The 72,089-nt window shown below is 47.2% G+C and overlaps 1 protein-coding gene and 1 long non-coding RNA gene across 2 annotated transcripts; both read left to right on the forward strand.

Annotated features, from left to right (window-relative positions):
• Positions 1 to 13,855: 13,855 nt before the first annotated feature.
• On the forward strand, positions 13,856 to 17,039 carry LOC123154662 (uncharacterized). The gene is made up of 3 exons (XR_006476983.1): positions 13,856 to 14,209; positions 14,281 to 14,352; positions 16,799 to 17,039. It is a non-coding gene; the product is annotated as an uncharacterized lncRNA (long non-coding RNA).
• Positions 17,040 to 32,470: 15,431 nt separating this feature from the next.
• On the forward strand, positions 32,471 to 37,362 carry LOC123149235 (probable allantoate deiminase). Its single transcript, XM_044568846.1, has 11 exons — positions 32,471 to 32,780; positions 32,874 to 32,962; positions 33,842 to 33,945; positions 34,020 to 34,104; positions 34,204 to 34,320; positions 35,071 to 35,180; positions 35,266 to 35,371; positions 35,467 to 35,553; positions 36,100 to 36,339; positions 36,421 to 36,546; positions 36,673 to 37,362. Exons 1-11 carry the CDS (start codon positions 32,693 to 32,695, stop codon positions 37,003 to 37,005), a joined length of 1,485 nt encoding a protein of 494 aa, XP_044424781.1. The 5' UTR covers positions 32,471 to 32,692; the 3' UTR covers positions 37,006 to 37,362.
• Positions 37,363 to 72,089: the final 34,727 nt, after the last annotated feature.

The following is a 72,089-nucleotide window of genomic DNA, read 5'->3' on the forward strand; positions in this document are numbered from 1 at the left end:
ATACTCTTCAGGTGATCTTCCAAAATTAGGTGTGCCATTATTCCTGGCAAACTCAACAATCCACTTTTTGCAGGGCACAAGTGTACGTCAAAGGGGATCATAAGCCAAGTATGTTTAGTAAATCACCACAGAAAAACGCAAACCTGATCATTCCAAGTACGTCAAAATTGTTAGCAATTGGGATGGGCATTGATGATGAACATTTCCCATTCACAATTTTAGATAACCAGGCAACCTTCCTTTTTAGAGAAAAGTGTCTACAAGAAATCACAAATTAGTTACAGCTCCCTCCATGCCTTTGACATAAATAGAGCCCCAAAAGCAGTGATAAAAGCTTCCCCAAAGCAGCATATCTTTAATCTTTCTCCTCTTAAGCTCATCTCCAACATCAATACTCCGAAAACAAATACGCCAAAGATGGATTTTTACCTTTCAGAACTTCAGTACTTCTGCCGAAGAAGATGAGCCACCTTTTTTATCCATGTTAATAATGAAATCTTCTTGCCTTTTCAGCTTGAACACGGAAGGCATTTTGCGCTTGTAGCAGCTTTGTAGTGACACCAGTCTTCGCCTACTTCGGGTGTGGACAGGGAAGGCTTTGGCACCACATTTGGGCATCATGCACAGCTTCTCGAGCTCGTCCTCGTGGAGCCCCACCGGTGGCTCCATGGCATAGATTGTATGATCTACTGCTATGTCTTTTCTCAGTGTACAACATGTATACACAGTACACAGCAGGTAGCTTCAGGAGCACATGATGTCGTGATAGGCAACAAAATTACAGCGAGGCATTATGTGTGTCAAAAACCCCAATTTAATTTGTTCAACTCGCAGGTTTTGTTCTAAATAACCAAATTCACTCACGGATGTACACATCTGTGATAAGGTAGCCAACATCAAATCCAAATCACTTGGGATTGATCTATCATCCATGTCACATATATGCTATCTCAATACAGGTGACACGGAATGACTCTATCTGCAGTTGCGTGATTTGCCACCATATCAAACTCTCCACCACTTAGATCAACATAACGGTGTCAGTCTGCCTACCAAGAAGATGCGGGAGCACTTGAGGCCATCGTCCATGTCGGCGTACAAAGTCGGACATTGGGTCGCATATTATTGCCATGTCAAGGATAAGCAGGTCAGCCACGAAGTCCATGGCGGTGCCATGTGCCTCACAGTTTATCACCAGGTCCAGAGGCATCGTGGACGCAGCCCCGTGTCGCCCCCCCCGCGGGCGACCCGGGTGCCCAACCCTAGCCGCCGCCGACCCAACCCCACCTCCTTCCTCTCCTCCCGCCGCCGCCGGCGGGCGCCGCCGGGCAAAGCCCGCGCGGTGCCGGCGGCGGCGGGATCTCGCCTGCCTTCGCCTGGAGTAGGGGCCGCGGGGGGTTCCTTCCTCGGGCGCGGCGGCGGAACTCGGCGGCCGGCGCGTCGGGTGGCGCGTGCTGGTGGGCTCTGAGGCGGCGGCCTCGCTGGTGCGGACGACACTACTCCGACGGCAGGGAGTGCTCGTCGGTGAGGTAGGCCGGATCCCCTCGGCTGCGCGGGCAGCAAGGTCCCGGTGGGCGCTGGTCATGGCACGGGGAGGCCCCGGGCTCCCCTCGTTAGATCGGAGGCGATCTGGTCCGCTCGTGATGCATGACCTCCGGCCGGCCTGGCTCATGTTGTGGCTGTTTCGGAGGTGGCGGCAAGGTGCTTGGCCGGGGGAAACCTTTGGCCGCCGGTGGCGGTCACGGCGTCGATGGCGTCCCGGACGCCATTCCCTCCTTGGTGGCGGCGCCGAGGCTATACCTCCCCTGCCTCCCCCCTTCCCCTACGCCCGGGTGAAAACCCTAGCCCCGGTGGCTAAGCGGCGGCGGCGCCACAGCGTCGTCACCTTCTTGAAGGCGCCGATTTGGGCCTGGGGATGCTGGGTGTGCATGGCGAGTTTGTCTGGTTCCTGGTGGCGGCCCGTCTGATCTACCGCGTTGCAGCTCCGTGGCTGCGGTGCTTATCTTCCGGCCGTGTCTCCGATGGCGACCTCGCCCTTCCTCACCTTGTACTTGCCGTGGTGGAGCGGTACTTCATCTCACTCATTGATGGCGGCGGAGATCGGCGGCATGGTGCCGTGGAGGCTCGGCGTCCGATGCGCGGAGATGGACTCGCGCAGGAGGAGGTAGTTGTCTGGCGTCATGGTGACGTCGATGGCGGATGTGGCCTTCACAAGGTAGAAGACTCAATATCATCTGAAGACGGACCTGTGGAAGATGGCGGCGACGACGCAAGAGTGTGTCTGACCGGATTGTGCCCCAGACCCGGTATGTGGCTCGGCTGGGGCTTCCGGCGTTTGATGTTAGGTTTAGGTGAGTAGTTTGGGTAGGGGCCCAGCTAGCATCCCTTCATCATATGGATAAGAGTAGCGGCATATGTTGCCAAGATGGTGGATTCAGGTATATTGTTTGTAATACTTTGTAAGGTCCTCAAGAATAATTAATAAAGTGGCCGTATGCATCTCCCAGATGCAGAGGCCGGGGGCCATCCTCCTTTTCTAAAAAAAAATATTAAATAGGTCCCCGCAGACATACTAAGTTTCAGAAACAAATTAGACGATTAGATCAAAAATATAAATGTCAACAGTGCTCTTGCCTGTTTCATGAGAACAACAATACTGGATTTGTTTATTTTAGCAAGCCCAACAGTAGTAGCAAGACCTTCCACATATATATAATCCACATCTAATTCCTAGTGAAGCTACCTCTACCTAATCACTTAAAAGGTAACACATTGACAAAAGGAGAAGCAAAAGAAAAGCACAGGAAAAACAAACATGCAGATTGGTTACCTGAAGGGTGTGACGTATCTAGAAGTTTGGCTTATGCAACTTTTCTATTCTCGTTTAGAGGCTAGCTTGAGTTCAGCGAAAATTAACTCAAAACATAGACTGGGGATCGACATTTATCTACAATTACAACATTACAAGAATTAGTGTTTTTTACCAATAAAAAACATTACATGAATTTATACAACTTGTATTTGTATAGAGATACTAATTCTGAAAGATTCTAGCCAATTCACGTGCAACTATCAAACCTCTGGTCACCAAATTGGATCATTTGGTTTCTGGATAATGTTGGCCGACTAATGCATATTTCTGCTACTCGCAGATATTAATATTCCGCAATTTGATGCTAAAACGTTTATCAATGCTTTTAGCACTGTTATGGTCATACTGTGACATTTCTTTTAATGATTTGAGTAGTATTCTCCAATATCCTGGATATCCATGCATAACAATCAAAAACTCCTACTCCAACCTCAAACCAGCTTGAGAAATCAATGGACAGCAAACAACCAATTAAATTAGTCATACCAGTTGTTGCACTGTTAGTGTGCTTCCTCAATATCAAGTACGAAACAATCCTGCCAAGCCCAGTTGATAGTACATAAACCAGCATAGAACACAATAGGTGTAATTAAAAGTTGCAGTCCTATTTTGCCAAACAATCGGGTGCTGCAAAAGCTGTAGTTTCAACTATCGTCCGGACAATCAGCGCCAACAGCACGGCAAAGAGCATCGTCAATGGGTGTCAAATCGCCATCAAGAGCCGCAATGATGAATGTCTGGTCGCCAAACTTTACCTTGCAAGGGATGAACATGCAGTAGTCAATAAGAAGCACATAAGCACAAAATTTAATCTCCCGGTTTCACCTAAATTACCTTAAAATTATCGAGTCAGTACACGCCTAGGCAGAACAGTAGTGTGTATCTCGAGGTGGGGTTTCGGTGGGAACGACACCTATGGGATCACAAGAATCCCTACTGTGGTTAGCGGGGTGCGGGGTCGTGAGAAGAGCGGATCAAACAGATAGCACACGGTTCGTTTATCCAGGTTCGGGCCGCGAGGATGCGTAAAACCCTACTCCTGCTTTGGTGGATTGTATATCTGTGTTCTTGAGCCAGCTATGGGGCGTGAGGAGCCCCAAAAAGCCGAATCCCCCTCCTGGTCGCCTTGGGCCTCCTTTTATAGAAAAGGGGTTGCCGCAGTGGCACACAGGAGGTGGAAAGGGTACAGTGATGCGAGGTTATCCCTCGCATTATATGACAAGGCGCATTTAATGCGTATTACTTAGGTGTCCTTGCTTTATCGGGGACGGGGGAGAGATCTGTCTCGTCCGTCGCCGCTCCTTCTTGTGTCGACACGCGCCCTGGCCAGCGACGCCTGTGATGCCATGTAGGTAGGCAGGCAGCTGAGGTGGCGCAGTGGTGGGTCTTCACGAAGATCTGCATGCCGCCACGCGGGTGCCTGCCCAGCTGGTTGGGTCGGCAGCTGCATGCATGCGGTGGTGGAGGTTTAGTCGGCGTGGGCCTGATGGTGGCCCTACGGGTGTCCTCGGCAAGGGTCTTGCAGAGGCGCCTGTTGTCATCCCCGGCAAGGCGCTTGCCGAGGGCCTTGTGGTCTTCCTCGGCTCGGATCCCGCCAAGGGTTGTCGTCTCCTTAGTGCGTATCTAATCTTGAATGTCTTCACAAAGATCTGCATGCCGCCACAGGGATGTCTCCCGAATCCTTGCCCTTTGGGGGCAGTGGACTCAAGGGTGATTTGCTCCGTAGGCGCAGGACGAGTCGCCGTGGCAAGGGTCTTGCCGGGGCTGCTAGAACTGTCTCTCGGCAAGGATCTTGCCGGGGGAGTCCGCTTCGTCCCCTTTGCTCTTCGTGGTCTTGGCCTTGGCGTTGTTCTAGTTCTCTTGAGCTTCGGTCTTACCGTGGCTCACCTCCCTTGCCTTGCTTGGTGTGGTGGTGCCCGTGGCTCAGACTGCCCGTGCACAGTTATAGGGGTACAAAAAGTGTACCCCTCTTTTTATACACCGACAGGAGCCCCCGGGACTGGGCCACACATAAGCGCAACGCGTTGTTGGGCTAGGCCCAAAAACGGTGCGCGGGCAGGCGGGGCGGTTTTTACCGCGGTAAGATTCTTCGCGCGCTGCGCTTCCCACGATTCCCGCGCGTGGCGCAGCGTGGGGAGGCGCGTGTGATGTGGGCGGCATGCGTGGGGTTGGTTCTCGCAGGCATGCGTCACATCGTAGTAAAGGGGCAGTTCGCGCCTTCCCCATAAACGGAGGGAGGCGTGGAGGCGCGGCCTATTTACTGAATGGGGCTGAGGCGCGGTCTTCAAGGCGTCCACTCCCCACGATCACGGGGTGGGGAGAGGTCGTCTCACCCGTCCCCTCGGTTCTGCACGTCCGCCACGTGTCTCCCATGCATCTGGGGTGGCAACCTGTGGAGGCGGGAAACCGGGCCGTCACTGGTTGGGGCGGCGGGTCGGTCCTGGCTCCCTGCGCCTTCCGTATCTTGATTGGCCGAGCGGGGCGGCCGAGCCCCAACCCCGATCCTTTATAAAGAGCGGGAGGGGGTGGCGTCCTGCATTCTTTCATCTTCTTCTTCCTTCATCTTCTGCTCCCCCCTTCCATCTGTCATGGAGAGAGGGAATCCCGGTCCTTCAACAGTGGCGGTGAGGGTCGCCGCTCGACAACGCGTCCCTCCTTCTTCTGCGCCTGCGGTAGCAGAGCCAGCTGCGAGGGGAAGGGGGAGGGGGCGAGGCCGTGGGCGAGGCCGGGGCGCTCGGGGAAGAGGAGGACGGGGTGGCACGCTGGCCTCGCCTCCGCCAGCAGCTCCTCCTCCAATGGAGGGCCATGTTGGGGATGACCCTTGTGAGTTCTTCGTCAGGCTGCGCCGGCCGCCGCGCCGTCGCCTTCGTCTCTCGACTCCATTTGCGCGGGAGATGGAGCTGGATCCGCCGGAGTCGTTGCGGCTGCACATGAGGGGCTGCGGGATCAATGGCATGCGGGTCCGCGTCGACTTCCCCGCCCCTCACATGATGTATCTTCGTCGGGATGGAAGAAGTTTGCTCATATCCACTGCTTGACGGAGGGGCTCACTCTCCATTTTAAGCTGATGGAGGGTGGCCTTCTCTCTGTCAAGGTCTTCGGGCTCTTTGGGACCCGTGGAAGGTGCTGCATGGAGAGCTCTTCTGATAGTGAAGACTCCTCCTCAGGCGGGAGTGTCGAGGAGGACAGCGGCAGCGACGACAAGGGTAGTAGGCGGCAGGATGACGGGTCCGACTAGGTGTCAGGTGCCGCTCCGTGCGGCACCGGCGACCCCATCATCCGTGTCGCCGGCTCCCTGAACTTCTTGGGGTCGTCTCCTTGGGCGGCTGGCGTTGGGAGGCTGTGGAAGAGGAAGAGGGCGGGCGGCAAGGCCGTCAAGTCGGAGTACGCGGGCACCGATGCCTTCGGCGCATGCTGACGTCCTGCCGCCTCGTTTTCGAGCTCTGCTTCCGGTGCCGCCATCACCATCCAGCCTTTGGACGGCCACCAAGATGTTCTCTTGGTGTCTTCTGCCACCCGTAGCTCGCCTAGGCGCTCCTTTTGTCCTTTTCGCCTCCTTGACCTGCCTCCTGAGGAGAGGGACAAGAAAGGGATTACGGCACCTTATCTCTTTTTAGTTTGTAAGCCTTCGGGCCTTTGTTGAATTTAAAACTTGTAGTCCCATCATTCATGTTTTTCATTCCCTATGGACTGTACCTGAGTGGAATGTTTTTTTAATGAAAAAGGGATGCTTGCCGGGTCATTTGTTTGCTGGTGGAACCCACGACAAGGAGTAAATCATTGATATCTTCAAGATAAACATTTCCTTGCCCAGCAACAGGCCTTGCCGTCTCCCCACTTCGCTCGACCTTCCTCACGCCTTTGGCGGAGGCAGGGATGAGGCGGGTTCAGGCTCCTTGTTTCATCCTTTCGCTGCCGCGACTACGACCAAACTTGGCCCCAGGGACGAGCCCTAGGGCCTAGAGTTAGGGGAGCACGGTAGCTTAGGGGAAAACGAGGTTTCACATACCTCAGTCCATAATGGAATGCATGATAAGGGATGAAGAACTTATCTGATCCAGTTGCACTTCCCCAGGGAGGTGTCAACAAATAATACGGCTGAGTACGAAGGGCTGCTTGCCGGTCTTAGGATCGCGGCGGACCTCGAAATCAAGAAACTCGTCGTCAGAGGCGACTCACAACTTGTCGTCAAGCAAGTCAACAAGGATTACCAGAGCCCGTTGATGAAGGCCTACGTCGATGAAGTGAGAAAGCTGGAAGAGCGTTTTGACGGTATACAGGCAGAATACGTTCCCCGAGCAGAGAATGATATCGCCGATTACCTGTCAAAATGCGCTGCCCTGAAGCTACCTGTGGAACCAGGTACCTTTGTGCTTCGGCTAACTCAGTCATTCGTTGATCCATCAACAGAGCAGAACAAGAGGAGAAAATCAGGGCCGGGCAAGTACTTTCCCGCCGAGCTCCCCGAAGCCGCCGGCAAGGATGTTGCCGGAGACACTAAGCCCGCCACGGGACGGCTGGCTCCGACAGAGCATCAAGCTCTTGCCATGGAGACAGCCGCTCCGATAGCGGAGGAAATGCCTTTAGTCCTCGCCGTCAAACCCCAGGCTCCAGCATGGGCACAGCATACCGTCCGATTCCTCCAAACAGGGGAACTTCGTGAGGAGCAGGAAGAAGCGGAAAAAGTAGCCCGTCGTTGTACTATGTACCAGTTTGTCGATGACGTCCTGTACAGAAAGAGGTCGAACGGCGTGAAATTGAAGTGTATCTCTCGAGAGGAAGGACTGGGGCTGTTGGCGAAGATACATGGAGGCATATGTGGATCCCACATCGGGTCAAGGGCCCTTGCCGGCAAAGCGTTTCGGCAAGGCTTCTTCTGGCCCACCGCCCTCCAGGATGCGACGACACTAGTCACCAGGTGTGAAGCGTGTCAGTTCCATTCGAAGAAGCTTCATCAGTCAGCTCAAGCCCTTCAAACCATTCCTCTCTCCTGGCCTTTCTCGGTCTGGGGGCTCGACATACTGGGCCCTTTCCCCCGCGTTGTCGGGGGCTTTGAGTCCTTGTACGTTGCAATCGACAAGTTCACAAAGTGGCCAGAAGTGGAAGCAATGAGGAAGGTCACAGCACAGTCAGCCGTCAAGATCTTCAAAGGACTGGTGTGCCGTTTTGGTGTACCCAATAGGGTTATCACCGACAATGGCACGCAGTTCACAAGCCACACCTTCATGCAATATATTCAAGACCTCGACAGCAAGGTCTGTTTCGCTTCCGTTGCTCACCCACGAAGCAATGGTCAAGCTGAGAGGGCAAATGCTGAAGTACTGCGAGGCCTGAGGACAAAGACCTTTGACAGACTGCACAAGAGTGGAAGGCGCTGGATTGATGAATTGCCGGCGGTTCTTTGGTCAATCAGAACGACACCAAATCGAGCCACCGGCCAGACACCCTTTGCCCTGGTATACGGGGCAGAAGCAGTTCTCCTCACGGAACTCATATACGGGTCACCTCGAGTACTCGCTTATGACGAGCTTGAGCAAGAGCAATTGCGGCAAGATGACGCAACGCCCCTTGAGGAAGATCGTCTTCGGGCGGCTGTGAGAGCAGCGCGCTACCAGCAAGCCTTGCGCCGCTACCATAGCCGCAAGGTTCATGCCCGAAGTTTTGAGGAAGGCGACCTTGTTCTTCGGCGCGTTCAATCGGCCAAGAATTCCAACAAGTTGACGCCAAAGTGGGAAGGCCCTTATCGGGTAATACGAGTCACCAGGCCCGGCGCAGTCCGCCTGGAGACCGAAGATGCCGTTCCGGTGAGTAACTCCTGGAATATTGAGCATCTTCGCAAGTTTTACCCGTGAGGCACGGCTTGCCGGGCCCCCCGGCAAGCCACCTTTTGTACGAGCCTTGCCGATGACGCATGTAACCCTTTGTACAAAGCCAGGCGCAGACCCTGAGCATAAATAAATGAAGCGCTGGCGCTCCAAAGATGTCGGTGGGAACGACACCTATGGGATCACAAGAATCCCTACTGTGGTTAGCGGGGCGCGGGGTTGTGAGAAGAGCGGATCAAACAGATAGCACACGGTTTGTTTATCCAGGTTCGGGCCGCGAGGATGCGTAAAACCCTACTCCTGCTTTGGTGGATTGTATATCTGTGTACTTGAGCTAGCTATGGGGCGTGAGGAGCTCCAAAAAGCCGAATCCCCCTCCTGGTCGCCTCGGGCCTCCTTTTATAGAAAAAGGGGTTGCCACAGTGGCACACAGGAGGTGGAAAGGGTACAATGATGCGAGGTTATCCCTCGCATTACATGACAGGGCGCATTTAATGCGTCTTGCTTAGGTGTCCTTACTTTATCGGGGGCGGGGAGAGATCTGTCTCGTCCGTCGCCGCTCCTTCTTGTGTCGACATGCGCCCTGGCCAGCAACGCATGTGATGCCATGTAGGTAGGCAGGCAGCTGAGGTGGCGCAGTGGTGGGTCTTCACGAAGATCTGCATGCCTCCACGCGGGTGCCTGCCCAGCTGGTTGGGTCGGCAGCTGCATGCATGCAGTGGTGGAGGTTTAGTCGGCGTGGGCCTGATGGTGGCCCTGCGGGTGTCCTCGGCAAGGGCCTTGCCGGGGCCCTAGCAAGGGTCTTGCCGAGGCGCCTGCTGTCATCCCCGGCAAGGCGCTTGCCGGGGGCCTTGTGGTCTTCCTCGGCTGGGATCCCGCCAAGGGTTGTCGTCTCCTTAGTGCGTATCTGATCTTGAATGTCTTCACAAAGATCTGCATGCCGCCACGGGGATGTCTTCCGAATCCTTGCCCTTTGGGGGCAGTGGACTCAAGGGTGATTTGCTCCGTAGGCGCGCGACGAGTCGCCGTGGCAAGGGTCTTACTGGGGCTGCTAGAACTGTCTCCGGCAAGGATCTTGCCGGGGGAGTCCGCTTCGTCCCCTTTGCTCTTCGTGGTCTTGGCCTTGGCGTTGTTCTAATTCTCTTGAGCTTCGATCTTACCCTGGCTCACCTCCCTTGCCTTGCTTGGTGTGGTGGTGCCCGTGGCTCAGACTGCCCGTGCACAGTTATAGGGGTACAAAAAGTGTACCCTCTTTTTGTACACCGACATGAGGCTACGCCTCGGGTACATCAAATCGCCCCAAATCCGCAACCAGCTCCCCAAATCTAATTTGAAACCTAGCGCAGAGCACCATCAGACACGACTGGACCCAGTATCATGTGCTCGAGGATGCGAGCTTCCGGGCCTGCTTGACGTGATTGCAGACAAAAGGAGGGAGACGGCCTGCTACTGCAGCTTCTCCTCGTTGCGGCCAATGAAGGGGTCGAACTTGTCTTCGTCTTTGTGTAGATCGAGAGGTCGAAGACGTCAGAGGCGGCGTCCTACAGAAGCATGGCAGGGAAGTGGGTGAGAACGACTGGGTCTAGACCAACTTGACCCCGCGGCGGGCTGCTGGAGGCCGTCTTGTGGTGGCGCGCACGCCCACCGGTCATGGTGGTGAAAACGACACTGTCCTGTGTGCCCATGTCAGATTCCATGACTCGGATCACATCCCCATCGGCCTGCTCGCTATCCTCCTTCTTCCCCCTCCTAGTCCCTAGATATGTCGCACACCTGGGCGAGGTGGCCGGTTCTGGCGGCGACAGCAATGCGAGGGAGGAGAGATTTGTGCGGGCCTGTTCCAAGAGGAGGGTATGATGCGTTGGAATAAAAACAGATGGCGGAGGAAGGAGTTGTATTTGGAGACGGACGTCGTACAGAGCCTGGCGAAACATTTTTTTCCTTGTGTATATAATCCTTTGGACGGAAACAAATATAGACGTGTTGAAGATAAAAAACTGAAAGCGTAAATTCATGAAAAAAAAACGTATTGTGACGGTGAACCCATGAAGTCAATCCGTACTTTATTATTAGGGAAAGATAGTAAAGAAACAGATTTATAAGAGAAAAACTATATTTTGTTGGAAAATGCTATACTTACGGACTGTTTTGACACGAAAGGAGTTACGGATGGAAGTGCAAATCTGTGGTTGGTTAGTGATGGGACCCTCAACGAAATTCAAGGTGGAAGAGATTAATGAAGAGTAGGCACGTTAGCACGTAACCTCTTTCCCGTGTCCAATGCCCCGTAAGTGTAGGATTATTGCCTAGTTTCGCCCCGGCCCTGAAATCTCAGGACCGGCTTCTGCCGCCATGGCCCTCCCGGCGGAACGCTCTCGCCCGCCAGAGGATGGACGCGCTTCAATTCGTGACGGGTACGCGCAGTAACAATCGGCATAAACTCCTCCTACTTCACTGATCCCTCCTCTCACATCTTCATGCGTGTTTGTGCAGGTCTTCCTCTTCGCCCCACAGCGGGACGGCGGCTGAGAGGCTCACCGACGACCTCCTCGTGGAGATCCTCTCGCGCGTCCCGGCCAAGTCGCTCTGCCGCTTCAAGTGCGTCTCCAACCACTGGCTGAACCTCATTGACCGCTCCGACCACCGCAAAAAGCTTCCCCAAACCCTCGCTGGCTTCTTCTATACCAGCAGCAGGACGGAGTTCATTTTGGAATCACCTGTGCGCTTTGTCAGTGTCCCAGGGAGCCACTGCCCTCTGATTGACACCACTTTCGCCTACCTGCCTAAACACGAGCACATCTATATCTTGGACTGCTGCAATGGCCTCCTCCTCTATGGCCTCTACGCCCAGGAGATCAGTTGCATCGTGTGCAATCCAGCCACGAAGAAGTGGGTCACGTTGCCCAACTCTGGCCAGGCCGCCGAGCAGGTGATCGACACACGCTTGGGCTTTGATCCGGCCAAATCACCGCATTTCCATGTGTTTGAGTTCGTGGAGCAGGAGGGAGATTGGACCAGCGACCTTGCCGGGGTGGCAGTGTATTCGTCTGAAACCGGAAGATGGGTTTATAGGGAGAAGAAATGGAATGGACTCGTAACTCGATAGAAACTGTCTTTCTTAACGGCCATATGTATTTTCATAGCAGGGACCATGGTGAGCTATCCTGTTGTGTAACTATGGTGGACACGGAAGGGGTCAAGGGGAGACATGGATGAACTTTATTATCCCTGATGATGATAGTGTTCCGACTGATGGTTTTATTCAGTGTTCACAGGGCCGCTTGCATTATGCCAACTTTTATAGAGATGAAGATGAAGATGATGGTGTGATTCGATTAGAAGTTTATGTCCTTGAGAACTATGAAAGCAAAGAATGGAAACTAAAGCATACTGCTGAAAAACTTCAGACTTATTTGGAGAGACATATGTAGACGTTGGTCTGGAATTTGAGTGGTTTGCTATTCATCCGGAATGTAACTTGGTGTTCTTCACTATGGGGAAGGATATCACATTAATGTGCTATAATATGGATAGTCAGCAAGTCCAAGTGATCCGCAATCTTGAAGATGGCAAGCTGCCATTTCTGCCATACGTGCCGTTATACGCAGAGCTGCAATCTTTGCACATGCATGTGACATCAGAGTGAGACAGCTGCTTGAATTTGGCTGTCGCTTGCTCTGACCAATTTATGCATGTTTTCAAGTTTTGAGCTACGGTGCTTCATTATGGAGGCAACCTGGCTGATTTCCTGTCAAGTCAATGTCTATGCAAACTTTCACTGAATTTTCTGTTGTGTGTACCAGTGATTCTGGACACTGCCACCTCCATGGGTTGGCTAGCTCTGTGTTGTAGTGTTTGAGTGGAGGTACTATAATAATTTCTTAAATGACATGTTCTATGATCATCATGCGTGTTGAGCTTTATATGTCGTATTTGCAGTTGGGAAGTATAAGCATCTTGGTGACATAGCGTTCATGAATGTCCACCTGTTCGATTGTCCTCGGAGGATATAATGTTTTAAAATCGTATATGTGTCTTCCGATGGTAGAAGAACATCAACAAGCCGTGCCTGCGCACCATTGTGCTCAATCTTTTGTTAGACAACCTTTCGTTTTCTGCGAACACAAGAATACTCGAAAGGCATCATGTTTGTATGTGGTGCTTGCTTCTAGTTGCGGTGTTTGTTCAGGTGTTCAGGTTCTTTGATCATCATGGTAGACTTTGCGGATACGCTCCAGCCCATTTTTCACGTACTATGACACCGGAACAATAGGTGGCTGCCATGGCATGGGTTCCGGGTTCATCTTCAACCCTCTCAAACAAAAGGACACTATACCTGAGCTCTTCTACCGGCACCGGTGTTCAGGTAAAATGCCAAGTTCCTGCTCTGGCAGACTTGCTTACACATTTAAACTTTCAGATGCAAGCAAATGATCAATGAACAAATACAGAAACTTGGGTGGGCACGGACCAGGGCTCGGATTTCAGCCTCTAGGCTCCAAGACAATTGGAATTATCCTTTCGTTGCTACACCTCAGTCTTTAGCTCGGTTCTTTGTACTCCCTCCGTTCCTAAATATAAGTCTTTCTAGAGATTTCACCAAGTGACTACATACAGAGCAAAATGAGTGAATCTACACTCTAAAATATGCTACATACATCCGTATGTTGTATTCCATTTGAAATGTCTAAAAAAAACTTATATTTAGAACGGAGGGAGTACCAAGGACAGCGTCGGGGCTCATCAAGTGGTTGATTTTCGACTAGATAATCAATCGTAAGAAGAGACTTTCTTCCTGCCAACTCAACTCAATAGAGTTACATGCGAGATGGAATTATTTTCCTCTCTTTTTGACAGAAAGAGAAAAAATCAGTTACAACTACATGGTCCAGAATTTTTCTTTTTTAGGGATTACCCACAAAAGTTACGTCATGTGAGCACATCTTGTATCGTGCTCACCTTTGCGACAACAGAATATCACCAACAATCGTCATGTAAGCACATTTTGTTTCTTCTCTAGGTTTTCTTTTAGGATGTTATTACTTCCTCCAGGTTTCTTATTACCTGAATTTTTTTTTTTGAGAGTACGCAATCGCGTACCTTAACTTTATAGAAGATGGAATATATACAAGAAATTATTACAAATGAGAGGGCCACAGCCGCCGCCGGTGTCGTAGCCCGGGGTGTCGAGGGAGAGGCGACGGACTAGAGGAACCAGGCGAGCCGGTCGGCGGGTAACCGGAGCAGCAACGCCATTGTCTCCTCCCCTCGTCTTTCTTCTAGCTGGAGCGGGGTCGGCCAGCTGCCGCATCCCCGTCGAGGAAGGGGCCACGGAGCTCACGCGGAGAGCGGCCTAGTGCTTAGGTAAGGCTGCAGCCGCGTCGTCGTGTGGTCTGCTGACACCAAGGGCTGGTCCATCGCCGGGGCGTGCATCAGCAGCGACGCCTCCGAGATTGGCCACCCGCCATGGATGTTCCTCTGCACCGACCCTAGTGCCATGGAACAAGTCAAGGTACCCCGCCTCCCCCCCCCCCCGCGCGCTTGGATTTGGCAGCCCTCACCTTGGATTCTCTCTGTATCCAGCACGCATGGCAGCAGATCGCTGCAGCCATCCTTCTCACCTGGGAAGGAGGAGATCCATCAGCAGCAGCCCAGGTTCGTCTCTCTTTTTCCTCATCCCTGCTCACTTCCTCAACTCTCTTCTCAGGTTATGTGTGTTGTTGCTAGATCCTCAAGTGTGAGTTTAGCCTGCTAGATGTGTATACTAGTTTCAGTTTATCTAGAAGAAGAGGGGAGTGAGGAGACCAGTTTCGTTCGTGTCTTGCTCAATTCTGTACTAGTTTCTCCTCAAGTGTCCCCTGACAAAATGAACATGATTAATTATTGAACATATATCTAGCAAAATGAACATGATTAATTATTGTCTACTGATTAAGCTGATTGATGCAAGGTGTTCATATATCTATCTATCTATGTGTTACTACTTCTAGAAAATGGAATCAGTGTTTTTGCTTGGAGATTGTACTGATTTTTACGACCAGGAATTTTTTTGTTTTTAGCATTCTAGCTGCCTCACTTTTTAGCATGAGTTGCCTAGAGTTCCAATTCCCCAACCCCCTTGCTTCTCCATCTACTCCAACTTGTTCTATCTAACCTGGTACGAACTGCTGCAAGATCTACTCAATTTTGATCCTTTTTTTAGTGCCTGCCACTAGTTGCTTCAAAATTTTGCATCAGTTGCTTGAAATCATAGGCAAAGTTGTTGCATTTTTTTTAGTTTTGCACACGAGATCATGTGTTATCATTTTTGTTTAGAAGGATCATGTTTGAGGGAACTTGGTGGGCAGAATAAATCAACATATACAAGTATAAGTCTATCATATGCTCTGCTCTGTCTCTTGATTGATGACAACAGAATTCAGTAGGAGTACCGTTTGTTCATCCAATTGATAATTCATTCCTGAACTGCCACTGTTTTTGCGAGATGAATGATGGGCTAGATTCAGAGATAAGTGGATTTTGCCTACATATAGAATTAGATTGCCACTGTTTTTTTTATAAAATGAAATGAATGTGCTCCATGCAACTCAGGGGGTTTTGGTGTTGATTTTGCATGAGATACAACTGATTTCAATGTCATAAACTCATTTTTTGTGCAACTTGTTGCTTCAAAGCATGTGTAGTTGCTCAAGTTTATAATATGGGTTGCCTGGAATTAAACGGAAGGTTGCTTTAATTTTTTACTAAATCTATAGGGCCTGGAAACAAGGGGAGGTGCGGATTTTGTACTCCGCTGAGTGGCTTCTCTTGTGACGGCGTCACGCCTGATATGGGGATCGAAGGGGTTGGGCAGCATTGGATTCAGAAGGCGAATTTCCACTCCAAGGATAGAATAGTTACTTGGATTTCATTAAAAGAGTTGCATTTTGTGTGTGTACCGCAGTTGCTTAGTTTCGTTGGGGCAGTTGCTCGGATTCGTTTTTGAACATTTTTGTTGCATTTTTGCCTCTTGTAGTGCAGTTGCTTGGTTTTCGTAGGACAGTTGCTTCCTTTTTACTAGAACAATTTTGCATTTTTGTGTTTTTCAATTGAGTTGCTTGGATTTTTGCTAGGTTAGATGAGAAGTTGCATGGGGAGGGGGTCAGATTGTTTTCCACAAAGGTTATTCAAGTTTCTCACACGATTTTTTCTCCCTAAAGTAGTAGATAATCTAAGTAGTAATGCTATGGACAGTTACCTGGTTTTGCTGACAATTTCACACTTTTCTGTTTCGAGTTGCTTGGATTGTTTGCTGTAAGTTTTTTAGATTATCATCTCAGATTTGAATACGCATACAGACTGCGAAGACACATCTATGAGTAGTTCCTGATGGCCTATAACTGACGCGATGATTGATTCGCATGGCTATCGTCCCGATCCTCCTCCTGTCGACGCGCTCCGTGCGAAGCACACCACCGCCCCAACCTCCGCCCTAAAGTAGATGCTAGGGGAGTTGCTTGACTTTTCTAGGACAATTGCTTGGTTTTGCTAGGGTAGTTGCTTGTTTTTCTTGCTAGAATATTTTTTGCATTTTGTGTCCTTTTGTAGTTGAGTTGTTTGGATTTTTACTAAAACAGATGAGAAGTTACATGGGGAAGGGGGGTAAGATAGTTGTCCACAAAGATTATTCAACTTACTCATATGTTTTTTTTCTGCCTAAAATAGACAATCTAAGTAGTAGTGCCAGAGACATCTGCTTGTTTCTGCTACAACAGTTTCCCACTTTTTGCGTGTCTTTGTAATTGAGTTGCTTTGATCTTCTGCTACAACATATGAGAAGGTGGATGAGAGGGGAGTTGCTTGGTTTTGCTAGGTTCATAAAAGGTTATTCAAGTTGCTCATACATTTTTTTCCTTTGCCTAAAATAGATGCTAGGGGAGTTGCTTGGTTTTGCTAGGACAATTGCTTGGTTTTGCTAGGGCAGTTGCTTGTGTTTTTTTTTGCTAGAACAATTTTGCATTTTTATGTTTTTTATATTGAGTTACAAGCAAAAGGGCTGATCAACCTGATGCTTCACAGGGTGAAATGCTGGATTGACATGAGGTACCCATGGTTTTTTCAGATTTTTTTAATGAAACGATGAAGATGAAGAAGGAAAGCAACCGGAACGGGCGAAGAGAGGTGGATAGGAAGTAATTCTAAAAAATATTGTATTAGAGATTAAGTTGCATCAGAATATATGTGGAGCTGCTTAGTTCACATCAACAGTTGCATAAAAATGCCTGGAACACATTTTTGTTTTTTTAATAGTTGTCCATGAATCATACTAAAGTTTCCTATGTTAGAGAATATATATGCATTAATGCCACCTATATATGTTGTATCTATTTGTTGTTTTTGTGGTTCTTTTTTTCGCACAAGGGTTGCCTGATATTACTGCAAGGAGCTTATGGGGCAGCAACCCATCTTTTAATGCATGACACTAGTTGCTTCAAATTTTAAAAGAGTTGTCTGAAATCATAGCAAAGTTGCTTCATGTATTTTTACTTTTGTTTTGGGGATGCATGCTACTTTTTACTGCAAGGAACTCATATGGGGCAGTAGACCTTTTTTACATACCTGATAGTAGTTGGACTCATTGGATGGTTAAAAGTGTCTACAGAGGCAGATTCTGATATTTGGGGCGTTTTGGTGATCCACATTGGAGCTGATCTTATGATAGGCGATTTAGAGGTGAAACTAGTCAAAATTGGTAGTCATGGTAACCAACTTATAAGGATCCTCCGTTGATAGGTAGTCGTACTAGGTAGAAAAAGGAGTTGCTTTTCTATAGCACTAAAGTTGCCTCTGCAGCACATAAAGTTGCTCAGAAAAAAAAGTTCGTTGAAACCTACTCATATGGGATCTAGTTTTGAAGAACTCATCGCGAGAAACCCAACGTGAAAACGGATTTGAATTTTGACATTCTATTCAAAAGTTACAAATTTTTAAAGTTTTTCATCCCCTAATAAATGCAGGTGTGATGGATAACGTGAGCACATGGGACCTGACATTTTTATGTGTGAACATGGCGTGGTAGTTTTGCTAGAATTTTCTATTCGCATGCAAGCGATCCTCACGTGACTCGCGCAGGGGGCTATCCTTTCCTTATTCGGTTGCATGGTCGCGCGCGCGGGATGCCCCTTCCCTTTTCTGGTAGAGCACTAGTTGTTGCGATCGGGCGCCCATGCGCCAGTGAGCCACGTCCTTCTTATTAATGCTTTTTTAGGATTTTTCATTATTTATTATAAGGTATTATATGGAGTTTCAGGATTTTTGAAGTTGTGCAGAATAGGTCTCTAATATTTGCTTATTTTCCAGCCCAGAATTTCAGCTGCCGGCATTCTCCCTCCTTATGTAAACCTTGTAAAATAAGAGAGAATAGTCATAAGTATTGTGACATAATGTAAAATAACAGCCCAAAATGCAATAAATATCGATATAAAAGCATGATGGAAAATGGATGTATCAGTTCTCTCGAGCTCTACAAGGCTCGGTGGGTGGTTCGTGGTTTTCGGCAGCGCGCAGGCGTGGACTTCACCGACACCTTCGCCCCGGTTGTGAAACCGGGCACGATTCACGCCGTGCTTCAGCTGGCGGTCTCACACGCCTGGCCGGTGTACCAGTTGGATGTCTCCAACGCCTTCTTGCACGGCCATCTCGCCGAGCAGGTGTTCTGTGAGCAGCCCACTGGTTTCATCGACGCCGAGCACCCCGACTTCGTGTGCTTGCTCTCCCTTCTCTTTACGGGTTAAAGCAGGCGCTTCGGGCTTGGTACCAGCGTATCGCAGCCTTCCTGCAGTCTCTCGGATTTCGCTCCACTCGCTCTGATGCTTCACTCTTCGTGTATCATCAGGGCGTTGACACTGCATATCTGCTGCTCTATGTCGACGACATCATTCTCACGGTGTCCGCTCCCGCCCTCCTTCAGCGGCTGACTGCTCGTCTTCGTGATGAGTTCACCCTCAATGACTTGGGGCCCCTGCACTACTTCCTCGGCATCGAGGTGGTCTGACGGACTGACGGCTTCTTTCTGCATCAGCAGAAGTACACCCACGAGCTCCTGAAGCGTGCCGGTATGCTTAACTGCAAGCCGGTGCCCACCCCCGTCGACACAAAGGCTAAGGTATCTGCTCTCGAGGGGTCTCTTGCGTCCGATGGAGCGTTTTATCGCTTTATTGTCGGTGCTTTACAGTACCTGACGCTGACTCACCCCGACCTGCAGTACGTTGTCTAGCAGGTGTGCCTCCATATGCACGCTCCGTGTGACTCTCACTGGACTCTGGTGAAGCGTATTCTCCATTACATACGCGGCACCATGTCCTTGGGACTCACCGTGATGGCCTCCGCTTCCACCGACCTCGTGGCCTACTCGGGTGCCGACTGGGCTGGCCGCCCCGACATGCGACGCTCTATGTCAGGCTACTGCGTCTACCTTGGGCCCTCGTTGATCTCTTGGTCATCGAAGCGGCAGCCCACGGTCTCCCGCTCCGGCGCCGAGGCAGAGTATCATCGTGGCTAATGTCGTGGCCGAGTGCTCTTGGATACGTCAGCTGCTCCAGGAGTTGGTTTGTGATGTTCACAAGGCCACTCTTGTCTACTACGATAACGTCAGCGCGGTCTACCTCTCTGCCAACCCGGTGCACCATCGACGGGTGAAGCATATTGAGCTCGATATTCACTTCGTGCGCGAGCAGGTTGTCCTTGGCCGTGTTCGGGTTCTCCACGTGCCGACGACGCAACAGTTTGCTGATGTGATGACTAAGGGATTGCCTACTCCCATCTTCGAGGAGTTTCGGTCCATTCTCTGTGTCTCCGGCGACGCTTCGACTGCGGGGGGTGTTGAGTATATATTATGTATTGCACATGTATTGGATTTGTGGCCCACCTCCTAGTCTTGTATAGTTGAGGTAGAGACCTTTCCTTGTATTATATATACGTGCACCAGCACCCCATCAATACAACGTCTATTGTATTGCAAACTTTCCCGTCTACAAATATGAGACAGCTGGTGCCTTTCCAAGAAGTCAATTCTTCATGCTACGAATTAGCGGGCTTGGTATGTATGCTTGAATCTGACCCTCATTTGATCTGGCTGATGTATGCACGATCTTAAGTTTCGAGCTATGGTGATTCATTATGGAGGGCAACCTAGCTGATTTCCCTGTCAAATGATTAGCCATGCGGGGTGAGTGCAGACTTCTTGGCCCCGCTCCTAGGGTTCCCCCCGCTCCGCCGCCGCCGCCGGCCCCCTCCCCTCCCTCGCCTTCGGCCGCCGGCAGCGTGCGCCGCGCCGCGCCGCGCCTCGCCTCCCTCCTCCCTCCCGGCCCGCTCCCCGCGTCGCCTCCCCGAGCGAGGCGACCGGGGGCCCATCTCCCCGCCCCCTCCCGTTCCCCTCCTCCCGCCGCCGCCGTCCAGCGCCACCAGGCCCTGCCCGCGTGGTGTTGGCGGCGGTGGCGGCCGTCCCTTCCCTGCGCGTGGTGCCACGGCTCGGGTGGTGGCGTCCCGTGGCGGTGCTCCTCGGTCGACGGTGATTCTGGCAGCGGCGGCTGCTCCTGGCGGCGCAGCTCCAGGTGGCCTAGAGGCGGCGGCGCAGCCACTTGGTGGCGCGCTGGCACAGTGGATGGCGGCGGCGCCCTCCCGGTCCAGATCTGGGCCCTTTTGGGCCCCATCTGGTTCTGGGCGGTCCTGACTCGGTCTTGCCTGCGGCGGCTCCGGCAGGGGCGGTGGTGGCGCGGCTCGTGCGGGGGGTGGTGGCGATGGCGTCACGTCTACTGCAGCTCGGCGAAAGGTGCTTCATGAGCCCCTTTTGGGCTCGGCCGGGCCTCGAGGGCCTAGTACGCTCCCCTTATCGCGTCCGGTCGGTGACCACCGATGGCCGTGGAGGTTGTCTCGTCCGACGTGGCTGCTCTCACTGCCGTTCCTCGTCCCGGCTGCTCCCTCTCGTTCTCGTCGGTCTCGCTTCGATGACCCACGGTGAGGCGGCGGTGCTGATGGCAAGACCGTGGTGGCGCACGTTCATGGGTGGATTGTCTGGTGGAGCGCGTCGGACCGTTCGGGGTTGTGGGTGTTTGGCGGATGGGAGAAATCCGGGCCGGCTTGCCGGCACCGACGCGGTGACGCCTGTGGGCGCCATCGTTCCTTCCTGAAGGGCGTTGGATCTTCCCCTTCCCCATGCCCCTCCGCGTACCGGGGGAAACCCTAGGACCTATCCGGGCAGCAGCGTCGTCGTCGTCGTGTTCCTTCTTGAAGGTGCTGCTTGGTATGCGGAGGTTCGAGGTGCCTGGAGCGAGGTGGTACATCTCCGGTGGGCGCAACGGTTTTGGGTTATCCTCGTTTTCGTCGATCCGATGCTGTTGACTTTATTTTCTCTCTTCTTTCTCTTTTGTTTCTTTTGGGCATGCTTGTGTTGTTTGCCCCAGCATGGGTCTCTTTGTTGTATCGGGCGGTTGCTATATCAATATAACGGGGCGAAAGCCTTTTTCGTAATGATTAGCCATGCAAATTTTCACTGAACTTTCTGTCGTGTGTACCATTAGTGTTTTGGACACTGCTACCTCCATGGGTTTGGTTAGCTTTGTGTAGTAGTGTTTGAGTAGGTACTGCGATCATTTCGTGGAAGACATTATCAATGATTGTCATGCATGTTAAGGTTTATATGTTGTATTTGCACTTGGGGAGTATAAGCATATCTTATTGACAGAGTTTTTGTGATTGTGTGAGAATCGTATATGTGTCTTCTGATGAAAGCAGAACATCAGCAAGCCGTGCCTTTACCATTGTGTTCATTGTTTTGTTAGACAACCTTATTTTTCTGCCAACACAAAAATACTCGAAGGCATCATGTCATGTTTGTCTGCTATGTTCGTTCAGGTGTCTAGGTTTCAAACAATCAATGCTGTGCATTTCCCGTGGTACTCCTGCGCGAAACTGGTGTCCGAGTTCTATTCAGGTAGCCCTTTTAGAAGGGTTTGGAATAATCACTGCCATGTCACTTGCTTGTAGCTATATGGTTAACGCATTCATGCGCAATCCAACTGCACGGGCACTCCACCAGTCCAATGCAAACTTTTCTACTGCGTTAGTATTTCTGAACTGTTGATTTTGGACTTCCTACAGCAAAAGCAACAAGCGGCTGCTGCTGCTGTAAAAGGGTAAAATACGAAAGAAGTTGCTATTCTTGTTCTATCGGAGCTGCTTGCAGTTTCAGATATAAGCCGATGACCGAAAGTTGGGTGTGCAGAGACAATTGTGGCATACTACTCCCTCTGTTTTTAAATATAAGTCCTTCTAAAGATTACAATATGAACTAAAGACGACTCAAAATGAGTGAATCTACACTTTAAAATATGTCGTGAATCTGCGTTGTGTGTTGGATGTGATTTGTCCAGGCCCTACGGCGAGTCGAAAGCGGGGAAAATCTTATACGACCGGGTCTTTCCTTCTATCGTGTGAGACCCAACCAGGATGAAGCCACGTGTCATCACCAATCGCAAAGCATCTTCTTCTTCCTCAAAGCTATCCCCCAGAAAACTTCGCGAGCAATCTTTTTATTTGTGATTTCACATCTCCGACAATACTTCGCCGGTGCGGGAGGAGCTTTGGTCGGAGCCTCCCCTCCACCGCCGCATCCGATCGACATTGGAGGAGGAGCTGGGGACAAAGCCATGGTGCACAGATTGAGCTGCGCGCGCAACGGCGACGAGCACAACTTGTTCCTCGTAGCGCAGCTCAGGGACTTCGATGCCCTAGGCGCGCTCGTCGTCTCCGACGCCTTCCTCTCGGGCGGAGCCACCCTCTCCGACCGCCTCTCCCCGCTCCACATCGTCGTCGTCAATCTGTCTGTTCACTTACTGCTCGCCGATTCAACTCGTACTAATTCTCATGGAGCATGACTAACAGTGGAGAAAAACTAGCAACCAGTAGCCGTCAATCTGTTCAGCTTCCGAGGAGAATGGAAATCGTGAATGATATGACATGAGATTGGAACTAGAAGCTCGATGAGCTTCCTGGGAAATAGTTTTGGGGAAGATGGAGATGCTTTGAGATTGGTGGTGACACGTGGCTTCCTCCTGGTCGGGTCTCACATGATGGGAGGAAAGACCCGGTGGTATAAGAATTTTTTCCAGTCGAAAGGCAACCATGCATAGGGGTGAATCCTGTACGACCCGTTTGTGAGAGAGCTCGTCGTGGGGGTGACCCACCTGACAGCCTTCCCTTGCGGCCGGGTCGCACGTACGACCCGGTCGTACAGGATTATTTTGCACCATGCATGCATCTCTAGCGTGGTTGTGCTAATGCGTGACTTGCGATCCATTTCAACGATAGCCATGTCAGCATGCATGAGTGAGTGGTGCCTGCCTTGTTACCCCTCGGCCACAAGATCCGCCAGAGCAGGTTTGTTGACGTACTCAGTGCGCCTTCCTTTTTGGCAAATTGCAGTGCCATTCTTACGTGGAGGCGCGCGCGCATAGCATACTACTATAGATCTGCACCTTTTTGTGACAATCTTTCGAGATTCCCATTGATCAAATCAAATCAAATGAACATATGCAGGATCTTCCAACGAGCAGGTAGGTCGTCAACCAGCGAATATATGTAGTTTAAAACACAAGGGATTATCATGCGGCTGGATTAAGCCACGGATAAAATGCGGCTAGCGCCTGAACATATATGCATGGTTAGTTCGTGTAATGATCCATAATGTCCTGATGATCATATGAGTGAGTGATCGATTTGGTGTCAGGTGCCCATCGATCGGTCGGTCGGTCGGTCTCAGGTACGTACTCACGCCCAACCGCGCGTTCCATGCAGCGCGTAAACTAGTCATTCCTTCCTTCATTCCACGTACGGCCCGGGCCGGCCGTGACGATCGATGCGCTGCACACAGTGCAGTAGCAGCAAGTGGCCACGCTCGTTTCCGCCTCTGTTTGCCCTTGGTTCTGCCACGCTCGGTTCTGGCCAAGCGGGTGGTTCACAATCACCGCGGCCACGGCGGCGGCGGCGGAATCCAACTCCAGCACGCCCACCGCAGCGCAGCGCGCGGCACGACGTCGACACGCACCACGGCTGGACCCCACCCATCCTAGTTGAGTTGGGCACCCGCTGGATTCCAGATTCCGTCGTGCTCGGACGGAGGGGAGCGCGACCGCACTGGCGGACCACTGGCGTATCGTTCCCGTATCTCAGCCACGGGCGCCCGGCCCACGGCTTAATTTGTCTCGGTCGGCAACTGGCGCGCGCCCCGTGCCTTCCTTCCTTCGTCCCGCGCCCTCGGCCTCGAGCCGCATGTGTCATGTGCGTGCGCCCGCGCGCATCGCATGCATTTGTGCTAGCTCAAACACGCACGCACGGCCGTGCACGCCGTCCACGCGCGCACAACGTACCTACGTCCACCACGCAGGAGGCGAAAGCATGGCTTTACCTTTACGGCCAACCTGCCGGGTCCCGCCGTCGTCACGGGCCCGTCCGTCATGGACGCCGCCCCCTCGGTTCCCAGTGATACTACTAGTTGGAGACTCGCTGGATTCCAGATTCCGTGCGTTCACCAAGCAAGCGACGGCACTAGGCCGCAGTGGCGGAGCCAGGATTCGAGTATAGGGGGGCCGAGTACGTATATTGATCGAATCTTGTTGATAATTACTAGTTGCTTCTACTAAAATTGTTAACTAGGCCGCCTCGCCTTTGCCCGTGTTTTTCAACCACCAGATTCCCTGAACCATAACTTTATCTATCCATCTTCTTTACTTTTTTCTGAAAGACCTTTATTTCTTTCTCGGCGTCAGCCGTAGTAGCTTTCTAGTGGCCGACTGGCCGTCGCTCTCCCCCTCCTTTGTGCATGCATGCATGCGTGCAGGCAGTGCACTTGCCTCAATCTGTTGTGGGCTTGTGGCTGAAGCATGCCGCGAGCGGCCAGCAATAACACGTACCCTGCCTCGATCCAAGGCCAGCTCCAACGCGCCGACCAAGTAAACCTGGATCTCATTCGTTTTGGGTCAGTAGATGCAGCGTCCGTCCTTTGTCCATGCGTTTTTAGGTAGTGCGTCCAACCGGCGGACTCATTTCGTTTGTTTCGGCCAGGTTTTTTCGAGAAACATACTTTCATCATTAAACATAGCATGTAGATAGCAAAATAAAGGCAATAAATTGTTGCATAGCACTAGTGGTGAATCTTGGAAGAAAATGGAGGGATGTTATCGGTGTGAACAAAAAACCACTAACTCTCAATTTTTTTAGTTCTAATGAGGTTACAATTTTGATACAAAGCTTGGCTGAATACTAGTAAAAAATAATCCAACTTTTGGAGGGGGGGGGGCTTCGACACGAGCCCCCCCCCCCCCCCCCAGATTCGCCACTACATAGTACCATATGCCATGCCGACATAAAACATTGCGCCAAAATTCATGCATCTTGGGCGTGTTGTGTCCATGAAGATACTCATCTGTCGGCGGCGATGTTGACATACACAACGACACCGGTAGCCTGGGCAGGCGGGGCCGACTTGCGATCCTGTTATGTGGCTCTGGCGACGAGGGCCTCACTCTCCGCAACGGAGGCGACGATGTCTTTTTTCGCCTTCTCCTTCCTTCAGTTGGCCCGCTTCATCGTGTCAGCCGCTCTGTGCTCCAGGGCCAGCTCCTTCTTTGGCTTCTTCGGGGCCACGGCGTGGGCAACCACATCGGGGACGGGGACGGGGGTGTGGTAGGTTCGTCGGCCATGGCTGTACGGAAGGAGGGTGGGAGGAATGAAAATGATGTGTCGTCGACAACTGGGCCAGAGGAGGATGCTGCGGGCGTTCATGGCGTGTACGTGCAGATCCAAATCCAGGCCAAATTTGGTTTGAAAATGGATCAAAACGAACATAAAAAGCAGACAACTGTTCATTTTGTATGGCCACCACCACACTTTATTTAAACATCAATAACATCTGGTACAAACAAAAATATCCGCAGTGGTGAACAACCAAATATAACGGGCCTGAGCTAAAGAAACCGAGGCCCTAACAAGATCATTTGCTTTAAAGTTAGATTTTCTTGCTTCATGGATTACTTCATAAACTTGAAATTGCAAACAACCGTCTATTTGCGTCAACGCGTTCGACCGGGTTTTTTATCCACGCGGACCCAAGGGTCGGTCCATTACACACACCGATGGTGGGGGTTTGGTGGGGATCCAGCAAGATCGCTCACTCGGAAACCCGTGATCCGCTTGAGTTCTTTTGCTAGACGTAACTCGTTTCCACGTTCCTTCGCTGATCCCAAGCCTCTAGCTTTTCTCCAGAAACCAACAGAAAAACACTGCTCACTTTTCATTTCACGGACATGGAAGCAGAGGTGAGCTCGCGGCTCGGTCGATCGCGCGAGTGACCGTGCCCCGGTGGATGCCACGAGGCAACGAGAGCCATGATCATTTTTTCAGCAAAGCAGGAATGCAGTCGGAGAGCTCGGGCATAGTATCTTTCAGAAGGTGACAGTCGCTTTGCGTATGTTGGCATATGGTATTCCAACTGATCTAGTTGATGACCACTTGGTCATGGGTGAGAGTTAAGTCATCATGTGTGTCAAGCGCTTCGCAGTCGGAATTATGCAAGTGTTTGGTCAGCAGTGTTTGAGATCTCCCAATGCCGGAGACGCCGCAAGGCTTTTGGAAATGAACAAAACTCGCGGGTTCCCAGATATGCTTGGCTCAATAGATTGCATGCATTGAAGTGGAAGAACTGTCCTAAGCCCTAAGGCATGTCATGGGCAATTGCACGGTTAAAAAAAATGGTTTCACTATAATCCTTGAAGTGATGGCCGATCAAGAGACTTGGATTAGGCATGCATTTTTGTTTTTTTTTTCGAAAAGGGGTTTACCCCAGCCTCTGCATCAGAAAGATGCATACGGCTCATATTATTAAAATTATAATCCAGTAACAAAGTCGCCAAGTATCGAGGTGCGAAAATAAACAAAAAGCTCGAAAAAGCTAAAACCCAAAGCCACAATCGGCTGGCAAACACAATAGGAGCACTACATGCCTATCCTATTACATGACCGCCATCCAAACCGGTTGAAAATATCCCGCGCTACCATCTCTCATCGGGTACACGCAGTAACCAAATGCTCCCTGGCCTCCGTCGGAGTGAGTAGCGACCACATACGGATGAACGTCGTGGCCCTGAAGATAACCTGCAAAAAGTGAATGTTTGTTGATCTGTTAAATACTAAATCATTTCTGCAGTTCCATACTGCCCAAAGTAAAGCACAAACGCCAACACGAATGTGTCTTGCAGTATCGGAATCAACCCCATCAAGCCATGCTCCAAATAACATGTTGATAGAGGTGGGCTGATTAATATTAAACGCAATATGAATCGAGCGCCACAGAATCTTAGCCAACGGACAATCGAGAAAGAGGTGTTTGATGTTTTCGTTATGATCGCAAAAGCTACACCTAGAAGAGCCCATCCAGTTGCGTTTTGCCAGGTTATCCTTAGTCAAAATGACTTGTTTATGCACAAACCACATAAACACTTTGATTTGTAAGGGAACCTTTACTTTTCAAACGTGAATCGAGGAAGGGACAACGCTAGAGTTAATGACATCCAGATACATAGATTTAACTGAGAACACACCGTTCTTAATAAGTTTCCAATACAGCTGATCTGGTTGCTGGGACAGCCGGACCTCCATTAAACGTCTAACAAGGTGGAGCCAGGCCTCCCAACGATTTCCAACTAGCGTCCTCCGAAAACTAATATTGAGGGGAGTGGATTGTAAAACAGTTGCAACGTAGGCTTCTCTATGTCGCACAATGTTGTACAAAGTAGGATATTGAAGTGCAAGTGGAGTCTCCCCCAAGCCACGTATCCTTCCAAAACCTCGTAGTGGCACCATTCCCGACAATAAATTTTGACTTGTTGAAAAAAAGTTGTTTGACCCTCATCAAACACTTCCAAAAAGGTGAGTCGGAAGGCCTCACATTTACCTGGGCCAAGGTTTTAGCATAAAGATACTTATTTCGCAAAATCTGTGCCCAAGTAGCTTCCGTCTCAGACAACAGTTTAAATAGCCACTTGCTAAGGAGACATATGTTTTTGACTTCCAAATTTTTAATACCTAGACCCCCTTGGTCCTTCGGCCTACAGATTATATCCCACTTAGCAAGCCTATACTTTCGTTTGAGCTCATCATTCTGCCAAAAGAATCGAGATCGGTAGAAATCTAACATTTTCCTGACTCCCATCGGAACCTGGAAAAAGGATAATAGAAACATATGCATACTGGTAAGGACCGAATTAATCAGAATCAATCGTCCTCCATATGACATGAGCTTCCCTTTCCAACAGCTCAGTTTATTTTCAAAGCGATCCTCGATGCATTTCCACTCAATGTTAGTTAGCTTACGATGATGAATGGGTATACCTAAGTACGTAAACGGTAAGGAGCCCAATTCACATCCGAACAATTGTTTATATGTGTCCTGGTCATCCTTTGCTCTTCTGAAGCAAAAAAATTCGCTCTTGTGGAAGTTAATTTTGAGGCCAGATAATTGTTCAAATAAGCATAACAGCAGTTTCATGTTTCTTGCTTTCGCCAAGTCGTGCTCCATAAAGATGATAGTATCATCAGCATACTGAAGAATGGAAATCCCTCCGTCAACTAGATGTGGGACCAGGCCACCTACCTGCCCTGCATCCTTTGCCCGGCCTATTAAAATAGTCAGCATATCAGCCACTATGTTAAACAAGATCGATGACACTGGGCCTCCTTGCCTTATCCCCTTGTGTGTTTGGAAATAGTGACCTATGTCGTCATTCACTTTAATCCCTACACTCCCTTTTGCGTAAAGGAATCAATCTGGTTTCTCCAGGCCAGATCAAAACCTTTCATACACAAAGCTTGTTGAAGGAAAGGCCATTTAACTTTATCATATGCTTTTTTAAAACCCACTTTAAAAACTATGCCATCAAGTTTTTTTGAGTGGATTTCATGGAGCGTTTCATGCAAGACAACAACCCCTTCAAGAATATTTCTATCAGACATGCTTTTTTTGTGTCTAGATCTTTGAATGACATTAATATTGTTAATTGGTCACCACTCATGAATAAGATTGCAAATGGTGAACTACCATCGCTGCAGTTTGTAGCAAATGGTCATACATACAACTATGTCTACTATCTTGCGGATGGTATCTATCCAAAGTGGCAAATATTTGTGAAATCGTTGAAAAAACCGAAAGATAAGAAAAATCTTGATTTCCATAATGCTTAGGCGGCGGCTATTGGAGATGCTCTTACCGACGTTTTTTAGCCGTCAGATGCCCTGAACCACAACTTTATCTATACATTCTCTTTTTGTTTCCTTCCTTTCATTTCCCCATTTTTTCTGAAAGACCTTTACTTCTTTCTCGACATCAGCTATATAATACTCCCTCCGTTCTATAATGTAAGACGTTTTTTAACACTGCACTAATATCAAAAAACGTCTTATATTATGAAACGGAGAAAGTAGTTTTCTGGTGGCTGACTGGCCGTCGCACTCTCTCTCTCCTTTGTGCAGGCATGCAGGCAGGCAGTGCACTTGCCTCAGGGGGTGTTAGTTTTCAGGGACATTTTTGTGTAGGGACTAGAAAAAGTCCCTCTTAGAGACTTTTTTATCAAACATGAGGGACTTTTTAGAGACTAAAGTAGGCATTTGAGACTAAATGAAGAAGACTCTCAAGGAGAGTCTTTTTGGGACTTTTTGAGACTTTTCCAACAATGCCCTTTCATGCACCCATTGGTCCGCCACCCATGGTGTTGTTTGATTGTTATTTTTCTATATATTAGGGGAAACATGGTCATTTAATAATCTCTAGGAAGGGACTAGGGACTTTTTAGTCTCTGGAAACAAATAGGGAGGGACTTTTTAGGGACTAAAGACTTTTTAGTTAGGACTAGAAAAAGTCCTAGAACTAGAGAACCAAACACCACCTCAGATTCCTCAATCTGTTGTGGTTGCAGCATGCAGACAGCGGCCAACAATAGCGCGTACCCCGCATGTATATAAGAGCATCTTTAACAGCCACGGTAGATTACCCGCACGCCGCAAAAAACAATATTTTGGCGCGCGTGGTCGTTTGGCACGCTCTAGCAGGCGGGGGCACCACGACAGTTTTGGCGCGCGTCGTCTAGCGCGCTCGATAAAAGCCACGCACAGGCGCCCGCAAAACCATCATCTCCCTCGCCTCGCCTCTTCCCGCCGCGCCCTCTTCCTCGCTTCTTTCGGTGCCCTGTCGCCGCTGCGCCTTCTTCCCCAACTGTCGCCATGCCGCCGCGCCCCCGAAGCAGCTTCGGCTACCGCGGCGTCCGCCTCCGCCCCCTTGGCGTGTATTACACGAAGATCCGCTCCGGTGATACACACCTCGGGCTCGAGATGTTCGAGGCCGTCCATGAGGCTGCCCGCGCGTACAACGCGGCGGCGTGCCGCCTCGGGAGGCCACGGGCGCAGATGAACTTCTCGGACGCGCGGACGCGACCAGGCGCAGGAACTCGCTTCTCCCCCGCGGCTAATCAACGACGAGGATCGCCGCATCCAGCAGAGGCGAGAGCGCCGCCTCCTCATCGCTGAGACGGATGAGCACGCCATGGTGGTGTGGCGCGAGCGCTTCCCGCAGGATGTTGTCGCCGAGAACGAGTTCTAAGCGCAGAGGAGGGCGGAGCGAGTCGCGCGTCGGACGGACAAGTGTGAGCGGAAGGCACTGGCGGAAGCCCAGTACGACCTGGGACCTGCGTCGACCTAGGACGAGAACGATCCTCGGTGGACCGACGCGTTTACGTCGTCGGACTACACCACCGAGGAGGATGAGGAGGAGTAGTTTTTATCTAGTTTATTCGCATCGTTTTATTTAGTTTATTTGCATCGTTTTATCTAGTTTTTTTGCATCGTATGAACTAGCTTGTAGTGTGAGACTTGAATTTATGTCATGTTTGGTATGAATTTGAACTTTGTGTTGCTTCGTATGTGTTGTTTCAATTTTTGTCCAAGCGCCGGCTGATCACGCGTGTTGTATTTTAATGTGTCTGGTGAAGCGCTACAGCGGTGCGCTAAAATTTACGGTGCCTGAAAAAGCAATCAACCCCTCCCGCGCGCGAAATCGCTATTTCAGCGCTGTAAAAGTTTTTTAGCGCACGCACCTGTTGGAGATACTCTAAGACCAACTACAACACACCCACTCAAGCAAACATGGATTTTATCCGTGAGTCGCCATTAGAGGCTACATTCGTCCTTGTCCGTGCATTTATGGACAATACGCACGGCCGACTCATTTGATCCGTTTTTTTCTAAAAAAAACATATTTTCATGGTCAAACATAGCATGTAGATTGCAAAATAGAACTAGAAATTGTTGCATGGTACCATATGGCATGCCCGCATACAACATTGTGCCAAAAAAATCACATCTTGGCCATGATTCATGCATCTCGGTCGGGGCATGTCCGAAAAGATATCTGTATGTCGATGGCGATGTTCATGCGCAAAGATCTCCGGTAGCCTGGGTGGGCGGGGCGCTGCAGCGACGGTGATGAGAAGGGCTGGCTTGCGGTACTCTAGCTAGTGGAGGGCCCGTTGCGCAGCTTTGGCGGGAAGGGCCTCGCTCTCGGCAGCGGAGGCGGCGGTCGCGACGACATCTTTTTCCAGCTTCTGCTTGTTCCTCCGGTTGGCCCGCTTCATCGTCTCGGCCGCTTTCCGCTCCGAGGTTAGCTCCTTCTTTGGCTTCTTCAGGGACGGGGGCGGCAGCGAAGCAGCTTCATCAGCCATGGCTGTAGGGAAGGAGGGGGGCCTTGACAGGTGGGCCAAGGACCAAGGTAGGACGTCGCGGGCGTCCGTGGTGTATACACGCGGATCCAAATTCAGACCAAATTTGGGCTGAAATGGGTCAAGACAAACATAAAAAACGGATGTTGTCCATTTGCGTCGGCGCGTTCGGCCATGCTTTTTGTTCACGCGAACCCTAGCATGGGCCCATTAAAGCTCTAACACACACCGAGTGCGCGGGGGTTTGGGTGGGGATCCAGGAAGATCGCTCTCTCGTAAACCCGTGATCAGCTGGAGTTCTGTTGCGAGACGTAACCCGTTTCCAACTTGTCTGCTTTTCTCCACGATCCAAAAGAAAAACAGTGCTCTCTGTGGATCGCGCGAGGGACCGTGCCCCGGTGGATGGCACCCACGAGCCAACGAGGGCGCGAGCCGCCTGGCGGTCACTCGACGCTACCCCGGCGCCGGCGGGGCCTTGGGTTCCTAGTTGGAAGGCTCGTTGGATTCCAGATTCTTTCAGCTCGCCACTCGCTGGACCACATTTTTAACCACGAGATTCTCTGGACCACAACTTTTATCCATCCCGGATCATTTTTCCCTGCCAAAAGATTAGCTATGGCTAGCGGCCGACTGGCCCGTCGCTTTCCCGATTTGTCCCGTCCGTGCATGCACCATGCAGGTGCAGTCATGCTGTAGATCAGATGCGCCTGCCCTGAATCTGCCTATGCGAGCGGCCAATCGCCCGATCTGACGACGCAGAGATGGTGTGGTGGGGGCGGTGGATCCAGGAGGATCGCCCGCTTGGACGGAAAACCCGTGGTCCGCTGGAGTCGTGTTGCGAGACGGCAGGTTGTTGCCTGCCACGTTCCGCCCGCCGCTGGTTCATTCCAGCCTCCTCCGCTCTGCTTTTCCCCGGAAACCAACACAAAGGTTGCGCCCGCTTTCCCGTTTCGTTTCGTGGAAGCAGGAAGCAGAGCGTGCATGCAGTGCGGTGCAGCGCGGAGGCGAGACCCCACGGCCTGGATCGATCGATGCCACGAGGCAACGAGAGCCCGAGCGGCGGGGCTACAAAGGCGGGGGCCTCGCGCCAGTAGCCACACCCCCTGTGCTGTGGGAGGAAAGGGACGAGCCGCCAAGCCACCCCAACCCCAGCCCACAGAGGCCACACACGCACCAGCGGTCAGGGCGGGCGGCTCATCATGGCTCCCTCCTCCTCCTCCACCTCCGTGCTCCTCATCCTCCTCCTCTCCGTCGTCCCGGCCAGCCTCGCCTCGACCCCGGTCTCCGGTGCGTGATCCATTTCGCTGCTGTCGGGCTGCTTCGTGTCTCCGGTACCGATCGTTTGTTCTCACCGATGATGGTTGTTGACGAATTGGTCAGATGGGCTGGAGCTGGAGCTTGGAGGAGACGGCCTGTACAGGGAGATTCTCAGGGACGAGACGGTGCTCAGGCTCAAGGAACTCGGCAAGGTCAGATTCTCTCTCTGTCCACCCACTATGCCGCCGGCTCTTGGTCTTGGGTTGGGAATATTCACAGTTCCTCATCCGCTTTGCCAGCTCCAGATATTCAGAGTTTCTTGATCCACTTTTCTATCTCCAGATGTGGGAATCTTGTTTGATTGATTATTACTGCACTCTGACTGTTCTATGATCTTCAACCACTACTCGTTATCTCCTCCTAATTAAGCTCCTACAGATACACAGAAGAACATCTGGGCTTCCTTGCTTTCGGTTATATCAACCGTTCCTGAATTCAGAGATTGTGCAGAACGCAACAGCGATGAACTCTGCATATTGCATATGCCATTTTCTAAGAAACACGACTTCTCTTAGCAGAAGATTGTGCAGTACACAACATCCATAAACTGCGCATGTTGCAAATGACTTCTTTTAGCACAAGACTCTGCAGTACGCAACGGCGGTAAACTGTGCGTATTGCACAAGTCATTTTCTAAGCAAGATGACTTCTCTTCGCACTGGAGACCATCTCATACACAAAACTACCAAAACTAGTTCAATTAATAACACTGGTTATGCACTTTTTTAGCAATCAATTAGTTAGGTGTTGACGCGACCTTTACTTTCTCACGTTTCCATCTTTTTGTTCGATTGTGCTTCCTAGTCATTCCATATGATCTTATACTACATGCCCTGTTTTGGGGGGAGATAACCTGAAGCAATCAAGGTTGCTCAAATTTCACCTTTTGTAGCCGGATTATAATATCCAGCATGAGCAATTTCTGGTTTCCAAGATGTGTGCTGTATCTTTTGTCTTGCTGCTTGGCACCATAGCAGTTCAGCAAAGCAGGAGGCACGTAACTCTAACACCGTGTTGATTGCATGATTCAGATATCTGATGGCGAAGGATTCCTCGAAAGGACATTCCTGAGTCCTGCTTCCTTCAGAGCCACTGATGTCATTATCAGCTGGATGAAAGATGCCGGACTTACGACGTATGTCTGTTTGCACTTGCAGTCATTTTCTCACGCTTTCGACTGGACTGACGTATTTATGCTACTTTCTAAAGGTGGGTTGATCAAATGGGTAACATTCATGGTCGATTTGAGCCCTCCAATTCGACAGATAAGGCTCTATTGATTGGATCCCATATGGTGAGAACTATCAACTACGTGTTTCCTGCTGAAATTCTTTTATAGTAATCAAAGAGCGATCACTGACTTAAGATGCCTTGTATTTGAAATAAAAAACAGGATACTGTCATTGATGCTGGCATGTATGATGGAGCTTTGGGTATTATATGCGCAATCTCTGCTCTGAAGGTCTTGAGAGTCACCGGAAAACTTCAAAGGCTCACTAGACCAGTAGAGGTTATAAAATTTTCTTGTGTTCCCAGTTTAATATTGCTGTTACTATGTTATCAGCATAGTGTGCTTGTCTCACTGCAATCAGTGAGCTGGTTACACGAGCCATTATCTTATTGCGCACAGGTGGATGACGACTCACATGCGTCGCACAAATACGACACCAATCTGCACTGAACTTGTCCTTGTCTTCTGTATTTAATTTCACTACTTCAGAGTGCTTTAATATTTATTGTTCACTAGTTGCTTCCAGTCAGCATAATCCATCAGCAAAGTTTTAACTTTTAGCAGTGTCTATTGCCTAATTGTTTCAGATCTAACTTTTGTGGTGCTGATTAAGATAAGCAGGCATGAGGCCTGCTGCTATTTTATTCAGATAACCAGACAAGCTACAAAGAAAGATGTAGGCCAGAAGGAATCTAGTTTTATAGTGTTTCTCTAAACGTTTGTCCCTTTCCATGCTAATCTCGACGAGGACGTGTACGGTGTACTGGTGTACGTGTACATGGCTAATGGCTTGGCTTTCATTACTCTAGCTGTCTTGATATTCAGGATTCACAACCTATTAGATGTATGTGTTTTGACTTATCATGACATATGTTATTGCATTGTCTATAGATCACAACCTGCATTTAACTTTCGATATGCATCACTGCTAAAGTGCCAATTGATTTACTATTGCTCACTGAAATCCCTGCCCATTAGCCCTAGGAAGGTCTGAATATAGACATGACAGAGCATGGTTCTCATTTTCAGGTGATTGCATTCAGCGACGAGGAGGGTGTTAGATTTCAGACAACATTTCTGGGAAGCGCCGCTGTAGCTGGTATTCTACCTGAATCAATTTTGCAAGTATCTGACAAGAGGTTGCCCTTTTTGCATAAACCAACCGGACTACATTTTGAAAACGGTTTGCTGATGCAGTCTATATGTTGCATTCAACTTCTCCAGTGGCACTACAGTTCAAGAAGTTCTTCGGCTGAACTCCTTCGAGGCTAGCGCTGATGCTCTTGGTCAAGTCAAGTACAGCCCAGAGTCCGTGGGGAGCTATGTTGAGGTATATAGGATTTGCATATCGCTTTCATGTAGTCGCACACTCACATTAAGAAGTTCAGTACTTAGAGCCTATGTTTATCTGTTTATGTATGGCAGGTTCACTTGGAACAAGGGCCTGTCCTGGAAGCCCTCCGCTATCCCCTTGGAGTCGTAAAAGGAATCGCAGGGCAGACGCGATTGAAGGTGCATTCAAGTTCTCTGCTATTTTTGTTTCGCTCGAAAGTAAACATCAACACTATCTTAAGACCAAAACATAACCAAATGAAACTAAACTAAAATATGACGAAGTAGTATTGCACACTATGTCACTATCTAAAGCCCAGCTTTTGCAAAATAATCAACTAAGCTACCGGGTCAGCGGTCATTCTTTTATGTTTCAGCAAAGAATGTAGGCAGTCAACATGAAGCATTTAACTAACAGAGCCCTTGCTAGTTCGCTACGATGGTACGATGTGTGCTATATTTATCAGATTAAGAATTACTCCTAGTGAACGGTACTGGAGGCACGGGTATCGCCATCGCCAATGTTGCTCTGCTTGACATTGATACTGATTATTCAGGCCTTCTGCTCTCTGCTTGATTTTTGTATGGCCGGTGCTCTGAACTGAAAGCTTATAGGTTTCCCAGTCTCAGATTCCTACAGCAACCAGTGGCCCAAATCGACCCCTAGCTCTTTGGCTTTTGCGTCCAAAGTTGGAAATGCTTAGAATTTGTTGGCTGTTTCATTAGGTAATAGTAGACGGTTCCCAAGGGCATGCTGGGACGGTTCCAATGAAATTGCGCCGTGATCCGATGGTTGCAGCTGCAGAGCTGGTGGTGACACTGGAGGGCCTGTGCAAAGACCCGAGCAGGTTCCTGACCTACGACGAGGAGTGCGGCTGCTTCACCGAGGAGTCCCTCGCCGGCCTCGTCTGCACCGTCGGCGAGCTGCTCACGTGGCCCAGCGCCAGCAATGTCATTCCAGGGCAGGTAAGCATTTATCACTGTCATGACCAACTTGTCATTGTCCAACATCGATCGAGTCGCCTCACGTGTCGACGCGATCACCAGGTGAATTTCACGGTGGACATACGGGCCATGGACGACCTGGTGCGGGAGACGATCGTGGCGAGCTTCTCGCGGATCGTCATGCAGCGGTGCGACCACCGGCTGGTCGACTGCGCCGTCGAGCACAAGGTAGGGGGACTGTACCTGACTACTGAAGCATTTAAGCTGTGGTTTATCATGTTTGCAGCTGAGCAGAGAGCTGCACGCTTTCTTTTGAGTTGAGCTGAGCAGAACTGAACCGTATATTGTTTGCAGCACTCGGCGGCGGCCACGCCGTGCGACCCGGAGCTGACGGCCCAGCTGAAGCGCGCGACGCGGTCGGCCGTGTCGGCGATGGCGCCCGGCGGCCACGGCCACGGCCGTGCGGTGGGAGCCGGGGAGTCGACGGCGGCGACGCCAGTGCTGATGAGCGGCGCGGGGCACGACGCGATGGCGATGGCGCGGCTGACGCGGGTGGGGATGCTGTTCGTGCGGTGCCGCGGCGGGGTGAGCCACTCGCCGGAGGAGCACGTGGCGGAGGACGACGTGTGGGCCGCCGGGCTCGCGCTGCTCCGTTTCGTGGACCAGCACGCCGTCGCCGAGCTGTGAAATGTGAAATGTGAATCGGTCGGTTCGTGCCGCCGGATGTGTACATATGGATTGGACTGGGCCGGGCTGCCGTCCCATTGGGCCAGCCAGAAATAAACGGGTCTCTTCGCTGAGACTCTTTATTTACGAACGGTGTGAGCGGCCGTCGGGTTGGATGGAGAGCGTGCCGCAGAAGCAGTTTCTGTGTTCCCAAACGTAGAAACGGCTTCAATAGAGTCTCAGAACATGAGAATATCATCTCAATACGGTCCTCAAACATGGAGAACCGGTCCTGCGGTGTGTCTCACGTATGATTCATGTACGATATGTCTCACGTATGATTCATGTATGCCGTGCTTGAGTTTTCTTCTTGCAGAAAACCACCTTAGAGTTTATTTAATTACATGGAACCCCCATAAAAAGTCCCTAAACTTAGAAAATATTGGTCCCACACGTTGTATGTCCAAGAAAAACAAAAATGGAGGACTGATCACGCGCGGCTATGTGCCGCTAACTGCGAGGCCTGCCATCGCGCGGTAGGAAGAGGCTCGTCAGACTGATGCCAGTTAATTTTCTTAAGTTTTATTAATTATATTTCAAGTGCATATATTTCAAACTAACAAAAATTTCAAACCAGGAATTTGAAAAAAAATGATAACTAGTATAAAATACTTAGCGCTGTTTTAATAAAGTGTCGCTAACTTTTAAAAAAAGTTCATTGCAATAAAAAAAGTTCCCATGTTTCAAAAAATGCATGCAAATTAATAAAAAATGCAGACATTATTAAAAATATTGTTGCATAATAAAAAAAATGTTTGGTATCACTTAAGAAAATGTACATGGCATTTTCAGCAAATATTACCGCATTTCAAATAAAATATTTGTGACATAGAAAAAATGATAAATACAATATGAAAAAAATGCCTGCGTAGGTTGAACAAAAAGTTATTTAAAATTAAAAAATGTACAAGAGATTTTAAGAAAATAATCATGTGTTCCAAAAAATGTCCGTGAAATCTTCAAAAATGTTTATACAATGCAAAAAAAAGTTTGCACAAGTTAGAGAAATATTTATTGCCATAGAAAATGTACATGATGTATTTTGAAAAATGTTACCATGTATTCAAAAAAATATTTGAAACATATATTTTCAAAAATGTATGACTTGTATTTAAAAAATGTCCAATGTGTATCATAAAAATATTTCACTTGTGCTCTAAAAATGTACACACAAAACGTAGACAATATATTGAAACAAAATCCCTGAGAAAAATAAAAAACAAAAGAAAAACAATGAAACCCGAAGAAAACCAAGAAAGAAAATAAAAGAAAATCAAAGTGTAACAAAGAAAGAAAACAAAACAAAAAGCGAGAAATGTGCTCTCCTCTCCCATCTCCCACCTCTGCCGCCCCTGGGCCACCACCGTCGGCCGCCTCCCCCCGCTACGTCCGCTTGGCTCAGGCCTCCCTCCGCCTCTTCCTTGGCCTCGGAGATGGGGACGGCCTTCAACCATCTGTCCTGCCGGACTCCGCCTTTGCTCCCTCCGCCCACTTCATCTGCCTCTGCATCTCTTCCTCTAAGCTCTGCTTCGATGAGCTGCTCGCCGGTGCACTCCTTCAGGCAGTCATCGGTGGAGTAGCTCGGTGCTTCAATGTTCGTTTGCTCCATGACCAAACTTTCATGTTCTCAGTCCCGCATGCTGCTCTCGTGCAAACGATCCTTAACCTTAAACCTTTTCACCACCGGCTCTTCTCGATGTGTTTCCTTCCCTTCCAGGCGTCCTCCACCTCGCTCTCGGGCTCAAGCGACCTCCAGTCATGTCGCTCCTTGTCGGACATGCTCTTTCTTCACCACTCAACTGGCCTCAAGTTTGAAACCGTTGCTTGGGCCAGGCTCAAATCGTTTGTCACTGCCCCTGCGGCTCCATCGCCGCCTTGCTGCTAGCTTACGGCAACTTTCTTCCAATTCCACCTACCTATCACTCCAGTGCTTTGTGATCTCATCCTTCACTGCCTGTTTGGCGGCAACCCGAGCCAGTTCCACTCCACCAAGGTCGACGAAGACGAGTTCTCCTTCTTCGTCGCCAACAGAGGGGTCGCCGACCTTGTCGTCTTGTTCGGCGACCTAAGGAGGCCCGGTGTTGATGTCCGCTTCTCGCTCCTCAAGCCGGTCGCGCCTGCCCCGTCTTCTCCGTCGTCGTCTCTCGGGGGGGGGGGGGTGCGCCTGCAACTTCGAGCTGAGGATTGCTCGTCTCTAGCATGCAGTTCAGGTTCGTCCATTACGTCATGGGTTCAAGTTTCATTCCCTCATCCTGCGTAGTTACAATGTAGGTGTTGTTCCCCCCGCCAATGCACCACCTGACCCTAATCGCCACTCTTTACTTTGGATCAGTCAAATTCCAGCAGTAGCTAAACCAAGTGCTTGTCTAGTTAAGTTGGCCCTGAATCATTTTTTCTCGGGTAGATCTAGCTTCGTCCTCCTGCTCTACGAGGATAATTTTTTCCTTGCGCTCGTCTTGTCTGCGGACGTTTTGAATTCGATAGTCCAACGGTCGCCGCTTAACACTCCTGGTATCACGTTCGTCCTCTCCAAATCGCTTCAGGATGCCAAGTCAGCTTTCCTTCTAATTTTTAAATCTCTCCAACCAGCTAACTTGGCAGCCACGGTCCCGCTCGCTGCTCCTTCTCGGGATGCCTGCGATAGACAGCCTGGCTCTCTGCTTAGCAAACCTCCCATCCTGCCACCACCTCTCCCAGCCTCCTTTCTTTTAAACTTATTTAACCTCCCCCGAGACATTGTGCACCATGCTCCGGACACCTCGGCTATCTCGCTATCACTGGCGAACGGCGCGGACAGGACCGATCATCTCTCTCGCTCGCCTTCTCCTGTTCGCGCCACCACTCCGCCTCACCTTTCCCCCTCGGCCCATACCCCATCTCCATCCGCAGTTAATGCATACCTAACTCCCAACCCCGCCTCCATAGACTCAGTGCATACGCCACCCCTCCCTGCTTCGCTGGTCCACGTTATGCATGCCGTAAACCCATGCGAGCAGCACGGTACAGCCTACGTCCCGCCTACTTCCACCGCTCTCAAGAGCTCGCCGCTCTCACCTGCAGCGCCGCTCACGGTTACCGAGCCTAGTCCCATCGCCGTGGCCTCAGCCTCTGTGCCCTCCTACCGTGACGTGTTCCTCTCGCCCCAAAAGCTGCAGACTCGCCATTACCGCTCCGCTCCCAAGCCCTCTGCCCGCAAGAGCCCTCTTGCCCTTTTTAAGCATGCAAACCTAGCCTTCCCTCCCCGCATTCGCTCCCGTCCCCTCTGCTTTCGCTTCTTAGCTCGCGACCACCTCGTCCACGCGTGCCGCAACCCCGTGCGCAGCTGATAACCCACAAGTATAGGGGATTGCAACAGTTTTCGAGGGTAGAGTATTCAACCCAAATTTATTGATTCGACACAAGGGGAGCCAAAGAATATTCTCAAGTATTAGCAGTTGAGTTGTCAATTCAACCACACCTGGAAACTTAATATCCGCAGCAAAGTGTTTAGTAGCAAAGTAATATGATAGTAGAGGTAACGGTAGCAAAAAGTAACAGTAGAAAAAGTAGTGTTTTTGGTATTTTGTAGTGATGATAGCAATAGCAACGGAAAAGTAAATAAGCGAAGAACAATATATGGAAAGCTCGTAGGCAATGGATCGATGATAGAGAATTATGCCGGATGCGGTTCATCATGTAACAGTCATAACCTAGGGTAACACAGAACTAGCTCCAATTATCCAATGTAATGTAGGCAAGTATTCCGAATATAGTCATACGTGCTTATGGAAAAGAACTTGCATGACATCTTTTGTCCTACCCTCCCGTGGCAGCGGGGTTCTAGCGAAAACTAAGGGATATTAAGGCCTCCTTTTAATAGAGTACCGGACCAAAGCATTACACATAGCGAATACATGAACTCCTCAAACTACGGTCATCACCGGTAAGTATCCCGATTATTATCACTTCGGGGTTAACGGATCATAACACATAATAGGTGACTATAGACTTGCAAGATAGGATCAAGAACTCTCATATATTGATGAAAACATAATAGGTCCAGATCTGAAATCATGGCACTCGGGCCCTAGTGACAAGCATTAAGCATAGCAAAGTCATAGCAACATCAATCTCAGAACATAGTGGATACTAGGGATCAAACCCTAACAAAACTAACTCGATTACATGATAAATCTCATCCAACCCATCACCGTCCAGCAAGCCTACGATGGAATTACTCATGAACGGCGGTGAGCATCATGAAATTGGTGATGGAGGATGGTTGATGATGACGATGACGACAGATTCCCCTCTCTGGAGCCCCGAACGGACTCCAGATCAGCCCTCCCGAGAGGTTTTAAGGCTTGGAGGCGGCTCCGTATCGTAAAACGCGATGAATATTTTTCCTTGATTTTTTTCTCCCTGAAAGTAAATATATAGAGTTGGAGTTGAGGTCGGAGGAGCTCTAGGGGGCCCATGAGGTAGGGGGCGCGTCCCCCACCCTCGTGGCTAGGGTGTGGGCCCCCTGGTCTTCATCTTTTGCAAGGATTTTTTATTATTTCTGAATAGACGTTCCATGAAGTTTGAGGTCATTCCGAGAATTTTTGTTTCTACACATAAATAACACCATGGCAATTCTGCTGAAAACAGCGTCAATCCGGGTTAGTTCCATTCAAATCATGCAAGTTAGAGTCCAAAACAAGGGCAAAAGTTTTTGGAAAAATAGATATGACGGAGACGTATCAACTCCCCCAAGCTTAAAACTTTGCTTGTCCTCAAGCAATTCAGTTGACACACTGAAAGTGACAAAGAAAAACTTTTACAAACTCTGTTTGCTCTTGTTGTTGTAAATATGTAAAGCCAGCATTCAAGTTTTCAGCAAAGATTATGAACTAATCATATTCACAATAACGCATAGGTCTCATGTTTACTCATGTCAATGGCATAATCAACTAGCGAGCAATAATAATAAATCTCGGATGACAACACTTTCTCAAAACAATCATAATATGATAGAACAAGATGGTATCTCGCTAGTCCTTTCTGAGACCGCAAAACATAAATGCAGAGCACCTTTAAAGATCAAGGACTGACTAGACATTGTAATTCATGGTAAAAGAGATCCAGTCAAGTCATACTCAATGTAAACTAATAGTAATGAATGCAAATGACAGCGGTGCTCTCCAACTGGTGCTTTTTAATAAGAGGATGATGACTCAACATGAAAGTAAATAGATAGGCCCTTCGTAGAGGGAAACAGGGATTTCTAGAGGTGCCAGAGCTCGGTTTTGAAATAGAGGTGAATAATATTTTGAGCGGTATACTTTCATTGTCAACATAACAACCAAGAGATGACGATATCTTCCATGCTACACACATTATAGGCGGTTCCCAAACAGAATGGTAAAGTTTATACCCCCCCTCCACCAACAAGCATCAATCCATGGCTTGCTCGAAACAACGAGTGCCTCCAACTAACAAGAGTCCCAGGGGGAGTTTTTTTGCAATTATTTTGATTTAGTTTGCATAAAGCATGGGACTTGGCATCCCGGTGACCAGCCATTTTCTCGTGAGTGAGGGGCGGAGTCCACTCCTCTTGAGAATAACCCGCCTAACATGGAAGATACGGACAGCCCTAGTTGATACATGAGCTATTCGAGCATACAAAACAGGATAATTATTTGAAGGTTTATAGTTTGGCACATACAAATTTACTTGGAATGGCAGGTAGATACCATATATAGGTAGGTATGATGGACTCATATGGAATAACTTTGGGGTTTATGGTGCACAAGCAGTATTCTCGCTTAGTATAGGTGAAGGCTAGCAAAAGACTGGGAAGCGGCCAGCTAGAGAGCGACAACAGTCATGAACATGCATTAAAATTAATCAACATCGAATGCAAGCATGAGTAGGATAGAATCCACCATGAACATAAATATTGTGAAGGCTATGTTGATTTTGTTTCAACTACATGCGTGAACATGCGCCAAGTCAAGTCACTTAAATCATTCAGAGGAGGATACCACCCTATCATACCACATCACAACCATTTTAATAGCATGTTGGCATGCAAGGTAAACCATTATAAGCTCCTAGCTAATCAAGCATGGCACAAGAAACTATGATCTCTAGTTTTCATTGCAAACATGTCTATTCATAATAGGCTGAATCAGGAACGATGAACTAATCATATTTACAAAAACAAGAGAGGTCGAGTTCATACCAGCTTTTCTCATCTCAGTTAGTCCATCATATATCGTCATAATTGCCTTTCACTTGCATGACCGAATGATCTGAATAATAATAACAGTGCACGTGCATTGGACTAAGCTGGAATCTGCAAGCATTCAATAAACAGGAGAAGACAAGGCAATATGGGCTCTTTTGTCAGATCAACAATAATGCATATAAGAGCCACTTCAACAATTTAATTATGGTCTTCTCCTATCGACCCCCAAAGAAAAGAAAAGAAATAAAACTATTTACACGGGAAAGCTCCCAACAAGCAAAAGAAGAACAGGAAATCTTTTTGGGTTTTCTTTTTAATTACTACTACAAGCATGGAAAGTAAACTAATTAAAAGCTACAACTAATTTTTTTGGTTTTTCTTAAGGTTTATTAAGCACACAAGAAGAAAGCATAAAAAATAAATAAACTAGCATGGATGATACAATGAAAAAGTATGAGCACCGACATCTAGCAATGAGTGTGTGAACATGAATATAATGTCAGTGGGAAATACGTACTCCCCCAAGATTAGGCTTTTGGCCTAAGTTGGTCTATGGCCACGGCTGGCCTGGCGGATATCCATAGTAATAGTTGGGGTCGTACTGAGAAGAAGAAGACTCTGACTGCCACTGGTTGGCAATCATTTCCGGATCCCAATGGTAATTAAACTGTCGTGGAGGATCAACTTGTGGTTCCGGCTCTGGCTCTGTGGCTGATGTAGGGTTTCGGTAGGCGTGAATAGCCTCTAATGGAACAAGGTAATGGCCTCCAGATAAATCAAACAAGGAAGGAGCAGGCAGGGTAATAGTCTCAGGATGATGTTTATGAAAGAACAATTTGTATTTAAGCTCCCCTTCCCTATTCTTAACAATAAACTCGTGTGCCACCATACTCTTATAATCTAAATAAACTGTGGGCAGCAATTTTTCTTCCTTCTCATAATGCCTAATAGATATGTTAAAATGTGCAGCTAGACGTGAAGCGTAGATGCCTCCAAAGATGGGGCCCTTTGTACGGTTCAGACTTAACCGTTTAGCAATAATACCGCCCATACTAACAGAGTTATCAGAGAATAAACTGTGGAACAAAATAATAATATCAGGAACACTAAGATTTCCACAGTTTCTGCGACCAATTAAACAACGACTAGTGAATATTGCTAAGTAGCGTAAGACAGGAAAATGTATACTACTGATTCATGCATCGAAAACCTTCCTCGTTTCCCCTACAGTGATGGTATCAATAAACCCATCCACATCGCCGCGATGTGGTTCCTCTATTGTGCCCTCGAAAGGGATCAAACAAACCCGACAAAAATCAGAAAGTGACATCTCCTTATACTCATCATATAAATAAAATTCCATCGTAGGTGGTGAGCTCCTAGCATGGAAATGAAAGTTTTGCGCAAAGATATTGGTGAGTAAGAGATACTGTGCGTGTTGGTCATGGAGGAAGGCGGTGAGGCCTGCATTTTCAGCCAATTCATAAAAATTATCATAAATCCCGGTTGCTCTCGAGAAATCATAGGAAGGCCATTCACACGGCCGAACCTCCGCGGTGCGAGACAGATTATACTTGAGCTTCTCTACTTTTTCATTTTGCTTTTCCTTCGAGCTTCGGCTCGATGGGCCCCTCAAAAATCTCTTCATTATTTTCTGAAAAAATTCTGAAATTTTTAGTAACTTCAAATAAAAGTGAGCCAAGCTCAACAAAATTGATAGCAACGGCTCCTACAAGTGCCTAGAGCCTATATCATGCATTAGAACTACATGGAACCATATAAATTTGACATGCAAGCTCAAGAACAGGGTCACCTAGGTAGCACAAATTTGCAATGAATAAAGCACTAGAACAAAAACTAATTGGGCCAATGGAGGAGTCACATACCAAGGAACGATCTCCCCGAGCAGTTTTGTGAGAGGTGCTTTGAGCAAGGAGATCGAAAATGGCAGCAAAATGAGCTAGAACTCGTGCTTGAGCTGGATATTCGTGTTTGTGGGAGGAAGAAGAAGTGTGTGGGTGCAGGAATAAGTGGAGGAGGGCCATCGTGGGCCCACGAGGCAGGGGGCACGCCCAGGGGGTATGGCGCGCCCTCCACCCTCGTGGCCAGGTGGATGCCCCCCTGATGTGTTCTTAGTGCCAAATATTCTCAAATATTCCAGAAAAAATCATATTTAAATTTCAGGGCATTTGGAGAACTTTTATTTTTAGGGTATTTTTATATTGCACGGATAATTCAGATAACAAACAGAAAATGCTAATTTTATTTTATTTAATATAAATAACAAAAAGTAAAAGGAGGGTAGAAAAGGTTGTGCCTTCTAGTTTCATCCATCTCATGCTTATCAAAAGGAATCCACTAACAAGGTTGATCAAGTCTTGTTAACGAACTCATTCCGAATAACATGGAACTGGAGAAATTTCGAATAACACTATGTTACCTCAACGGGGATATGCACATCCCCAATAATAAGAATATCATATTTCTTCTTGACGGTAGGAAGAGGAAATTCAAAACCTCCAAATATAATCGATGGAATTTTGCCAATAGAGTTGATACTATGAACTTGAGGTTGTTTCCTCGGAAAGTGTACCATATGCTCATTACCATTAACATGGAAAGTGACATTGCCTTTAGTGCAATCAATAACAGCTCCTGCTGTATTCAAAAAGGGTCTTCCAAGAATAATAGACACAATATCATCCTCGGGAATATCAAGAATAACAAAGTCCGTTAAAATAGTAACATTTGCAACTACAACAGGCACATCCTCACAAATACCGACAAGTATAGCAGTTGATTTATCAGCCATTTGCAAAGATATTTCAGTAGGTGTCAACTTATTCAAATCAAGTCTACGATATAAAGAGAGAGGCATAACACTAACACCGGCTCCAAGATCACATAAAGCAGTTTTAACATAGTTTCTTTAATGGAGCATGGTATAGTGGGTACTCCTGGATCTCCAAGTTTCTTTGGTATTCCACCCTTAAAAGTATAATTAGCAAGCATGGTGGAAATTTCAGCTTTCGATATCTTTCTCTTATTTGTAACAATTTCTTTCATATACTTAGCATAAGGATTCATTTTAAGCATATCAGTTAATCGCATACGCAAGAAGATAGGTCTAGTCATTTCAGCAAAGCGCTCAAAATCCTCATCATCCTTTTTCTTGGATGGTTTGGGAGGAAAAGGCATGGGTTTTTGAACCCAAGGCTCTCTTTCCTTTCCGTGTTTCCTAGCAACAAAGTATTTCTTATCATAACATTGATTCTTTGATTGTGGGTTATCAAGATCAACATCAGGTTCAATTTCTATACCATTATCATTACTAGGTTGAGCATCAACATGAACATTATCATTACATTATCACTAGTTTCAGGTTCATTACCAGATTGTGTTTCAGCATTAGAAATAGAAATATCATTTGGATTCTCAGGTGTATCAACAATAGGTTCACTACAAGCATGCAAAGTCCTATCATTTTTCTTTTTCTTCTTTTTAGAAGAACTAGGTGCATCTATATTATTTCTCTGAGAATCTTGCTCAATCCTTTTAGGATGGCCTTCAGGATACAAAGGTTCATGAGTCATTTTACCACCTCTAGTCATAACTCTAACAGCATTATCATTATTCTTACTATTCAATTCATTGAGTAAATCATTTTGAGCCTTAAGTACTTGTTCTACTTGAGTGGTAACCATAGAAGCATGTTTACTAATAAGTTTAAGTTCACCTTTGACATTAGCCATATAATCACCCAAGTGTTCAAGCATATTTGAATTGTATTTCAATTGTCTACCAAAATAAGCATTGAAGTCTTCTTGCTTAACCATAAATTTATCAAACTCATCTAAGCATGGGCTAGCAAACTTAGTAAGAGGGATTTCAGCTTTATCATATCTATAGAGAGAATTTACCTTTACTACCTGTGTCGGGTTATCGGGGTCTGGAGGTTCTTCAATAAATAAGGGATTAAGATCATATGTTTCTTCGGCAGGTGGTAAATTAAGACCGTGTATTTCTTCAATAGGAGGTAAATTCTTAACATCTTCAGCTTTAATACCTTTTTCTTTCATAGATTTCTTTGGCTCTTGCATATCTTCAGGACTGAGAAATAGAACACCTCTCTTCTTCGGAGTTGGTTTAGGAATAGGCTCAGGAAGTGTCCAATTATTTTCATTTGTCAACATATTATTCAATAGAATTTCAGCTTCATCCGGTGTTCTTTCCCTGAAAACAGAACGAGCACAACTATCCAGGTAATCTCTGGAAGCATCGGTTAGTCCGTTATAAAAGATATCAAGTATTTCATTTTTCTTAAGAGGATGATCAGGCAAAGCATTAAGTAACTTGAGAAGCCTCCCCCAAGCTTCTGGGAGACTCTCTTCTTCAATTTGCACAAAATTATATATATCCCTTAAGGCAGCTTGTTTCTTATGAGCAGGGAAATATTTAGTAGAGAAGTAATAACTCATATCCTGGGGACTACACACACAACCAGGATCAAGAGAATTAAACCATATCTTAGCATCACCCTTTAATGAGAACGGAAATATTTTAAGGATATAAAAGTAACGAGTTCTCTCATCATTAGTGAACAGGGTGGCTATATCATTTAATTTAGTAAGATGTGCCACAACAGTTTCAGATTCATAGCCATGAAAAGGATCAGATTCAACCAAAGTAATTATATTAGGATCAACAGAGAATTCATAATCCTTATCAGTAACACAGATAGGTGAAGTAGCAAAAGCAGGGTCAGGTTTCATTCTAGCATTAAGAGATTGCTACTTCCATTTAGCTAATAACCTCTTGAGTTCGTATCTATCTTTGCAAGCTAAAATAGCTAAAGCAGCTTCTTTTTCAAAAACATAACCCTCAGGAATAACAGGTGATTCATATTCATTAGAGGGAGAGTCTTCATCATCACTTTCATCAATATTATCAGATTCAATATTTTCATTCTCTCTAACCCTAGCAAGTTGTTCATCAAGAAATTCACCAAGTGGCACAGTAGTACCAAGCATATTAGTAGTTTCATCATAAGTATCATGCATAGCAGAAGTGGCATCATCAATAACATGCGACATATCAGAACGAATAGTAGAAGAAGGTTTAGGTGTCGCAAGCTTACTCAAAACAGAAGGTGAATCAAGTGCAAAGCTAGATGGCAGTTCCTTACCTCCCATCGTAGTTGAGGGATAAATCTTGGTTTTTGGATCTCTCAAGTTCTTCATGATGATAAGTAGATATAAATCCCTACTGACTCAAAGAATAGAGCTATGCTTCCCGGCAACGGCGCCAGAAAATAGTCTTGATAACCCACAAGTATAGGGGATCGCAACAGTTTTCGAGGGTAGAGTATTCAAGCCAAATTTATTGATTCGACACAAGGGGAGCCAAAGAATATTCTCGAGTATTAGCAGTTGAGTTGTCAATTCAACCACACCTGGAAACTTAATATCTGCAGCAAAGTGTTTAGTAGCAAAGTAATATGATAGTAGAGGTAACGGTAGCAAAAGGTAACAGTAGCAAAAGTAGTGTTTTTGGTATTTTGTAGTGATGATAGCAATAGCAACGGAAAAGTAAATAAGCGAAGAATAATATATGGAAAGCTCATAGGCAATGGATCGGTGATAGAGAATTATGCCGGATGTCTAACAGTCATAACCTAGGGTGACACAGAACTAGCTCCAATTCATCAATGTAATGTAGGCATGTATTCCGAATATTGTCATACGTGCTTATGGAAAAGAACTTGCATGGCATCTTTTGTCCTACCCTCCTGTGGCAGCGGGGTCCTAGCGGAAACTAAGGGATATTAAGGCCTTCTTTTAATAGAGTACCGGACCAAAGCATTAACACATAGCGAATACATGAACTCCTCAAACTACGGTCATCACTGGTAAGTATCCCAATTATTGTCACTTCGGGGTTAACGGATCATAACACATAATAGGTGACTATAGAGTTGCAAGATAGGATCAAGAACTCTCATAAATTGATGAAAACATAATAGGTTCAGATCTGAAATCATGGCACTCGGGCCCTAGTGACAAGCATTAAGCATCGCAAAGTCATAGCAACATCAATCTCAGAACATAGTGGATACTAGGGATCAAACCCTAACAAAACTAACTCGATTACATGATAAATCTCATCCAACCCATCACCGTCCAGCAAGCCTACGATGGAATTACTCACGCACTGTGGTGAGCATCATGAAATTGGTGATGGAGGATGGTTGATGATGACGATGGCGACGGATTCCCCTCTCCGGAGCCCCGAACGGACTCCAGATCAGCCCTCCCGAGAGGTTTTAGGGCTTGGCGGCGGCTCCGTATCGTAAAACGCAATGAATCTTTCTCCTTGATTTTTTTATCCCAGAAAGCAAATATATAGAGTTGGAGTTGAGGTCGGAGGAGCTCCAGGGGGCCCACGTAGGGGGGCGCGCCCTAGGGGGTGCTACGTCTTGAGCTTGCGTTGGTTTTCCCCGAAGAGGAAGGGATGATGCAGTAGAGTAGCGTAAGTATTTCCCTCAGTTTTTGAGAACCAAGGTATCAATCCAGTAGGAGCCCACGCTCAAGTCCCTCGTACCTGCACAAAGCGATAGCTACTCGCAACCAACGCGATTAGGGGTTGTCAAGCCCTTCACGGTCACTTACGAGAGTGAGATCTGATAGATATGATGTTTTTGGTATTTTTGGTATAAAGATGCAAAGTAAAAAGTAAAGGCAAAGTAAAAAAGCTAAGCAAGATTAAAGTAATGGAGATTGATATGATGAGAATAGACCCGGGGGCCATAGGTTTCACTAGTGGCTTCTCTCAAGAGCATAAGTATTCTATGGTGGGTGAACAAATTACTATTGAGCAATTCACAGAATTGAGCATAGTTATGAGAATATCTAGGCATGATCATGTATATAGGCATCACGTCCGTGACAAGTAGATCGAAACGATTCTGCATCTACTACTATTACTCCACTCATCGACCGCTATCCAGCATGCATCTAGAGTATTAAGTTAAAAACAGAGTAACGCCTTAAGCAAGATGACATGATGTAGAGAGATAAATTCATGCAATATGAAATAAACCCCATCTTGTTATCCTCTATGGCAACGATACAATACGTGCCTTGCTGCCCCTTCTGTCACTGGGTAAGGACATCGCAAGATCGAACCCAAAGCTAAGCACTTCTCCCATGGCAAGAACTACCAATATAGTTGGCCAAACCAAATGGATAATTCGAATAGACTTGCAAAGATAACCAATCATACATAAAAGAATTCAGAGAAGATTCAAATATTATTCATAGATAGACTTGATCATAAACCCACAATTCATCGGTCTCAACAAACACACCGCAAAAAGAAGATTACATCGAATAGATCTCCACAAGAGAGGGGGAGAACTTTGTATTTAGATTCAAAGAGAGAGAAGAAGCCATCTAGCTACTAACTATGGACCCGAAGGTCTGAGGTAAACTACTCACACTTCATCGGAGAGGCTATGATGATGTAGAAGCCCTCCGTGATGACGGCCCTCTTCCGGCGGAGCTCTGGAACAGGCCCCAAGATGGGATCTCGTGAATACATAAAGTTGTGGCGGTGGAATTAGGTTTTTGGCTCCTCTTATGATCGTTTGGGGGTACGTGTGTATATATGGGAGGAAGAAGTACGCCGGAGGAGCAACGAGGGGCCCACGAGGCAGGGGGCGCCCCCACCCTCTTGACCGCATCCTTTGTTCCTTGGAGCAGGGTCCAAGTCTCGTGGATCACGTTCGGTGAGAAAATCACATTCCCGAAGATTTTATTCCGTTTGGACTCCGTTTGATATTCCGTTTATCCGAAACACTGAAATAGGCAAAAAAACAGCAATTCTGGGCTGGGCCTCCGGTTAATAGGTTAGTCCCAAAAATAATATAAAAGTGGAAAATAAAGCCCAATATAGTCCAAAACAATAGATAATATAGCATGGAGCAATCAAAAAGGAAATAGCTTCAATTTAACGGCGTTGGAGACGTATCTCTAAGCAAACAGAAACTTTAGCGCTCACGAGAACTGCTGTAATTTTTATTTGAAGAGTGCTATTTAGTTAATTCTTTTTGAAGATGATTAATAGATAAATTCCACCCATCCAGAAATTTATTTTAGAATTTTTGGGGTTCCAGATCTTGCGCTAGCTACAGATTACTACAGACTGTTCTGTTTTTGACAAATTCTGTTTTTCGTGTGTTGTTTGCTTATTTTGATGAATCTATGGCTAGTAAAATAGTTTATAATCCATAGAGAAGTTGGAATACAGTAGGTTTAACACCAATATAAATAAATAATGAGTTCATTACTGTACCTTGAAGTGGTCTTTTGTTTTCTTTCGCTAACGGAGCTCACGAGTTTTCTATTTTGAGTTTTGTGTTGTGAAGTTTTCTAGTTTTGGGTGATTCTTTTGATGGATCATGGAAAAAGGAGTGGCAAGAGCCTAAGCTTGGGGATGCCCATGGCACCCCCAAGATAATCCAAGTACACCAAGAAGTCAAAGCTTGGGGATGCCCCAGAAGGCATCCCCTCTTTCGTCCACTTCCATCGGTAATTTACTTGGAACTATATTTTTATTCACCAACATGATATGTGTTTTGCTTGGAGCGTCTTGTATTATTTGTGTCTTTGTGTCTTAGTATGCCACAATCATCCTTTCTGTACACACCTTTTGAGAGAAACATACATGAATTAAAATTTGATAGAATACTCTATGTGCTTCACTTATATCTTTTGAGCTAAGTAGTTTTGCTCTATGTGCTTCACTTATATCTTTTGAGCGTTATAATTTTGCTCTATGTGCTTCACTTAGATCTTTTAGAGCACGGTGGTGGATTCGTTTTAAAGAAACTATTGATCTCTCATGCTTCACTTAAATTATTTTGAGAGTCTCTTAATAGCATGGTAATTTGCTTAATAATAATATGATTGGTATTCAAGATTTGTGAAACTTTCTTTTGAGTGTGTTGAATACTAAGAAAAGATTGAAACATGATAATTGTTTTGAGATATGGATGTGATAATATTAAAGTCATGCTAGTTGAGTAGTTGTGAATTTAAAGAATACTTGTGTTAAAGTTTGTGATTCCCGTAGCATGCACGTATGGTGAACCGTTATGTGATGAAGTCGGAGCATGATTTATTTATTGATTGTCTTCCTTATGAGTGGCGGTCGGGGGTGACCGATGGTCTTTACCTACCAATCTATCCCCTAGGAGCATGCGCGTAATACTTTGCTTTGATAACTTCTAGATTTTTGCAATAAGTATATGAGTTCTTTATGACTAATGTTGAGTCCATGGATTATACGCACTCTCACCCTTCCACCTTTGCTAGCCTCTCTAATACCGCACACCTTTCGCCGATATCATACACCTACCATATACCTCCTCAAAACAGCCACCATACCTACCTATTATGGCATTTCCACAACCATTCCGAGATATATTGCCATGCAACTTTCCACCGTTCCGTTCATGACACATTTATCATTGTCATATTGCATATCCCGGTACCCCGCCGGATGCATTCACATAGGGTCATATTTTGTTCTAAGTATCGAGTTGTAATTGTTGAGTTATAAGAAAAATAAAAGTGTGATGATCATCATTATTAGAGCATTGTCCTAGTGAGGAAAGAATGATGGAGACTATGATTCCCCCATAAGTCGGGATGAGACTCCGGACGAAAAAAAGAGAGGCCAAAGAAGCCCAAATAAAAAGAGGCCATAAAAAGAGAAAAGGCCCAAACAAAAAAAATATAAAAAATGATGAGAGAAAAAGAAAGAAGGGACAATGTTACTATCCTTTTACCACACTTGTGCTTCAAAGTAGCACCATGATCTTCATAGTAGAGAGTCTCTCATGTTATCACTCTCATATACTAGTGGGAATTTTTCATTATAGAACTTGGCTTGTATATTCCAGTGATGGGCTTCCTCAAAAATTTCCCTAGGTATTCATGAGCAAGCAAGTTGGATGCACACCCACTTAGTTTCTTTTTGAGCTTTCATATACTTATAGCTCTAGTGCATTCGTTGCATGGCAATCCCTACTCACTCACATTGATATCTATTGATGGGCATCTCCATAGCCTGTTGATATGCCTAGTTGATGTGAGACCATATTCTCCCTTTTTGTCTTCTCTACAACCACCATTCTATTCCACCTATAGTGCTATATCCATGGCTCACGCTCATGTATTGCGTGAAGATTGAAAAAGTTTTGAAAAAGTTAGAGTATGAAACAATTGCTTGGCTTGTCATCGGGGTTGTGCATGATTTAAATACTTTGTGTGGTGAAGATGGAGCATAGCCAGACTATATGATTTTCTAGGGATAACTTTCTTTAGCCATGTTATTTTGAGAAGACATAATTGCTTTATTAGTATGCTTGAAGTATTTTTTTATGTCAATATAAACTTTTGTCTTGAATCTTTCTAATATGAATATTCATACCACAATTAAGAAGATTTACATTGAAATTATGCTAAGTAGCACTCCGCATCAAAAAATCTCTTTTTATCATTTACCTACTCGAGGACGAGTGGGTGAACAAATTACTGTTGAGCAATTGACAGAATTGAGCATAGTTATGAGAATATCTAGGCATGATCATGTATATAGGCATCACGTCCGTGACAAGTAGATCGAAACGATTTTGCATCTACTACTATTACTCCACTCATCGACCGCTATCCAGCATGCATCTAGAGTATTAAGTTAAAAATAGAGTAACGCCTTAAGCAAGATGACATGATGAAGAGAGATAAATTCATGCAATATGAAATAAACCCCATATTGTTATCCTTGATGGCAACGATACAATACGTGCCTTGCTGCCCCTTCTGTCACTGGGTAAGGACACCGCAAGATCGAACCCAAAGCTAAGCACTTCTCCCATGGCAAGAACTACCAATCTAGTTGGCCAAACCAAACGGATAATTCGAAGAGACTTGCAAAGATAACCAATCATACATAAAAGAATCCAGAGAAGATTCAAATATTATTCATAGATAGACTTGATCATAAACCCACAATTCATCGGTCTCAACAAACACACCGCAAAAAGAAGATTACATCGGATAGATCTCCACAAGAGAGGGGGAGAACTTTGTATTGAGATTCATAGAGAGAGAAGAAGCCATCTAGCTACTAACTATGGACCCGAAGGTCTGAGGTAAACTACTCACACTTCATCGGAGAGGCTATGATGATGTAGAAGCCCTCCGTGATGGCGGCCCTCTTCCGGCGGAGCTCCGGAACAGGCCCCAAGATGGGATCTCGTGGATACAGAAAGTTGCGGCGGTGGAATTATGTTTTTGGCTCCTCTTCTGATTGTTTGGGGGTACGTGTGTATATATAGGAGGAAGAAGTACGCCGGAGGAGCAACGAGGGTCCCACGAGGCAGGGGGGCGCGCCCTAGGGGGGACGCTCCCACCCTCGTGACCGCCTCTTTTATTCCTTGGAGCAGGGTCCAAGTCTCCTGGATCACGTTCGGTGAGAAAATCACGTTCCCGAAGATTTTATTCCGTTTGGACTCCGTTTGATATTCCGTTTATCCGAAACACTGAAATAGGTAAAAAAAACAGCAATTCTGGGATGGGCCTCCGGTTAATAGGTTAGTCCCAAAAATAATATAAAAGTGGAAAATAAAGCCCAATATAGTCCAAAACAGTAGATAATATAGCATGGAGCAATCAAACATTATAGATACCTTGGAGACGTATAGGGGGGCAGGCGCGCCCCCCACCCTCGTGGCTAGGGTGTGGGCTCCCTGGTCTTCATCTTTTGGAAGGATTTTTTATTATTTCCGAATAGACGTTCCGTGAAGTTTCAGGTCATTCCGAGAACTTTTGTTTCTGCACATAAATAACACCATGGTAATTCTGCTGAAAACATCGTCAGTCCGGGTTAGTTCCATTCAAATCATGCAAGTTAGAGTCCAAAACAAGGGCATAAGTGTTTGGAAATGTAGATACGACAGAGACGTATCAGCAGCTCAAGCTGCGGCTGCTCCGGCCACTGTAGCTTTAACTGCTCATCCCACCTCCCTCTCGCTCTCCAACGCCTCCGCTTCCCTAGCCACCCATCCTCCATGGCCAGCTCCGCCAACGTCTCGGCTACCAAGGGCCCCGTCGACGAACCCAACACCCTCTGCATCGGCTCCCACCTTCTCTCCATCCGCTCACTGCCCGCCCCCTCGCTCCGGCGGCCTCCCTCACCTCCTCAGATGGGGACTCCGTGCCACTTTCTCAGCGCCCCGTTGACTCCTCCTCCATGAAGGGCTCGGAGGTGCCCTCAGATGCGGCCTCCGGCATCCACGGACCAGTCCGCTCCGCCTCGCCGTCCTCTTCATCAGCATCCTCCCCAGGCCGCGCCCATTCAACCTACCCTGACATTTTCGTCCCCTCAAGGCTCATCCATGACATCGGTCATTTCTGCTTTGTGCACCTCGACGCAGTCATGGTTGAGCCCTACGACCTCATCCGGCGTGCCATCGACCACCACGCCAACTTCCTCACCTTCCACTTTACCGCCACCACTAGCTGCGCGGCCCTCATCGTCTTCAACTCCCATGAGGTCAGGGAGGCCGCTGTGGCGTTCTTCCCTGCTGTCTTCGCCGGAGTCACCATCACCCTCTTCTGTCCGGAGGAGGCCGACAACCGCGCCACCACGCGTTACGATCGCCTGGTGGAGATCGAGGCTACTAACTTTCCCCTTGAGCTGTGGCACCCTCAAGGCGCTAACTTTGTCTTCGGCCACTTCGGGGTCCTGTGCTGCGTCGACCAAAACACGCTCGTCGCCGGTGACTTCACGATCGTTCGCGCCTTCGTCCGTGTCGAGAGCAACAACGCCACCCCGGACGGCTGCATCCTCCGCCTGCCCCCCTCCCAAATAGTGGATGTCAAGCTCCAAAGGATCAAGGCGTGGGCCATTTTCGAGGATCTCTCCATCCCTCTGGGAGACGACGCCGACGACGACAACACCCGTGGCCCCCACGGCCATGGCGCTTGGAGATGCACCTGCGGGCCGGGTAGCCCCTGCAACGACTCCCACTCCTCCGACCACATGCCCCCACCACCGCCGCGCGACGCCTCGCCTCCCACCACCCGCATCAACTTCCTCCAGCCGCTGGTCGGTGGTCCGCTGCTCCCTCTGGCAGCAGCACACGCCAACGACCCCCTCTTCCCCGACATCAGTGACCTCCACCCCGACAATGACCATCACTCCAGCTCCCATGACTTGCCAAATCAGGAGGACGACACCTTTGCTGTCTCGCCCATTATGGAGGTGTCCAACTCCTTCTCCTCGCTTGAGCTTCTCGGCGTCGGCTCTGCTCTATCTGCTGTCTCTGGTAATGAGCTAATCCCCACTTCCCCGCCGTCCTCTCCCCGATCTCATTGTGCTGCTAACACGCCTGTTGAAATCCTGCCCCTATCACAGCCCAGGACCACGAGGCCACCCTCCTCGCGCACGTGGGGCTGAGAAGAGAGCCATGGATGCGGCCAAGACTCGTCGCAGCCGCCGCCTAGCTGAGAAGGAAGGTGCGGCCTTTGTCAACATGAACACCAAGGCCATGAACGTCAAAGCTCGTCGCTTAAACCTCAAGCTTGCCTCCGCCGACCTCGTCACTGCCCTGGATGTCTCTAGCCTCACCAGCGTGCCGGAGGAGCTGATGCTCGACACCGCTGCCCTGGCTGGCATTGCTACTCTTTGCAGTGCTGAGTCGGAGGAAATTGCAGAGGTGTCTTCGGCCGCTCCATGATCATCAGACGGGTCTCCAAGACGACGGCCCCTCGCCAAGGCCGCCCTATCTTCTTCTACTTAGGCGTTATCTGCCCTTATGGCTTTGTTTTAATTCAGTTAGTTGCGCCCAAGGAGTTTCTGGGTGCTTGCCTCCCCGTCCCTTTTGCTACTTGTAATCGCTGGTTTCATGTTCTTCCCATGCCTGCATGGGGGTGCCAAAACCTTTTCCATGAGTAATGTCAAGTTAAGCTTCTGTTGTTGGAACGTTCGTGGCCTTGGCCAGTCCCAAAAATGCTACGATGTCCTATCTGAGCTCATTGCAATTAACCCCAATGCCTGTTTTCTTCAAGAGACCAAGTTAAACGCGATCCCGCCCCTTAAGCAGAAGAGTTTTCTCCCCCGTCACCTCGACCTTATCCACACGCTCCCCTCCATTGGCTCAGCCGGTGGCATAGTCTCCTCTTTCTCCTCCGATCACCTCACTCTTCTTCACACGGATGCTGGCCTCTTTACCTAGACCTCAATGATCACTTCCCTGGCCTCTCCCCACCCTTTGGCTGTCACCAATAATGTTTATGTTGCCACTGATCATGCTCAAAAACCCGACTTCCTGCTCGAACTTGCTACCCACGCCCCTCCTCTTAATACTCCCAGGATTATCCTTGGCGATTTCAACCTGCTGCGTCATCCTTCTAATAAAAACACGGACAGCTTCAGGCAGTCTGAGGCGGACTTGTTCAATGCTTTCATCCACTCTAACGCTCTCATCGAACTCCCACTTCTCGACCGTAGCTTTACCTAGTCTAGCAAACGAGATAAACCTACTCTCGAGAGGATTGACCGCATTTTCATTAATACAGACTGGGATCTTCTCTTCCCAAATACCACCCTAGCTTCCTTAACCCCTTTCGTTTCCGATCACGTTCCCTTGCTCATCTCTATCGACACTAACATTCCCCGCCTCGCACTTTTTCGTTTTGAAAATAGATGGGCCATAAGACCTAGCTGCCGCTCCATTATCCAGAACGCCTGGGCTTCAACCCCTCACCGTCCTACTCGTGCTCTCGCTCTGACAACCGCTTTCAAACGCTCACGCTCGGTGCTGAAAAAATGGAAACGTCTCGTTGTCGCCCTCTCCACTCGTGAAAGTAACTGCAAAACCGTTATCTCTGTCCTGGACCTTATTGAGGAATCCAGGTTCCTCTCCCTATCGGAAATCTCTCTTAGACGGGTTGTTATTAAAGTTCTCCAGCGCACTATCCGTGAAAAAGCCCTCTAATGGATCCAACAGGGGGAAAATCCGCACAACTATTGACGGAGATGAAAATTCCCGCTTCTTCCATGCCTCTGCCTCGGCTCGGCTTCGAAAGAACAAAATTTCCGTCCTTGTTTCCAATGGCTCAGAATTTTTTTCCCATGCTGATAAATCAAACATTCTCTCCGACTTCTACTCTGGGCTCCTGGGTATAGCTTTCAACCCGTCCTGGGCTTTCAACCTTGATGACCTATACCCTTCGCCCCTTCCTCAGCTCCGGCATCTGGCTGACCCCTTCACTGATGACGAAATAGCCACTGTCTTCTTTTCCATGAACCAATCGGCCAGTCCTGGACCGGATGGCTTCGGTCCTGGGTTCTACCGCAAGTTCTGGCACACCCTTAAACATAAGATCAAAGATTTCTTTCTAGAATTGTATCACCTTTCTAGTGACATTTCCTGCTGAAGGAAATATGCCCTAGAGGCAATAATAAAAGTTATTATTTCCTTATATCATGATAAATGTTTATTATTCATGCTAGAATTGTATTAACCGGAAACATAATACATGTGTGAATACATAGACAAACAGAGTGTCACTAGTATGCCTCTACTTGACTAGCTCGTTAATCAAAGATGGTTATGTTTCCTAACCATGGACAAAGAGTTGTCATTTGATTAACGGGATCACATCATTAGTTGAATGATCTGATTGACATGACCCATTCCATTAGCTTAGCACCCGATCGTTTAGTATGTTGCTATTGCTTTCTTCATGACTTATACATGTTCGTATGACTATGAGATTATGCAACTCCCGTTTGCCGGAGGAACACTTTGTGTGCTACCAAACATCACAACGTAACTGGGTGATTATAAAGGAGCTCTACAGGTGTCTCCAAAGGTACATGTTGGGTTGGTGTATTTTGAGATTAGGATTTGTCACTCCGATTGTCGGAGAGGTATCTCTGGGCCCTCTCGGTAATGCACATCACTGAAGCCTTGCAAGCATTGCAACTAATGAGTTAGTTGCAAGATGATGTATTACGGAACGAGTAAAGAGACTTGCCGGTAACGAGATTGAACTAGGTATTGAGATATCGACGATCGAATCTCGGGCAAGTAACATACCGATGAAAAAGGGAACAACGTATGTTGTTATGTGGTCTGACCGATAAAGATCTTCGTAGAACATGTAGGAGCCAATATGAGCATCCAGGTTCCGCTATTGGTTATTGACCGGAGACATGTCTCGGTCATGTCTACATTGTTCTCGAACCGTAGGGTCCGCACGCTTAAGGTTTTGATGACAGTTATATTATGAGTTTATGAGTTTTGATGTACCGAAGGAGTTCGGAGTCCTGGATGAGATCGGGGACATGACGAGGAGTCTCGAAATGGTCGAGACATAAAGATCGATATATTGGATGACTATATTCGAACATCGGAAAGGTTCCGAATGATTCGGGTATTTTTCGGAGTACCGGGTAGTTACGGGAGAAGCAATGGGCCTTGATGGGCTTTAGTGGGAAGAGGAGAAAGGGCCAAGGGGCAGCTGCGCCCCCTCCCCTCTGGTCCGAATTGGACTAGGGAAAAGGGGGCCGGCCACCTTTCCTTCTCCTCCACTTCCTTCTCCCTTCCTCCCCTCTTGGTGGACTCCCACTAGGACTTGGAGTCCTAGTAGGACTCCACATCCTACCCGCACCAATTGCCTTGGCCGGCCTCCTCCTCCTCCATCCTTTATATACTGAGGCAAGGGGCACCCCATGAACACAAGTTGATCTTCGTGATCGTTCCTTAGCGGTGTGCGGTGCCCCCCTCCGCCATATTCCACCTCGGTCATATTGTAGCGGTGCTTAGGCGAAGCCCTGCGACGGTAGAACATCAAAATTGTCACCACGCCGTCGTGCTGACGGAACTCCTCCCCGACGCTTTGCTGGATCGCAGACCGGGGATCGTCATCGAGCTAAACGTGTGCCAAGAACTCGGAGGTGCCGGAGTAACGGTGCTTGGATCGGTCGGATCGGGAAGACGTATGACTACATCAACCACGTTGTCACAAGGCTTCCGCTGTCGGTCTATAAGGGTACGTAGATCACACTCTCCCCTCTCGTTGCTATGCATCACCATGATCTTGCGTGTGCGTAGGAATTTTTTTTGAAATTACTACGTTCCCCAACAGTGGCATCCGAGCCTAGGTTTTATATGTTGATGTTATATGCACGAGTAGAACACAAGTGAGTTGTGGGCGATATAAGTCATACTGCTTACCAGCATGTCATACTTTGGTTCGGCGGTATTGTTAGACGAAGCGTCCCGGACCGACATTACGCGTACGCTTACGCGAGACCGGTTCTGCCGACGTGCTTTGCACAAAGGTGGCTAGCGGGTGACAGTTTCTCCAACTTTAGTTGAACCGAGTGTGGCTATGCCCGGTCCTTGCGAAGGTTAAAACAGCACCAACTTGACAAACTATCATTGTGGTTTTGATGCGTAGGTAAGATTGGTTCTTGCTTAAGCCCGTAGCAGCCATGTAAAACTTGCAACAACAAAGTAGAGGACGTCTAACTTGTTTTTGCAGGGCATGTTGTGATGTGATATGGTCAAGACATGATGCTAAATTTTATTGTATGAGATGATCATGTTTTGTAACCGAGTTATCGGCAACTGGCAGGAGCCATATGGTTGTCGCTTTATTGTATGCAATGCAATCGCGCTGTAATGCTTTACTTTATCACTAAGCGGTAGCGATAGTCGTGGAAGCATAAGATTGGCGAGACGACAATGATGCTACGATGGAGATCATGGTGTCGCGCCGGTGACGATGGTGATCATGACGGTGCTTCGAAGATGGAGATCACAAGCACAAGATGATGGTGGCCATATCATATCACTTATATTGATTGCATGTGATGTTTATCTTTTATGCATCTTATCTTGCTTTGATTGACGGTAGCATTATAAGATGATCTCTCACTAATTATCAAGAAGTGTTCTCCCTGAGTATGCACCGTTGCGAAAGTTCTTCGTGCTGAGACACCACGTGATGATTGGGTGTGATAGGCTCTACGTTCAAATACAACGGGTGCAAAACAGTTGCACACGCAGAATACTCAGGTTATACTTGACGAGCCAAGCATATACAGATATGGCCTCGGAACACGGAGACCGAAAGGTCGAGCGTGAATCATATAAGCAGATATGATCAACATAGCGATGTTCACCAATGAAACTACTCCATCTCACGTGATGATCGGACATGGTTTAGTTGATTTGGATCACGTAATCACTTAGAGGATTAGAGGGATGTCTATCTAAGTGGGAGTTCTTAAGGAATATGATTAATTGAACTTAAATTTATCATGAACTTAGTCCTGGTAGTATTTTGCAAATTATGTTGTAGATCAATAGCTCGCGTTGTTGCTTCCCTGTGTTTATTTTGATATGTTCCTAGAGAAAATTGTGTTGAAAGATGTTAGTAGCAATGATGCGGATTGGATCCGTGATCTGAGGTTTATCCTCATTGCTGCACAGAAGAATTATGTCCTTGATGCACCGCTAGGTGACGGACCTATTGCAGGAGCAGATGCAGACGTTATGAACGTTTGGCTAGCTCAATATGATGACTACTTGATAGTTTAGTGCACCATGCTTAATGGCTTAGAATCGGGACTTCAAAGACGTTTTGAACGTCATGGAGCATATGAGATGTTCCAGGAGTTGAAGTTAATATTTCAAGCAAATACCCGAGTTGAGAGATATCAAGTCTCCAACAAGTTCTATAGCTAAAAGATGGAGGAGAATCGCTCAACTAGTGAGCATGTGCTCAGATTGTCTGAGTACTACAATCGCTTGAATCAAGTGGGAGTTAATCTTCCAGATAAGATAGTGATTGATAGAATTCTCTAGTCACCATCACCAAGTTAGTAGAACTTCGTGATGAACTATGATATGCAAGGGATAATGGAAACGATTCCAAGCTCTTCGTAATGCGGAAATTGACGAAGGTAGAAATCGAGAAAAACATCAAGTGTTGATGGTAGACAAGACCACTAGTTTCAAGAAAAGGGCAGAGGGAAGAAGGGGAACTTCAAGAAGAACAGCAAGCAAGTTGTTGCTCAAGTGAAGAAGCCCAAGTCTGGTCCTAAGCCTGAGACTAAGTGTTTCTACTGCAAAGGGACTGGTCACTAGAAGCGGAACTACCCCAAGTGATTGGCAGATAAGAAGGATGGCAAAGTGAACATAAGTATATTTGATATACATGTTATTGATGTGTACTTTACTAGTGTTTATAGCAACCCCTCGGTATTTGATACTAGTTCAGTTGCTAAGATTAGTAACTCGAAACGGGAGTTGCAGAATAAACAGAGACTAGTTAAGGGTGAAGTGACGATGTGTGTTGGAAGTGGTGTTGGGGAACGTAGTAATTTCAAAAAAATTCCTACGCACACGCAAGATCATGGTGATGCACAGCAACGAGAGGGGAGAGTGTTGTCTATGCACCCACGCAGACCGACTGCGGAAGCGTTGACACAACATAGAGGAAGTAGTCGTACGTCTTCCCGATCCGACCGATCCAAGCATCGTTACTCCGGCACCTCTGAGTTCTTAGCACACGTACATCTCGATGACGATCCCCGGGCTTCGATCCAGCAAAGCGTCAGGGAGGAGTTCCGTTAGCACGATGGCGTGGTGACGATCTTGATGTTCTACCGTCGCAGGGCTTCGCCTAAGCACTGCTACAATATAATCGAGGTGGAATATGGTGGCAGGGGGCACCGCACACGGCTAAGGAACGATCTCAATGATCAACTTGTGTGTCCTAGGGTGCCCCCTGCCTCCGTATATAAAGGAGCCAAGGGGGAGGGGGCGGCCAGCCAAGGAGGGCGCGCCAAGGGAGTCCTACTCCCTCTGGGAGTAGGATTCCACCCCCCCCCCCCAATCCTAGTTGGAATAGGATTCCTCGAGGGGGGAAAGAGAGAGAGGGGGCCGGCCACCTCTCCTTGTCCTAATAGGACTAGGGGAGGGGGGAGGCGCGCGGCCCACCTTGGGATGCCCCTTTCTCCTTTCCACTAAAGCCCACTAAGGCCCATATAGCTCCCGGGGGGTTCCGGTAACCTCCCGGTACTCCGGTAAAATCCCGATTTCACCCGGAACACTTCCGATACCCAAACATAGGCTTCCAATATATCAATCTTTATGTATCGACCATTTCGAGACTCCTTGTCATGTCCATGATCACATCCGGGACTCCGAACAATCTTCGGTACATCAAAATGCATAAACTCATAATAACTATCATCGTAACGTTAAGCGTGCAGACCCTACGGTTCGAGAACAATGTAGACATGACCGAGACACGTCTCCGGTCAATAACCAATAGCGGGACCTGGATGCCCATATTGGCTCCTACATATTCTATGAAGATCTTTATCGGTCAGACCGCATAACAACATACGTTGTCCCCTTTGTCATCGGTATGTTACTTGCCCGAGATTCGATCGTCGGTATCCAATACCTAGTTCAATCTCATTACCGGCAAGTCTCTTTACTCGTTCCGTAATACATCATCTCGCAACTAACTCATTGGCTGCAATGCTTGCAAGGCTTATGTGATGTGCATTACCGAGAGGGCCCAGAGATACCTCTCCGACAATCGGAGTGACAAATCCTAATCTCGAAATACCAACCCAACATCTACCTTTGGAGACACCTGTAGAGCTCCTTTATAATCACCCAGTTACGTTGTGACGTTTGGTAGCACACAAAGTGTTCCTCCGGTAAACGGGGGTTGCATAATCTCATAGTCATAGGAACATGTATAAGTCATGAAGAAAGCAATAGCAACATACTAAACGATCGGGTGCTAAGCTAATGAAATGGGTCATGTCAATCAGATCATTCAACTAATGATGTGACCTCGTTAATCAAATAACAACACCTTGTTCATGGTTAGGAAACATAACCATCTTTGATTAACGAGCTAGTCAAGTAGAGGCATACTAGTGACACTAAGTCTGTCTATGTATTCACACATGTATTATGTTTCCGGTTAATACAATTCTAGCATGAATAATAAACATTTATCATGATATAAGGAAATAAATAATAACTTTATTATTGCCTCTAGGGCATATTTCCTTCAGTCTCCCACTTGCACTAGAGTCAATAATCTAGATTACACAGTAATGATTCTAACACCCATGGAGCCTTGGTGCTGATCATGTTTTGCTCATGGAAGAGGCTTAGTCAACGAGTCTGCAACATTCAGATCCGTATGTATCTTGCAAATCTCTATGTCTCCCACCTGGACTAGATCCCGGATGGAATTGAAGCGTCTCTTGATGTGCTTGGTCCTCTTGTGAAATCTGGATTCCTTTGCCAAGGCAATTGCACCAGTATTGTCACAAAAGATTTTCATTGGACCCGATGCACTAGGTATGACACCTAGATCGGATATGAACTCCTTCATCCAGACTCCTTCGTTCGCTGCTTCCGAAGCAGCTATGTACTCCGCTTCACATGTAGATCCCGCTACGACGCTTTCTTTAGAACTGCACCAACTGACAGCTCCACCGTTTAATGTAAACACGTATCCGGTTTGCGATTTAGAATCGTCCGGATCAGTGTCAAAGCTTGCATCAATGTAACCTTTTACGGTGAGCTCTTTGTCACCTCCATATACGAGAAACATATCCTTAGTCCTCTTCAGGTATTTCAGGATGTCCTTGACCGCTGTCCAGTGATCCACTCCTGGATTACTTTGGTACCTCCCTGCTAAACTTATAGCAAGGCACACATCAGGTCTGGTACACAGCATTGCATACATGATAGAGCCTATGGCTGAAGCATAGGGAACATCTTTCATTTTCTCTCTATCTTCTGCAGTGGTCGGGCATTGAGTCTGACTCAACTTCACACCTTGTAACACAAGCAAGAACCCTTTCTTTTCTTGATCCATTTTGAACTTCTTCAAAATCTTGTCAAGGTATGTGCTTTGTGAAAGTCCAATTAAGCGTCTTGATCTATCTCTATAGATCTTTATGCCTAATATGTAAGCAGGTTCACCAAGGTCTTTCATTGAAAAACTCTTATTCAAGTATCCCTTTATGCTATCCAGAAATTCTATATCATTTCCAATCAGTAATATGTCATCCACATATAATATCAGAAATGCTACAGAGCTCCCACTCACTTTCTTGTAAATATAGGCTTCACCAAAAGTCTGTATAAAACCAAATGCTTTGATCACACTATCAAAGCGTTTATTCCAACTCCGAGAGGCTTGCACCAGTCCATAAATGGATCGCTGGAGCTTGCACACTTTGTTAGCTCCCTTTGGATTGACAAAACCTTCTGGTTGCATCATATACAACTCTTCTTCCAAAAATCCATTCAGGAATGCAGTTTTGACATCCATCTGCCAAATTTCATAATCATAAAATGCGGCAATTGCTAACATGATTCGGACAGATTTAAGCATCGCTACGGGTGAGAAGGTCTCATCGTAGTCAACCCCTTGAACTTGTCGAAAAACTTTTTGCGACAAGTGGAGCTTTGTAGACAGTAACATTACCATCAGCGTCAGTCTTCTTCTTGAAGATCCATTTATTCTCAATTGCTTGCCGATCATCGGGCAAGTCAACCAAAGTCCATACTTTGTTCTCATACATGGATCCCATCTCAGATTTCATGGCTTCAAGCCACTTTGCGGAATCTGGGCTCACCATCGCTTCTTCATAGTTCGTAGGTTCATCATGATCTAGCAGCATGATTTCCAGAACAGGATTACCGTACCACTCTGGTGCGGATCTCACTCTGGTTGATCTACGAGGTTCAGTAGTATCTTGTCCTGAAGTTTCATGATCATCATCATTAGCTTCCTCACTAATTGGTATAGGTGTCGCAGAAACAGATTTCTGTGATGAACTATTTTCCAATAAGGGAGAAGGTACAATTACCTTATCAAGTTTTCTACTTTCCTCCCACTCACTTCTTTCGAGAGAAACTCCTTCTCTAGAAAGGATCCATTCTTAGCAATGAATGTCTTGCCTTCGGATCTGTGATAGAAGGTGTACCCAACAGTCTCCTTTGGGTATCCTATGAAGACACATTTCTCCGATTTGGGTTCGAGCTTGTCAGGTTGAAGCTTTTTCACATAAGCATCGCAGCCCCAAACTTTAAGAAACGACAACTTTGGTTTCTTGCCAAACCACAGTTCATAAGGCGTCGTCTCAACGGATTTTGATGGTGCCCTATTTAACGTGAATGCGGCCGTCTCTAAAGCATAACCCCAAAATGATAGCGGTAAATCAGTAAGAGACATCATAGATCGCACCATATCTAGTAAAGTACGATTACGACGTTCTGAAACACCATTGCGCTGTGGTGTTCCGGGTGGCGTGAGTTGCAAAACTATTCCACAATTTTTCAAATGTACACCAAACTCGTAACTCAAATATTCTCCTCCATGATCAGATCGTAGAAACTTTATTTTCTTGTTACGATGATTTTCAACTTCACTCTGAAATTCTTTGAACTTTTCAAATGTTTCAGACTTATGTTTCATTAAGTAGATATACCCATATCTGCTTAAGTCATCTGTGAAGGTGAGAAAATAACGATATCCGCCACGAGCCTCAATATTCATCGGACCACATACATCTGTATGTATGATCTCCAACAATTCTGTTGCTCTCTCCATAGTACCGGAGAACGGTGTTTTAGTCATCTTGCCCATGAGGCACAGTTCGCAAGTACCAAGTGATTCATAATCAAGTGGTTCCAAAAGTCCATCAGTATGGAGTTTTTTCATGCGCTTTATACCGATATGACCTAAACGGCAGTGCCACAAATAAGTTGCACTGTCATTATCAACTCTGCATCTTTTGGCTTCAACATTATGAATATGTGTGTTACTACTATCGAGATTCATCAAAAATAGACCACTCCTCAAAGGTGCATGGCCATAAAAGATATTACTCATATAAATAGAACAACCATTATTCTCTGATTTAAATGAATAACCATCTCGCATCAAACAAGATCCAGATATAATGTTCATGCTCAACGCTGGAACCAAATAAAAATTATTTAGGTCTAATATTAATCCCGAAGGTAGATGTAGAGGTAGCGTGCCGACCGCGATCACATCGACTTTGGAGCCGTTTCCCACGTGCATCGTCACCTCGTCCTTCACCAGTGTTCGCTTAATCCGTAGTCCCTGTTTCGAGTTGCAAATATTAGCAATAGAACCAGTATCAAATACCCAGGTGCTACTGCGAGCTCTAGTAAGGTACACATCAATAACATGTATATCACATATACCTTTGTTCACCTTGCCATCCTTCTTATCTGCCAAATACTTGGGGCAGTTCCGCTTCCAGTGACCAGTCTGCTTGCAGTAGAAGCACTCAGTTTTAGGCTTAGATCCAGACTTGGGTTTCTTCTCCTGAGCAGCAACTAGCTTGCCATTCTTCTTGAAGTTCCCCTTCTTCTTCCCTTTGCCCTTTTTCTTGAAACTAGTGGTCTTGTTAACCATCAACACTTGATGCTCCTTCTTGATTTCTACCTCCGCAGCTTTCAGCATTGCGAAGAGCTCGGGGATAGTCTTGTTCATCCCTTGCATATTATAGTTCATCACGAAGCTCTTGTAGCTTGGTGGCAGTGATTGGAGAATTCTGTCAATGACGCAATCATCTGGAAGATTAACTCCCATCTGAATCAAGTGATTAGTATACCCAGACATTTTGAGTATATGCTCACTGACAGAACTGTTCTCCTCCATCTTGCAGCTATAGAACTTATTGGAGACTTCATATCTCTCAATCCGGGCATTTGCTTGAAATATTAACTTCAACTCCTGGAACATCTCATATGCTCCATGACGTTCAAAACATCGTTGAATCCCGATTCTAAGCCGTAAAGCATGGCACACTGAACTATCGAGTAGTCATCAGCTTTGCTCTGCCAGACGTTCATAACATCTGGAGTTGCTCTAGCAGCAGGCCTGGCACCCAGCGGTGCTTCCAGGACGTAATTCTTCTGAGCAGCAATGAGGATAATCCTCAAGTTACGGACCCAGTCCGTGTAATTGCTACCATCATCTTTCAACTTTGCTTTCTCAAGGAACGCATTAAAATTCAACGGAACAACAGCACGAGCCATCTATCTACAATCAACATAAACAAGCAAGATACTATCAGGTACTAAGTTCATGATAAGTTTAACTTCAATTAATCAAATTACTTAAGAACTCCCACTTAGATAGACATCCCTCTAATCCTCTAAGTGATCACGTGATCCAAATCAACTAAACCATAACCGATCATCACGTGAGATGGAGTAGTTTTCAATGGTGAACATCGTTATGTTGATCATATCTACTATATGATTCACGCTCGACCTTTCGGTCTCTGTGTTCCGAGGCCATATCTGCATATGCTAGGCTCGTCAAGCTTAACTTGAGTATTCTGCGTGTGCAAAACTGGCTTGCACCCGTTGTAGATGGACGTAGAGCTTATCACACCCGATCATCACGTGGTGTCTGGGCACGACGAACTTTGGCAACGGTGCATACTCAGGGAGAACACTTCTTGATAATTTAGTGAGAGATCATCTTATAATGCTACCGTCAATCAAAGCAAGATAAGCTGCATAAAAAGATAAACATCACATGCAATCAATATAAGTGATATGATATGGCCATCATCATCTTGTGCTTGTGATCTCCAACTCCGAAGCACCGTCATGATCACCATCGTCACCGGCGCGACACCTTGATCTCCATCGTAGCATCATTGTCGTCTCGCCAATCTTATGCTTCCACGACTATCGCTACCGCTTAGTGATAAAGTAAAGCATTACATCGCGATTGCATTGCATACAATAAAGCAACAACCATATGGCTCCTGCCAGTTGCCGATAACTCGGTTACAAAACATGATCATCTCATACAATAAAATTCATCATCATGCCTTGACCATATCACATCACAACATGCCCTGCAAAAACAAGTTAGACGTCCTCTACTTTGTTGTTGCAAGTTTTACGTGGCTGCTACGGGCTTAAGCAAGAACCAATCTCACCTACGCATCAAAACCACAACGATAGTTTGTCAATTTGACTCCGTTTTAACCTTCGCAAGGACCGGGCATAGCCATACTCGGTTCAACTAAAGTTGGAGAGACAGTCGCCCGCAAGCCACCTATGTGCAAAGCACGTCGGGGGAACCGGTCTCGCGTAAGCGTACGCGTAATGTTGGTCCGGGTCGTCTCGTCCAACAATACCGCTGAACCAAAGTATGACATGCTGGTAGGCAGTATGACTTATATCGCCCACAACTCACTTGTGTTCTACTCGTGCATACAACATCAACATATAAAACCTAGGCTCGGATGCCACTGTTGGGGAACGTAGTGATTTCAAAAAAATTCCTACGCACACGCAAGATCATGGTGATGCACAGCAACGAGAGGGGAGAGTGTTGTCTACGTACCCACGCAGACCGACTGCGGAAGCGTTGACACAACGTAGAGGAAGTAGTCGTACGTCTTCCCGATCCGACCGATCCAAGCACCGTTACTCCGGCACCTCCGAGTTCTTATCACACGTACAACTCGATGACGATCCCCAGGCTCCGATCCAGCAAAGCGTCGGGGAGGAGTTCCGTCAGCACGACGGCGTGGTGATGATCTTGATGTTCTACCGTCGCAGGGCTTCGCCTAAGCACTGCTACAATATAATCGAGGTGGAATATGGTGGCAGGGGGCACCGCACATGGCTAAGGAACGATCTCAATGATCAACTTGTGTGTCCTAGGGTGCCCCCTGCCTCCGTATATAAAGGAGCCAAGGGGGAGGGGGCGGCCAGACAAGGAGGGCGCGCCAAGGGAGTCCTACTCCCTCTGGGAGTAGGATCCCCCCCAATCCTAGTTGGAATAGGATTCCTCGAGGGGGGAAAGAGAGAGGGGGGGCCGGCCACCTCTCCTTGTCCTAATAGGACTAGGGGAGGGGGAGGCGCGCGGCCCACCTTGGGCTGCCCCTTTCTCCTTTCCACTAAAGCCCACTAAGGCCCATATAGCTCCCGGGGGGTTCCGGTAACCTCCCGGTACTCCGGTAAAATCCCGATTTCACCCGAAACACTTCCGATATCCAAACATAGGCTTCCAATATATCAATCTTTATGTCTCGACCATTTCGAGACTCCTCGTCATGTCCATGATCAAATCTGGGACTCCGAACAATCTTCGATACATCAAAATGCATAAACTCATAATAACTGTCATCGTAACGTTAAGCGTGCGGACCCTACGGTTCGAGAACAATGTAGACATGACCGAGACACGTCTCCGGTCAATACCCAATAGCGGGACCTGGATGCCCATATTGGCTCCTACATATTCTACGAAGATCTTTATCGGTCAGACCGCATAACAACATACGTTGTTCCCTTTGTCATCGGTATGTTACTTGCCCGAGATTCGATCGTCGGTATCCAATACCTAGTTCAATATCGTTACCGGCAAGTCTCTTTACTCGTTCCGTAATACATCATCTCGCAACTAACTCATTGGCTGCAATGCTTGCAAGGCTTGTGTGATGTGCATTACCGAGAGGGCCCAGAGATACCTCTCCGACAATCGGAGTGACAAATCCTAATCTCGAAATACGCCAACCCAACATCTACCTTTGGAGACACCTGTAGAGCTCCTTTATAATCACCCAGTTACGTTGTGACGTTTGGTAGCACACAAAGTGTTCCTCCGGTAAACGGGAGTTGCATAATCTCATAGTCATAGGAACATGTATAAGTCATGAAGAAAGTAATAGCAACATACTAAACGATCGGGTGCTAAGCTAATGAAATGGGTCATGTCAATCAGATCATTCAACTAATGATGTGACCTCGTTAATCAAATAACAACACCTTGTTCATGGTTAGGAAACATAACCATCTTTGATTAACGAGCTAGTCAAGTAGAGGCATACTAGTGACACTAAGTTTGTCTATGTATTCACACATGTATTATGTTTCCGGTTAATACAATTCTAGCATGAATAATAAACATTTATCATGATATAAGGAAATAAATAATAACTTTATTATTGCCTCTAGGGCATATTTCCTGCAAGTGGTTCCAAGATTGATATGATCATCATCACACACTCCCTATACTTTCGGGATTAGTGTTGAACCTGAATAAGTGTTATTTGGTGTCTGCGTTGTGCATGATATGATTTGATCATGTTTATTGTAATACCGTTATTCATTTAAGTAAGAGAATAAATTGTTGTTCTGTTTACATGAATAAAACCTTATATGGTTACACACCCAATGAAAATAGTTCATTGGATCTCGATCGTAGTGATACACATAATCATAATATTGAAACCAAAAGATGCAAAGTTAATAATGATAGTGCAACTTATTTGTAGCACTGCCGTTTAGGTCATATTGGTGTAAAGCGCATGAAGAAACTCCATATTGATGGGATTTTGGGAATCACTTGATTATGAATCACTTGATGCTTGCGAACCATGCCTTATGGGCAAGATGACTAAGACTCCGTTCTCCAGAACAATGGAGCGAGCAACTGACTTATTGGAAATAATACATACTGATGTATGGGGTCCGATGAATATTGAGGCTCGCGACAAGTATCATTATTTTCTGATCTTCACAGATGATTTGAGTAGATATGAGTATACCTACTTGATGAAACATAAGTCTGAAACATTTGAAAAGTTCAAAGAATTTCAGAGTGAAGTGAAAAATCATCGTAAAAAGAAAATA

The sequence above is a fragment of the Triticum aestivum genome, chromosome 7A, assembly GCF_018294505.1.
Source record: "Triticum aestivum cultivar Chinese Spring chromosome 7A, IWGSC CS RefSeq v2.1, whole genome shotgun sequence".
Classification (NCBI taxonomy): domain Eukaryota; kingdom Viridiplantae; phylum Streptophyta; class Magnoliopsida; order Poales; family Poaceae; genus Triticum; species Triticum aestivum.

Excerpts from the sequence above, each read along its gene's own strand:
- LOC123149235 (XM_044568846.1), top strand. The coding sequence starts at position 32,693 with ATGGCTCCCTCCTCCTCCTCCACCTCCGTGCTCCTCATCCTCCTCCTC. Across the intron at positions 32,963-33,841 it reads GGCTCAAGGAACTCGGCAAG|ATATCTGATGGCGAAGGATT; the intron begins GTCAGATTCTCT and ends TGCATGATTCAG. Across the intron at positions 36,547-36,672 it reads ACTGCGCCGTCGAGCACAAG|CACTCGGCGGCGGCCACGCC; the intron begins GTAGGGGGACTG and ends TATTGTTTGCAG.